General features: G+C 41.2%; 2 protein-coding genes across 2 annotated transcripts; one reads left to right on the top strand and one right to left on the bottom strand.

Moving 5' to 3' along the window:
• Window positions 1-13,982: 13,982 nt before the first annotated feature.
• nr4a2a (nuclear receptor subfamily 4, group A, member 2a) lies at window positions 13,983-17,140 on the bottom strand. The gene is made up of 6 exons (XM_071523050.1): window positions 16,271-17,140; window positions 15,631-15,760; window positions 15,281-15,444; window positions 14,708-14,910; window positions 14,366-14,544; window positions 13,983-14,239 (listed from the first exon to the last, which is right to left on the bottom strand). Exons 1-6 carry the CDS (start codon window positions 17,138-17,140, stop codon window positions 13,983-13,985), a joined length of 1,803 nt encoding a protein of 600 aa, XP_071379151.1.
• A 6,218-nt stretch (window positions 17,141-23,358) lies between these two features.
• Window positions 23,359-53,616, top strand: LOC139647168 (glycerol-3-phosphate dehydrogenase, mitochondrial-like). The gene is given in 19 exon segments (XM_071523020.1): window positions 23,359-23,460; window positions 23,716-23,724; window positions 24,279-24,450; window positions 25,795-25,919; window positions 26,811-26,908; window positions 27,602-27,765; window positions 31,491-31,655; window positions 32,619-32,763; window positions 33,549-33,742; window positions 36,845-36,979; window positions 38,754-38,929; window positions 41,291-41,422; window positions 41,532-41,690; window positions 42,820-42,932; window positions 43,408-43,486; window positions 45,309-45,327; window positions 45,330-45,406; window positions 46,570-46,735; window positions 53,453-53,616. Coding segments are annotated over 19 exon segments (2,394 nt in total).
• Window positions 53,617-60,948: the final 7,332 nt, after the last annotated feature.

Raw genomic sequence — 60,948 nt, forward strand, 5'->3', positions numbered from 1 at the left:
AAGACACAGTAGATCTGGTTATACTTAAGTTTTGTCCATTAGTCTTTGATGCCATGATAGTCTATTATAGGATAATATAGGATATAGGATTTACTCATTGTATTTTAGAAAACATTTTTTAATGTAATTTTCATTAGAATTTTCTTTCACAAGTAGATAACATTTATTGGTTTACTTTGATAATAAGAAGATCTAAATTTTGAGCAAGTTATTTTTTAAAACAAAATCACTGAAAAAAAAAATACTTATTTATGAATACAGAATATAATAAACACAGCAAACATTGGAAAGTGCTACATGCCCAGTATCTTGGAAGTACATTTTCTTGAAACACATTGTCAAAATGAGTGGATTTTTCCATGACGATTTCGAAAACATTTCCCTAGAAAAAGGAATGTTGCTCTCAGCTCCAGTATAACATGACAATAGGCATGGAGAATGCACAACTGTTTGGTGAAAAATATGATCACCTGAATGGTGCAGACACCTGACCTTTTCTCAGTCTCCCTTAACATGTCCCTTCCATACAATCAGTGTGAGAGCGCTGCACAAGAAAGGCCAGTCCATTAAGAGAATATGCTAATTTTGCCATCCGCTCCTAATTGATGCCATTTTACCAAGTAAACAAGACTTCTGTCTACAATGGATCTGTTTCTGCCAGTTAAAAGGATATTTCAGATCCGCTTTTTCCTGTAATTTTCTCTCCAAGAGCTATTGGCGTGCCATTATTGCAAATTATAAGTCTCTCCTTTTACAGAGAGGTGCTATTCTTGCTGTGTTTTTTTCCCTCCTTAAAGGCCATCCACTATTTTTTGTCAGTCACTGGAGGATCTTCATTCACGTGAAAAGGTGTCAGTGCCTGACTGTTTGAGCATGATGACAGACACGCTGTGGAAGTGTGAGTGACTGCCTGACACCATAGTGGTTTGTCAATGGTGTCAGCAGCACTCTGGCAGCTAACACAGTATTGTCCCAGACACTCTACAGGACAGCACCACAATATGGGACCCAGACAGTGCATGATGTGTATCTCCACAACCTCTCTCTCATCCTTCAGTCTTTACCACGGGCCGTGACTGAAGGTCTATGAGGATCCCCGATGCGCCGCGTTGCCTAGATTCATCTTCCCTGTCAGCCACGTAATGCTGTATGAGCTTGTTCCCCCATTCAAGTAATGCTGATGAATCTGCTGTCCAGATGCCTTTTGCTCCACTTTGTTGAAAAAGGGGGATAGACCCATCACAATGTACCTTTGGGTCTGGACATACACAATCATTTCTCCCCTCAGCCAAATTGTTCTTTAGTGGAGAGGCTTTCAGAGTGGGGGGGCCTGGGCGGGCGGGCGGGCAGGGTTGACTGGCACTCAGCGCTAAGCTGTCTCTCTGAGGAAAGGGCTGTTTAAAAGGCAGGAGCTGGCAGCGGAGCAGACCTCTCAGCTCCCTGTCTAAATACTGCCTCGCTGTGACTGACAGCAAGGCAACAGCACACTGGCATTCTCCTTTCAGCCACTCAGCAACCCTTTAACAAAAACCAAAGGATTTAACATAAAACTCAGACCATAGTATAACCTAATACAACATTGCCGCAGTCACAGCTCTTTCAATTAAACATGACAAGCTGTCCTTTTGTCGTCGTTACTGTAGTGCCTCGTGGTATGACCTCGTGGTTTTGGAAAAAAATTTAAAATGAATGCTGTAACATAAGAATTAATTAGGATGATCTGAATAATATTCAACGATGATGATTTTCCTTAAATGTTCTTCCTCCATATAGAAAAATGTATTTCTATTCCATATAGGTCTGTATGCGTAATGATAGCGTTTAATCTAAATCAGTCTATGAAAACTTTTCCATGTTTACTTTGAATTCCACTCCCTGGAAATGATACAAATTAGTTTCATCTTTGATGTATTGTTATTTGTTTAGAGATTGCCCTTTCTAAATTCAATTTTTAGATATATAAAATGTTCTTTTCCCATACAAGGGGACAAACAACAGTCATCAACAGGCAAAAGAAGACATTGTAAATGTTGCAAATGCTTAATAGCACAAAATTAACAATCTATGTGGTTTTGCGGGATTAAATTAGAGGGATATTTTGCTATTTCATGATGCACTTAGGAATGACGAAGTACAGATATAAGTATTGATTTTTTTCTTCCCATAACCAGATAAACAATATGTATATGTATGTATTTGCCGGGCAAATTGAATCAAAATGCACATATTACATTGAGGGCCCTGGAAGACTGACAGCAATTGAATTTGGCAGTCAAGAATTTAGTTAAAGAGTTAAAGACCTTTGATCTACCGTTTGACAAAATAATATCACCATCCAGAGTAAGAGATATTTATGGCATCTTGCCTTGGTTATTGCTGTCTTGTTTTTTCACTTGAATTATTTTATTTAACTGCTCATTTTCACTCTCAGTTCAGCTATATGCATGTCTATGTCTACATTTGCATGCTTTGACACGTGAATGTATGTGTGTGGGTGTGCGTTTGTGCACATGCTTGTGTATGTGTTGGCATGTGTATGTGTGTGAATGTCAACAGAAGAAGTGTGTGTATTCTATATGCATGTATGCGTGTATGTGTGTGTGTGTGGTGGAAGTGTATGCACGTATGTGTGTGGCGAGTGAGTGGGATTGTCTCCAAATGGGAGAGAGGTAGCAGAGGACGATAGCTATGTTTGTGTGGATTAATAACTATTAATTCTCCTTTTGACTGTAATTGATGCTTAAATCTCCGCTTCCCTCCTCCTCTCGGCAGACCTCTTGTCCCCCCGTCAATTCTGTCCTTCTAATAAGGGCATTATTCCAAGGGATTTCATGCATTCTGATAAATCAAATTAGAAGGCCAGTGACTTAGATAGATTGCAGTTAGTAATTAGAGAATCTTCAATGCCTTCCTCGCTGCCACTCATTTACAAGAGTCTTTGTTATCTACCTATCTGGGCGCAGCATGAGGCGGTGTGTGTTTGCATCACTTTCCCCTCTTAAAATTCCTTCCTTATGTCACCGGAGAGACAGATCCCAGACCATTCCTTGTCACCCACACTAGCACTCGGCGCAACGGACAGCGCAGTGGGACGGCCATTAATTGGAGCAACTTGGGGTGGTAAGTACCCACGTGTGTGTCAGTGACATGCAAGAACAAGGAGATGGGCTGACACAAGGAGACAGGGGACACCCCGGGCCGGGCTGCCCCCCCCCCCTCCACCCCACACCCCTCCACCCATTCCTTTGCCCCTCGCCCTCTCTCCTTGCCCTCTGGAAACAACACCATGTTCCTGATACTGAGTCAATGGTCATTATCCATGTCAGATGGAGCGCCTTGTTCACGCGTGTGTGTGCGTGTGTGTGTGTATCTATTTTGAAAATGAATACAATAATGAATACAAGAATTGGTGAGAGGATCAAAAACACTGCCTGTTTTTAGTAAAATAAAAGTACTATTAAGAATAGTGTTTTATAATCATAAAAGGCCTTTGATTCAAAGTTAAAATAAACCCAGTTCATTGAATATTAAACCAAAATTCAGTAGTGAACACCATCTATGTTCCCCACAATCATCTTACAGCCTCGTGTTTCCTCCTGATCTACCGCATCCCCCTGTATGACATTTTTCTTTCTTTCTTTTCCACTTTCCCTGCACCCCTATCACAAACAGGCCTGACAGAGATCACTTTTCTTCTTTTAAAAGGATGAATGAAGATAAAAAGCGAGGCAACATGGAGCACAAGAGGCATCACTTCTTTTGATTCATGATGGCTGGGAGTTTGTCGGCCCTCTCCAGCCCGCCTGCTCGGCTGGCTGCCTGCCTGCCTGCTCTTTCCCAAGCGCGCTAATGGAGAGCTGCAGTCTGCTCACAGTGACACCGTCAAGCCATCAGGAATGGCTGATTATGGTGCTAAATATTGATCTCTGCCTCACATGTGTCAAAATTCCCCCACCCTTAATTAGAATTTCCCCTCCGCGCCATACAGGAACTAACCGAATATATTAACAGACTTCATGAGGAGGAGGGGAGCGCAGCTAGCGGGGCATAATTGTGACCTCTTGTCTTGCCTCTTCCCTCCTGAGTTTTGAGATGACTCCCAACTGTCTGTCTAACGCTCCCAGCCTCCGTGATAATCAGACTTATTTTCCTTGTCTTATCACAGGATGATCGGCCTGCCTCTCCTGCTCTCCCTTCCCCTCTCCCCCTTTTTGCCCCCTCTCTTACCCCTCCTCCTCCTCCTCCTCCACCTTGTCCTGTCCAGTTTGCTCTCATGTTTCCCTGCACTGTTAGAGGATGGCGTCTTGAAACACTGTGATTATTTGTGGAGATAGGATTCGGCCAGGAAACTATACAATGAATTTGTCCTCTTATTTTCATGCCGTCTTCACTATATTATCTGAAAACCAAACTAAATGCTGATGGTAGCCGACTGTCCTGTAAAGAAACTTGAAAGAACTGAATGTCTTAGCAGTTAATGGTTTTAATTAACTATGTGTTAGCAGTTAGTTGATGCTGCTAAGGGATTTTCCCCGTGTTTTTTGCTGATTAATATTAAAGAAAATCAGTATTCAACCAGCTCAGAAAATCCACCCTAATCCATGAAATAATAACACAACACACATTACTGTTCCATCCACAGTGTGTAGACAAATCAGGAGGAAAAGTATGTCCAATTTTTAGATCATACTTCTGAATATCTGACAGGTGATTGAAAGCGTGTGGTGTCTTGAAGTCTTACATTTTTTTCCTTCATTTTCAGATCATTTTTAGAGATTTTTACTTCCATGTCACAATTCACCATTTATCAGTCTCCAAACACTCAACAAGGAATGCATCTGGATACTGTTACATCCTATTACTGGTGTATTTTCTGAGCAGCAAACACCCGTAATATAAGAGTTATTTTTCCCTTTAGCTGGTTCTGCTCAGTTGTTACCTCTGCCTGCACTCTCCTTTAGCAGTGTATCTTTCTCTTTCACCCTTTCCCTCCATTTCTCTCTCTCTCTTCTCTTTCCCCATCTCTAACTCTTTCCCATCCTGTCTCTCTCTCTCTCTCCCCTCTCTTGCTTCTCCCTTCCACCCCCCTCTCTCTCCCTCTCTTTGGTGAGGAGGCACTGGTCGTCATTACGAGGCCCTGGCAGGCTTGCCATCAGTCGCATTCTGGTGAAAGTAGAGTGCCACAAGGTGCCTTTTTCTATTTGTTTGTTTCATGCTACACTGCACCAGCCACTGACCTGTGGTAGCCATGTCGCGCAAGATGGAGGCAGGTTCATCCAATCAAAGAAGGGCTGAAAATTAACACTGATCTTTCCATTCCTGAAGAGGGACTGTGGTGAAAGGCAATTTCACAGCCATAGTGTGGATTCAGATTTTTTTTTTATATACGTTTTATTGATCGTGTTATATTTTCTCTTCTCTTTACATTCAGATCATTTAAATGTTTAATCTTACAAACTTTTGTATTATACAAAAAGAGGAATCAGGTTTATATTACAAAAAAACAAAACAAGGTTTCATTTCATCGTCCACTGTCATACTGTCCGCTAACAAAAATGTTTTGATTCAAAATGTTAGAAAATAATGGCATTTTGTAGACTTCTAAAACCAAACCAAATCAAGTCAGATGTCTTGAGATATTATATTTTTATATCACAGGTTTAGAAAAATATTTTTACACAGTGAATTCAATCTTAACGCCTTAGCCTGCATTTCAGTATATGCAATATTCATAGTTGATCCATTGACTGCTATTCAAGCGGGAACTATTTGAAGAGGGAAAGTTCATGTGCATTTTTGATGGATTGTGCATGTCTTCCCCTACTCTATATGGATGGAGAGCTTGTTTGAAGGTCAGTGATTCTCTTCAGTGAGAGTCTTCCCTCCATGCTCCTTTTGGGGAAGAATATATCCAGCCTTCACTCCATATTTTTCAAGTGCTTCTAGGATGACTAGGTTGGTTGACCTTGAATCCTCGCGGAGATGAATCTCTTTGAGCACTCCTTCTCCTCCTTTTCTCTGGGAACTCGGTCACGAAGAAGAAAGACGAGGAGCTTCTCTCTTCTGGCTGGTTGTATTTTATCACTCCTTTTTCATGTAAAATATCCACGTTTCCCATGTCTTTGATATTTCATGTATAGGCTTTCGCTGTATCCGTGTAGAAATACATTTTATCCAACACACTCCAGTACTCACATTGTATTTGAACTGTTCTTCTCCTGTCTTGCCTCTTAACTACATTCACAAGCTAAGTTAAAGCTTAATGCTGTTGACAACCAATCATTTTACCACTGACCTCAAGTTATGTCCTTGTATTTCTATACTTGCATTAAGGAAGGGTGTGTGTGTGTGTGTGTGTGCCTTTGTGTTAGCATGTAGGAACAAGGGGTTGAACAGGGGTTGAGTGGATCTAGAGAGCTGGCAGGTGCATTATTGCAGCAGGCTCTGCCTTGCTTGACATGTGTGTGTTCCTAATCTCCTAGTGATATGACAAAGCTGTGTGGGAGCCTGGGCCGGATCTCTTCTGTCTGCTGTGACACACACACACACACACACACACACACACACACACCACAACCCCCTCACCCATTCCCTATCGCCTGTCCAGCACACACACAAACACACACACACACACCTGCACACATCATTCTTACTCTTAATGCCCTCTTGACCCTATAGGGACATCCATCTAGTGGCACCCTCTCACTGTAGATGTGAATGTGCTATGTGCTATTGGATGCATGCATTCAAACACACATATATACACACACACACACACACGCATTCATTCACACACAAATACACACATACATACATACACAACAACAAACAGCATCAGGTGGGAGACCCAAACGACCCATGGATTCAACAACAATTTCAAGCCTTTTTACCTCCAGTTAGTCAATGCTGAGAAGACTGGGGTAAACAATATGCAGCGTTGTTGTATACGTTTGACCTGGGCTGCTGTGGGATAGATTACATTAAACCAAGCTCTTTTACTCTCTTTTCCTGACTTGATTTGATCTGTAGTGAAATCCAGCTGCTTGGAAACTCAACGGCAAAACACACACTGAGGCGGAGGACTGCATAAGCTCCACCACCGATTGGCACTAACTTACAGCAACTGCTCTCTCTTCCCCCCCTCTGCTTGTTTTATCATCTATGGATGACATAGACAGAGGCCTTGGGCTTGGTGCTCATTATAATTGGTTTTCTGCTTGAACTTTAAAAAACTGTCATGTCAAAACAAGGAAAATATTTCCTCTGTTTTCTTTTGATTTGATTTTGCTATAGGCCTCGCATTCAGATGAGCTACTCGACAAACTTATCTTTGGTGTGTGGTTCTGCTTTTGTCCGAATGAAGCACACGACTTCTGCTATATTCTGATAAGTGGAACTATGATTATGTTTTCCATTCAGTGCTTAAGAGAATATGTACCTGCTTTTGGATGGTAAGGACAATTTTCAACATTGAGTACTTTTAAGTCGCGCCATTTTGGATCCCCAATTGAACTAAACTAATTGTTTAGTTGTTTAGCCCCGCCTCCCCACCACACACACACACACACACACACACACACACACACACGACACACACACAATTTGACTTAAAAAACATGAACCGATTACATGTGCATGGGTGTGTTTAATGTGTTTCACTTCACATGGAGCAGTAGCACAAACCATAACACAGGTTGAGGGCAAATTCTTGTTGGAACTGAGACAATCTGACCATGTTGACATTTTGCACAGTGACATCAGAGGGAGGGATAGTTTGTAACCGTGCATTCAATCAAACTGTCACAGTGTAAGGTGTAAAGGGAGATCACACAAAAAAAGCAGGTCATGAGCAGCATTTTTAAATCTCTTTAGGAATTCAAAATTTCAGCAACATTACAAAACATTTCCACTCTATGGAATTTATTAATTAGTGCGTTTGCCATGATAACATTATGCAGATGAGATGTGTGTCTTCTCTGTGATACCCCACATGCGTCATCAAAAACATGTGGTTCTTCTCTAATATGTGTTTTTACAGTTTGTTCCTGAATCTCCTCCAGCCTCGCCCCAGAGACCTAATGCATCATTTGAGGCTCATACAATTCACTGCTTCCCAAGCCACTGGCTCCTACCAGCCAGATAGAGGCATTTTTCGCCACTTAGAAACACACACTCCGATGTGTGTCCGATCCTTTCCTCCTTAATATGTCCTCTATTACCATCAGGCATTTATGCCTGTTTTTTCTACTTCAGTAACCACTGAGCACTGGCTTCATTAAAACTAATTGAATCGGAAACATGTCCGCCCTAGGAAACATTAACTCTTTCTATAAAGGAAATTTCCGATTTCATTTTGTCAATAAGGTCAAAGGACTCAGCCCATGTGTTCAATACTGATGCATGTTGTGCCCATAAACTTAAACTGTGGGGATATTTCACTGAGGTATACAGAGGCTACTTACCCAGGCTGTTATGGTTTCTGGTGATGATATGTTCATTTGTAAGAATCACCCTACCTGTTTTTCATGTTTTATTCCAAGTCTAGTTCTGCAAAGATGCACAGAAATCACTTCCCACCATAAGGTCCTGTCAATTTCATTGCATTATTAATTTCTTGTGGTTAGCAGAATTGAGCCTTGGTACAAGCGTCGCATTAATGGATTTTGCTGACCACACTTGAAACAATAATTTGATGGCATCCATCAGAAATCAATGTGCAATAACAGACTATACACAGCTGTTTAATATGAAGTAAATATTTATGAGTGATGTGACTAGGCATCAAGTTCAGTCAATCTTCTTTGAAAGGATCTTTGCAAATGATTAACCTCATTTTACTGGTGCTGTCTGGCTTGATAATGGCCATTAGAGCTAAGAAGGACTGAAGCCTTTGATTTTTGGCTCCTCATCATTCACAGCTTGTCGCATCCCTTCATCCTTCATACATGGCTGCTGAATTGATTGTCTGTTTAGTCCTATGAATGATAAAGCTGCTCTGGGCCACAGGCTGGGAGACAGACAGGACCCACTTCCATCTATATGCAAGGTGGCTTTCTTTTCTTGCCTCACCACTTGAAAATCAGCTTTTTGCATTATTTATTCGACAATCATGAGCATTTCAATATGGTAAATCAAATAAGTCACAGTAATATAACTATAGACACTCGTATCCAGAGGGCCATGCACTCATCATTGAACTCATTATTCATTCATTTCGGTTAGTGCTATAGTTGCCAGGACTCACGGGATTCATAAGTTGTGTAATCAACATGTTTTAACGCAGGCTCAGAAGTGTTCAGCGCTGCCCTGTGCCTAAACAGTGGAAACGTAACATGAAAGGAGTCTATTCTGAAGTCTAGTGAAGAGGGAGGGCTGGATGCAGATCATTGGACAGTATGAAATGAGCAAGGAAAACTGATGATATAATAGGAATATCACCCAAATAGTTTACATCCTATAAGAAACATTGACATGATAATAAATCAAATTATTGAGGACCATTGTCAAACAGCAGACTGCATTGAGTTATATAAAGAGTAAGATAGGTTATTTGAATCACTTGGAGAGTCAGAGTCTGGAAAGTAATAAAGAACATGTTGTGGATTTTTTTTTATAACATTGTACATATAGATCTATTTCAGGTGTCTTTGCTGACAGGCTTAACTTCTAATGAGATTCTGATGACTTGTTTTTAGACAAAACATAGAAAATGAAACATAGAAACTTCTCTCCACAGGTAATCTGCTGTAGTAGTCAACAGGCAACATATAAACAGTTTTACACAATGTAGTATAGTAGTTTGTATCATGTGTATTCCCGTGTCTTTATGTTTCCTCTCTGTCCCCCATTGACTAGATGCAGCACTCTAGTCTTTGCTGCTATGTTAAAAAAAAACAAAAACACAAAAGCTTTCACCTTCAGCTACTCCATCTAAAACACATCTACAGTACAGCGATGTGAGTAGCAGTGAGGTTCCACTTCAAATGTGTACCAAGTCCTCATGTAGTGCAGAGGTGAAAGGTCAAGTGCTCTCTCACCATGGGGATCACATGAAGCAAAGGTCTAGTTTATCGCCGTTTCCCAACATGGTAATTCATAAATTAAGCCTTCAGCCTAAAACTAAGTCACGGCCGATATCGTCAACATAAGAACCTTTACAAGAGTTGACAGGATTCCATATTACAGTCAAAGAAAATATGTCCTTGTTCAATTTTTTTTTGTTAGAGCATGGCTCCTGACAGAATAGTTGATATTAATGGTCATTTCAAACGTACGACTACAATGTTCCTGCCAACAGACTAACGTACCTACAGCTACAGCACTCTGCTCCTCAAATCCACCAAGTAGCACACGTGAGCCTGTCAAATTGCATCACAAAATTAGACAAAAATGCAGCCATGTGCAGCTGCGCATGCAACACAAGCCATGATCATCACTGTGCGTGTGCGTATGTGTGTGTGTGTCTAATGGTGTTACTGCAGTTGCGAAGCAGCACTCTCAGAAGCTTGGATGCAGCCTTATAATTTGGAGCCTTTTCACTTGCTGTACAAGCAGTTAGCAGCACACACACGCTCTGTTCTCGTGGAAACAGGCAGTCGGCTACCTTTACCTGCTGGCTTTAGCTCCAGCCTTTCTCTCTCTTTTGTGGGAGCCAAACACAAGACTGAACAACTGCAATATATTTCTCCCCCTTTATTCTAGGCCTACTTATGCTGATATGATAATGTGTAACCTTCCACTGATGTCAAGTGTGGGGAGGAAATTAAGTCATAGGCTCAAGATCTTAATGAATTTTGATTCAGAATCCCCTAGCACATATATTCATGCACAAACACTGACAGAAGTATTTGCTACATGTGTCATATTTTATTGTGTAGAGATAGACATATTTAAAACCTAACTGTACTTTGAGTCAATATAGAGGGAACTTGTGACATTGTAACGCACCCTTTCAACAGATCTGCTAAATGTCAGCAAACCGGTTTTGAATGTAATCCCAATTTGCCTTGGAATTAGCACTTTACAGTGACGATCTAATTATTTAGACAGTTTATTGCCTCATGCTAATATCTCTCAAAAGAAGCTGTTCCTTTCATCTTGATCATGTGATAAATGTGGAATCATTGTGGATAAGTCCCAGACATCGCCTCGGAGCCTGGCGTCACTCTGCTCGGATAGGCTACAGTAAAGTAAAGGGACTCTGACAGCGGCACTACTTCAGTTCCTGCGCAATCAATGCAGTTTGAGAAACGGTAGAATTTTTCAGTGTCTTTCATTTTTGCAAAGCATAGGCTACAATATGTAAATTCGGTGCGCAGCGACATCTAAATGTGATTTTAAATGCAGTTGTACATTGCCAATCAGTAAATGGGATACAGGACTTTTTACCTATCTATAATCTGTGTGATTTAGAAAGGAGACGCTGCGTAGGAAATCCGAATAGCAGCTCGGAGTTGGAGTCCCCGGGGGTTTGTGGGAGGCTCAGGGCAATAACAGGTTTCTTATTAAACTACAATAAAACAACAAATTACTCAGTTCCAACTATTTAAAACACCGGCTCCGTTTGAAGCTAGAGCTCAAGTTTTAAGAAATTAAATGGGATATTCGTGACATTCTCGAAATCTCTTTCTGATCCAGTGAAAATTTCTAAATTTGGCGGAGGTGCGCCAGCCGCAAATCATAAACCTGTGCTGCAGGTGGCTCTATGCACAGCCAGTTTAAATTTCAGAATATGCGTTTCCATCTCTCTTCAGTTGGACTCTCTGTAAAGATTTTTTTTTTCTTTATTTGTAGTAGCCTACTGTTTAGTCGGCCCTGTATCCTACTGTCGGCAGAATGTGATGACTTTAATAAACTGGAGAGGACCTGGTTTGTGTTGCTGTCTGACTTGTCGGCATGATGAGACGGGATCATTGTCTGCATTTGCAAAAGTGAAGTTAACTGAAATGGTTGAAAATAGCCACAGAAATTATTTCTCAATCAAATAGAAATAATCCAAAAGTGGACATTACATGTTTTAATCCTTTGACCATTATGCAACAAGGAGCGCGTAAAGTCTGTTCAGAAAGACAACCCAAACTTTAATTCGCATCAACTCAGCAAATAACAGCCAATCCAGTGGCATATTCTTATTGATAAAATCTGGCTTTCTTTTTTTTTTAAATGATCGATTGAAAAATTGTTTGTGTGTTAGGAACGAAGAATATAATATGATTTAATCCGCTGAATGAAAGGATTGGTTGTTATGTCTGCATTCATTGCTTTAACCACCTGGGACAGGCAAATAAAAAGCATTTTTTTTACATTGTTCAAATATATAGCATGCCAGAGAAACGTTTTAGATGGTCTCCAAGTTAGATGATATTAAAATATAAGTTTGATTACTGAAATTTTTGTTCAACTGGCGTTTAAGAAAACGAGCGAAATGACCAAATAATAATGAGATGTGCTTTTCTGCAGCAACATATTTTATCTAAACAAAACAGTTCAAACTGTTGAAATAAAACAGTAGTAGGCCTTCCCATTATTTACTAGAAATTGATAGTCTTAAAAAACAAGAAATTATTTTAGTCCTATGTACTAAATTGGCATATACATTTACATTTAAACTGTAATACCAGTGCCAGCAAAGTACAACTAATTGTTGCATTATTAAACGATTTGTCATTGTGCATATATGCCTTCTTCAGTCAGTGACTGTAAACGCTAATCACAATACTAATATTTCGCGAGGGAATAAATAAATTAGGCGTTTAGATGGAACTGGAATGATACATTTTAATCTCTCCTAGTTGTGCTAAAGTAGCCTATTTCGATCAGGAAAGCCTGAATTTGAAGAATAAAGTAATTTCAGAGAAACTATTTAGCAAGGAATTGATTTAAAAGTTTTATTTGTAAACATTAAATATTTCTTTCTCTCTAAACGTTTTGAATTCGGCACCAAATGCGTTGCAGTAAGTCTAAATACATCATGATGGCAAGGATGTAGGCCTATCACAAACTCATGAACCTTCGATATAAGATGGACTTTTCATTTCCAAACGTATTAAATCAAAACTACCTAGACGTTTATAAGACATAAAACATAGACAACGTGCTCAGCATGAATTTGGATGGTTTGAAATCGTTTAAATTGCACCATGCTTAGTGTAGCTCTTGGAAATAGAAATAATAAATATATAGAAACGTTTATATTCAACAGCAACAATACTTACAACACATACAAACAAGGAATGTCTGACAGTTTTACAAACACCATGGGTCCCTCATTTTCTATACAGATGAGATACTTTGTCCACATATGCGTCATACATAAAAGGTGTGCCAGTACTACGAATCTGTATCAAATCTAGCAGACTACATAGTGTCCGGTATATATTATATATAGACATCACCTCAGCAAGTGCCTATAAAACCTAGAACATGCGTTGTCTTTTCTGGATACTTTCAAACCTCGGGATCCTGACAGAAACACATAGGCACGAGTCATAAAATAAAAAAAAAAGAAATCTTTTCATTATAACAAACTTTATACACATGTTATAAATTGATGCATTGGACGCATCACATAATCTATCATAATATACAGTGTGTGTATATATAAATGGAATATATTACATCTGAGTAGGCTATGCTTAATCAGTGGAGCTGATGTTAAATAAACAGTAAGTGATAATTGCAAGACCGGATTAATTTTATTGACAATTTGCCCAGTGGAGATAAATTCCCCGTGATGATTCATTTCGTGTGGCACTCACAATAATTTCAAGGAATTACATAGCAATCAAAACGAGGGCTCAGTTCTTTCTTTTCCTCCTGTTAATCTTTTTCATCAATCCTTACTCACAATAGGGTATTGTTGTTCTATTAGCCTACGGAGCTTGCAAATATTCAGAAATAATATGTTAAAAATCTGTCAGGCTGACTCAAACAGAGTCTTTGGAAGTTCTTTGAGGTCTCGCCATTGAGTCAATGCGTCAAACTCAGAAAGGTAGGGTGTCGAGGAAAAGTTTGTCAATTATTGCAGGCGGAGGGACTAGGTCCTCTAGTTTTAAGTAAAAGATACGCTGCAGACCTTGGGTACATAGTGTGCGGAGTTCAGGGAGCTTTCCCAAGAGTTTTGACAAGTAGTTGGGACGATTCAATCCACCGCCATTGAATGTCACTTGATCTTTGAGGCAGTTGACTATCTTGTTTTGAAGATCCTCGACCCTCTTGGGTTCCTTAAGCCCGTGTCGCTCTGAAATGTAAACACATAAAGAGAAACTGAGACAGTGATTCAAGAAATTATTTCCGAAGCAGTAACTTCCCTTATATTACATGCGTTGCCGAAACATAACCTTTATAAATGACGGTCTTTACGCACCTGTTACCATGGCGAGAGCTGCGATGCAGGAGAAAGCTGAGATGTCTATATTCATGCTCTGCAAGTTGGAAGAAAACTCCACGATAGCGTCCACCCACTCCCCAAATCCACGGACGCACTGTAGCCTGTGTAAGACCACTCCATTACAAAAAATAAGTTTGCCTTCCACTGGGTTGGACCTGCAATTAATAACAAAGTGTCATTAATTACCCTTGACTATAAATGGGAATTTAAGAGCCTCCTAATTATTGGGCAGCTAATAAAACCCAAAGCAGTGGAGCTTGAAGGAGGGGCTGATGTTCAACCAGAGCCTAGGTTATTTTTTATAATTACGCATCTTACCTGTATGCCAGCCGCAGAACAAAAAGCTCGAGGAAGGCTGATTCAAAGAGGAGATCTTGATCTTGCTTCGGTAGATCAGAAAACCCAGGGATCCTCTCCGCCCAGCCCCGGATAATCTCCATGGAGCCCGTCAGGAGATCATAGAACTGCTGGATGTGCTGAGTGTCGTCTCCAGTCATTTGGTAGTCAGGGTTAGCCTGGAACTGGAATTTAATTTAAACAGCGCTTTAATGAGGTCCTTTAAAATATATAATCCGTGAAATTGCAAAAGCCCATTTCCAGGAGAGAGAGAGTGCTTTTTTACTATTAAATTCATGTCTTCTTTTTATTGAGTTCTCAATTTCAAAGCAATTTACTTAGTAAAATATGCCACATTAAAAGCCTGACAAAGTTAGGAATGCAAGGATGTATTACGCAAAACTTTTCAAGGTAATAAATTGTTACCTAAAAGCAGGGCTAAATTAAAGAGACCGTCAGTCCTTTTGTTACTTCTGTTTTCTCCAAGACTAATGGTTGCTGAGTTTAAAAAATGTGTTTTGCGTATGGTTTGTGGAATTGTTGTCCTTTACTTACTCTGGAGTAGTCCAAGGCAGACATGGAGGGGTTGGAGTCCACATGGGCCCGAACAAGTGCGCTTATGAGGCTCACCGGCGGCGAGGGTGGGGAGGGCTCCTGGGGGCTTTTAGGTTTGGATGGTAGCCGTCCTCTTCGACCTTTTAGATTAGCCGTCCGGACAACTGTGTTGGGAGAAAGATATGATATATCTAAGTCATCATTATATACACTCTTAATGTCGTGCGTAAAAGGTTACATCTGGTTAAAACAGTAATCCCATACGCATTACGCACAGGGTGTTTCTAGTATGTCAGCGTGAAAATATAAACTATTGGACTCCCATAATTTAATTCATGGCCTAAACATACCTTCTTTCACCATTCCGACGACAAGGCACTTCTGGAAGCGGCAGTACTGGCAACGATTTCTTCGGCGTTTGTCAACAGGACAGTTTTTATTTGCTAAACACACATATTTTGCATTTTTCTGAACAGTGCGCTGAAAAAAAAAAGAAAAACATAATTTCACCATGCAGGCCTATATATCAAAGTTCATGACATGTAGAACACTGACTATGCATTGCTGCACAACTGATGCAAACATGATATTGAAAAGATGAAAATGATATTATATCTGTCTCATCTCCTGTTTGGGACTGTTCTGTATGCGCCGAACAAGAGGGGATAGACATTCAGCAAATACAAATTCGTGGTCTTTCATATTTTACTCATCCCTCTGAGAAAAGCTCTGTGTGGATTGGTAAGGATAGGGGTTTTCAATTGGATTTTGATATAAAGGGATATAAAGTTTTTACACATGTACTTTAAACTGTTGCTTGATAATATCAACCACATTTTACAAAACGTGTAGCTGGCATGTCATTAAATGTTTATATAATTTCAGAAATTGGACAGCATTTAACACACGGGTGCCGTGAATAATAACAGACATACTGCATATCTTGCAAGTAATAACAGTAACACTGATTCATGATAACTGTCAGCCCACCTTGAAAAATCCTTTGCAGCCCTCGCAGGTTCTCACTCCATAATGCTGGCAGGCTGCGTTGTCCCCACATACTGCACACAGACCCTCGTTTGACGGAGATCCTCGGGACGGGGGCGATGGCACTTGGCTGTCCATCAACTGGTGCCCGTGGCCGAGCTGAAGGGAGTGAGGAAAGGCCAGGCCAGCCTGTTTCCTTATGGCGCTGGGCACCGCGAAGCTCTGGCTGTCCAGGCCACGGTGCGCGCCCGGGTTGTCGTGGCTCATGGAGACGTGCAGCGGGCCGTCGAACCGCATCTGGCAGCTAGAAACAGGAGTACCAGGAGGAGACTGCTTGAAGGAGAATAGCGAAAGCCGTGACACCGGATTCTTGCGCTGGTCTATCATGTGAGAGGTGGCGGCAACATAGTTTTGGTGGAAACTATGGAGGGAACCTGGATCCTCCCACATATGATTAGGCTGAACCTGGAAGTTTGGCGTACTTGGGGCATGAGGCGAGGAGGGTTTGAAGTACATAGGCCCAGAGTGAGCCATCATTTCTTCCGATTGAGGTGGCAAGTGGCTCTGCTGATGATAGCTGTGCATCTGGACGTCCTCCACCTTGATAGAGGACTGCTCTCCAGAATGGGGCATTTGATACAGACAGGGCGGTTTAACGTCGTAACTGGTGTTATAGTTGTCCATGAATGTACTGAAACTAGGGAGAGAAGTAGTAGCTGTGATCTCAGTGTTGGTCAAGTCCATGCTAAACTTAACAAACTCAGGTGTTAAGAAGTCGCAGCTGTATTCTCCTGCGGTATGGTAGCTGTAGCTCTGGGAAGCAGGACTAGCTCCTTGAGGTGATGATCCATACTGAGCCTGAACGCAGGGCATGGCTGAAAACCAAATGGGCAAAAATTCCTCAGAATTCCTATAAGAGCTGTTCCAACTTCAAGCTGTATTATCAGTTAAGTTTTACAAATTAATAAGATATAATTTTACTCTGAACAAATAGTCTATGGTAGCACTTTATATCTGTGAAACTTTTCAGAAAAAAATGAAATATGCAACAATAACAAATCTGTATTGTGTATTTGTAAATAATTTCCCATAGCCTACCTCAAGTCTTCTGACAGTTTTTCGGTGACACTTGAAATGGGTAATGTCAGGAGTTGTATGGGGGTCAGGATTCAAGAAAGCGGCTCTGTTCTGGAATCTTCCCCTAATAAAATAGATAACTTTGACATTTACTGGTTTGTAAAATAAAGTACCATCTAAAGATGATCATGAGTTCCAAGAATCAATCAGAATCAAGTTAGACAATTTACGCACAAAGTGTAACCAATTTTTAATAACGCACATTACGCACAACCTCACAAAGGTGTTTGATGAATAAATGTAGGTTATTTAATGCGTGCATAAAGTCCTTATAGAAATTAAGCAAAACAAGACGTTTTTCTTTAGTTTAGTCATTATAAATTACGGAGTGGTTCCGCGTGAATAGAGCAACTTCGCCTAATTCACATCGGTGACTTTCGCAACTTCTGTATAGAAACAACAAGAATGCCCGTGAAATATCAATCACACCCATAGATTTCAACAGTCTGGACAGCAAGACTCAATATCGCATAATTTCAACCGGACAGTGAAGCAAACTGCAGAATACAAAAATGATTTACAGTAAATGCGTCGATTCAAAGTGGTACAACTAAAGCGCAGACACAGACCGTGTTGGCAAATAAATAGGCAAACCGAACCTTACCTCTTTTACATCAGGATCGTGGCTTTCAATCCATGCAATAGGCATGCAGGTGGTATTCATCAATTTCTGTAAAAGCTCCAAATCATGAGCGTCGGTACCCAACAATGCCAGGCAAATCGTGTGACTCCGAGCACTGATCGCGACACAAGCATCGACTACCCAGTCTGGCCAATGTGGCTTTGTTTATGTGAGCGCTGGATGCCGTGGCCCACGTGTTTCACATCGCAACGTCATCTGCGTCGACACTGACATGGACCAATCCGTTTGGGAACTTTCTCAAGCCCCAATTTTTCTGGTGAGTATGTTTGTCTTGTGGTATGTGTTCTATGCTGCTTTCCACATGGACATGACCAGGGATGTAGTGGAGGGTAAACCCACCTAAACTCAGTTCACCCGCCTTTTCATTTGAGGAATAGAGTTAACCCACGCTTTTTTTAGGCTGATATGAATCTCTATGCCATAAATTCATAGTATACATCATATGCTTATTAAGTAGTGTCCAACTGATGTATGTTATGAGGATTTTTCAAGAAGCCAAATCATTAATTGATGCTTTTCTGAAAATGTAACTGTCACTGTATTTTGACTTTATTTTGATGGTTGTTTTACCATATGATGATTACTATGGAGATTAATGGAGGTCATGGTTTACCCATCTTTCTGTTTACCACTACATCACCACATGTTACGACACAGTGAGCTACTATTATTGATTTTAAACAGAGACAATAGGTTGAATATCACCCATTTCTGTCTGATACAATCAAAGTTTGACTTTCAGGGTGTATACCTGTCAATAGCAGTTCTGTAGCACCGTCTCGTCCAGGTGCTTTGCGTAAAGGTGTATTTTGGTAACCAGGTGTTCATGTTAGAGAATATACAGGTATTGCTGTGGAAGAAACGTCTCTGCAATACTACTGAGTTTTGTGGGCGTACAGTATGTTATTGTTATTTTTGTGCAAAATTGAGATGAGATGGACTATATATTTTTGACTATAGGTGCAGTTATGTCACAATGAGGCTGATATGCTAGACCCACTGCACTTGTTTGAAATACCCTAGGCCTAATGAAGCCGGGGTCAATATTATTCTTCGCTATCTTCTGACAGGATTTCTGTATTTCAATTGTGTTCCAAATTTAGACCTCAAATGGCGCGGGTGCGTGGGGGCCTACCTATTCATAGAGCTCGGACCGTGTATGTGAGCTGCTGCAGGAGGAAGGCGGATAATTAGTAGGCTTATAGCCAGTTGTCATGGGCGAACCAATTTAGTCCCCAGAGAGGGAAACGTGATAGCAGCGGGCAGAATGGAGAGTGACGCAGAAAACGCTCACGTTGACGCAGTAGCCAAAATAGTCTCTTTGGCCCTATTGTTCTGCAGTGACAGAACTGCGATAGAATTACTGATCTCAGTGTAATCTTACACCAACACATTGTAGCCAATAAAGTAGGCCTACATTTTGTATCTGCATATTGGCCTAGGCAGCAATCCAAGGTGAGGATAGAGCATAGGCTGGAGTAACTAAGCAAATATTAAGAGAGATGTTGAGCCCATGTAAGTCCACATGCCAAAAATGCATAACAATGGCCAACATCACATGCCACACAGCATCTTGTGCTGTTTCCAGGGGAATGATGCACGTTATTATAGATGCCTCAGAACAGCCATTAGTAAGTCTCCACAGTCTGTTTTGGACTGTCCCGTTCAGTGGGAAAGAATTGCCTCGGCATAAGGGTAGAACATGCAAGATGAAAAAAACCCTCTATATATCATGGTTACACTCTCCTCTAGAGGACACTATTGTTCACCACCCATACATCAACCAGCCCCTCTTTACCTCTTCTTAGAATTAACCTATTAATTAACCTAACCCCATTAAGGCGATATGATCACACCAAATCATTTTCAGGTAGGCTATAATAATCGTATATGGCATGCTTTGTACATGAAAAAGGGCATTTTTTTTTTTACAAAAACGTGGTATTTAGCTCAGTTCCTGCTGCAGATTACAAATTCTCCACACTGCACTGTGACTATTCAAAAGTAGAAGAAGTACAGTGTAGTAAAAGTTTACAGGTTTTTGATAATGCAATAAACTACAATAAGTCGTAATTAACTTGCCCTTCCCCAACTATTGCCTTTATGGTTGTCACTGTAATTAGACCAGCTTTATTCACTTGCATCTTTTACAGTGTATGCACCTGTTTCAGTTTTGCGGCAGCTGTACAAGACTTTTGTGTGAGTGCTTCATCCAGAAACATGACTTGCAGCGTCTTTATTGAAATCAACTGTCCATGCTAAAGGGTTGTTTAGTTTTAGATGAAATTACTCAAATAAGCGCTCGTATAGTCTGCATAACATATTCAAACAGTTTTGTCTGAAAAGATCCATAACAGTACGCTGGTCACACTGTGTAATAGCCTTAATCTACTGTTATCCATTTACCATTTAGAATTTAGAATGAAAACACAATTAGCAGTTTAATTGCCCATTTTACTGAAGAATAATTAACTTCCTCATTTATATGCGCAATTAATTGACAATCATTTGAAAGTGAGGAGCTAGGTTTAATCACATCGAAGTTATTTCCTAAGATTATATATTTAACATTGTTTGAGGAAATGTCTACTGACATTGCCAATCACTTGTGTGCGTGTGTGTGTGTGTGTGTGTGTGTGTGTGTGTGAGAGAGAGAGAGAGAGAGAGAGAGAGAGAGAGAGAGAGAGCGTGTGTGAGAGAGAGAAAGTGTTTTTTGTCTCATTGATTGGCTCACATTATAACCCTCCATTACATTCAAGTAACAGCTCTAAAAACATTTACCCATTCCTCTGCAGGTAATTGTCAAGAAATGTGCAGCACAGATATTTTATCACTGGAGAAGACACGGCCGCCCTCCCAAGGTCAGAAAACGCTTAAATCCGCTGCTACAAATAGACAAGCGGGCTGTGACATTGGTTTGCTTTCTTGAGGGTCGACTCGGGGCAAAAGCGCTCGGTGGGTCGCGAGGAGAGCCAGTCCGTCAGCCCACAAAGATGATTGGGCAAGATGCTTCCGTCTGTGGATCTGATTCGCCGAACGGGATGCCGATCACGGGCCAGCTACTTCCTGGTTTTGGTTCCAGAGAATGGTTGTTGTTAGCAACCGGATGCCTCCCGGGTGTCAAGCGCCCGTCTGTGATAGACTGTGTTCAGCAGAGTGTTTGACGAGGCCGGTAGCGTTAGAGGCATCGGGACTAAAGTAAGTTTGCGACTTTACAGCACAGCGCCGTCACTTAGCGTCTGCAGCACAACGTTATTCCAGCTAATGTTAGCATGCCACTAGCTTCCAGGGAGCAGGTGGTCCACAGATCCTGGGCCCACCATCAGCATCACTTGGCTTTTGTCATGCATTAAATGACCTGTCTAATTTTTTGCAGTCAGCCTGGGTACTAAATTGGCTCAGACAACACGTCCGGTGATATGACGTTTGTAAATGATCAGATTAGATCAGATTATCATACAGAAATAGACCAGACACTACAGGTGAATCTTTGTGATGCTGTTGCAGTCTTTTCAGATATTGCACAGCTGCATTTGGATCGTTAATTACCAAACTTTCAAAAGTGTCACATGATTAGCTTTGTAGATTTGTATTTGAGAAACTACAATACACAGAGTGTATTCTCACTGCTTTGAGTAATCTATATGGCAGTGCTCCAAGAATGGATATGGTAATTTCTCAATCACTCATCCCCTTACTCCATTGAAATATTTTTTTTTTCCTTTTTTTGTTCAATTGGCTCAGAACGTATAGGGGGAAACCTGTTATATTCTCTTTAAGTTGTAGTCTAGGTAGTTTGCAAAATCTGCTGGTGGGACCCACAAACCTCATTTCATTTCTAAGCACTAGAGGGTATCAAACTTTCTGAGAATTGAACAGCCCCACCCTGAAGGCATTCCTTTGCCCCATGTCTTCTTTCCATTTCTAGATTCCCACTTTACAAGCTTAAATGTCTACTTAATATGCTTTAATGCCTGCTCTTTAGAGCCAGGGAGCACTTCATCACTTTTATACACCTTTATATAACACACTGTTAACTAGCAATGCCTTATGGAACAGCTTGTCTTGCAGCTGGAAGGCGCCTCCATGGCATGATGAAGGTACCTGTTCACCATTCACAATGAGACAGTAAAATGGGGATAGAGGCCTCTGCATAGTGCTGCTGTCTATATCAGTCAGCGATGAATATTCATGAATCACAGTGTCATGACATGCTCTGTAATTGGCAGCAACATTAGTAATGACACTGCTGGTATCAAGTCCCTGCATATTCATGTCGTGGGGCAATATTTCCTCATGGTGCTGTTTTTTTCTTCCCTCCTGAAAGTGAAAATGTATTCTGAAGCTGCAGGTGTCCCTGGTGCCACAATCAATTGCTGGCTGGATCGTGCCCCAGTGAAAATCAGACAAACCATTAGTTTCTTTGTCAATCTCTTTGATTAATAATCTATCTGAATTATAAAAGGTTGAGATGAGTCTAAATAGGTTAAACTGAATCTCTTTGTAATTGTTATGGATGTAGACCTTAGGGACACCTATATACCATGTCATTGCCATTGGCTATTGGGCAAGGTTAGGCTTTTAAAAGATCACTGGTAAAATGTACTGATTACATTTGTCTCATAGCCCAAAAAGCTATAGGCCTAGATAATTTCATTATTTTGGCTAGATGTGGAATGCGTTCTGTGCTCTGAAATAAAGCAATGTGATGTAATTTTTCTCCCATCCAAGCCAGCTGAGGTGTAAGTGAGGCTGAGCATCATGCACGGATACAAGCCTGGATGCATCAAGGCTATCCACTGATAGTTAGCATACTGTAGGAGATTCATTTGTACCAGAATTTGCTGTGATTCCATTTCGGTCCCACTAAAGCGTCCTAGAATGGATGATGAGGGAATTGGCTAAAGCTTTGCCTAAGCTGCATGGCTTTCTCCTTTAAGCAGCTGGATGGGAGGATTTTTTTCCTAGTGGCTCCAGTGTAGTGCAGTGCACAATCCAAGCTGTGGTGTTACGAGGCAGACCTGGTACCAGACCAGTTGAATGGGCCGTGGTTGAGATGGTATTATTGACTACAACAAAGTGACTCTTAGTCTGCCCAGTAGTAGTTGTGGGCTCCTCAAAATGACACCCAAACTTTAGGAAAAGACAAGATCCATAATTTCCAAACGCAGCCGAATTAACGAACTAGGCCTGCTGTATGTAGTTTGTTTCGGATTACTTACACTGCAACACTGCATTCTTTGCTGTTGTCTTTTCTTTTTTTCCCTGTTAATCACTAACTGGGCTCTATCTGTGCATTGCAGGAGGAAGCATGGCATTCCGCAAGGCAGTGAAGGGAACTGCTGTCATTGCTGGCGGAGGCTTGTTTGTATTTTATGGCCTTACACAACTGGCAGACTACAGGAGAAAACAGGTGAGATCCTCGAGTGTTTCAGAGCAACACTCACTGTGTTGTGTTGTTATCAGAGTGTTATTAATATAATAAGAAGCTTCCATATTAAGTTTGATGAACAAAAAAATTTTCAGTCCTACTATATATTTCAGCTCTGTGTATACTAGACTAAGCGTAATAGTTATGGTTTATATTATTGTTTTGGGAAACATAATCATTATATTTTGTTAATACCTGTTTTGTAATACTATTTTATTCCATGTCTCTGTCCCAAAGTATGAATGGGTAAGGAACAACTTGGAGTAATTTCAGTTTCAGTTACAATCCTGTGCAGTTGCCTAGTGCCCCTGCTCCATGACAAATGGTAGCCTATAGATTGTATGGTGCTTCTGGGATGTGTACATGACACTAATAATTGCAATGAACTTGTGAATGCATGTCGTTTGTTGTTTTGTGTTTTGTGTGTTTTAGATAATCTTGTGCCATCTCTAGCAACTAAAAGTCTTGCTATTTGTCAAATTAGCCTATTATCTTTATATCTCAATACAGTCCCTCTGCATGCCACATGCAGATTCTATGATTAATCTAGATAGACAATATTTTGAAATGTTATGGGGAGGGGAATATAAATTAGCATGTGATTTATTGTTTTTTATTGCTTGATGATGTCTGACAGCTTTTTTTCTCAGAAAATGCATGGTTTCTTTTTTCCTAAATCCATCATGAGGAATATGAAGACATATGCATAATAATGAAACACATTTATTAATGTGTACTGTCCCCTGGAGTCATATGACAATAAAATGGATGACTGGTTTTGTTTTGCGTGGATGGTATAGGCCCGAGTATCGCATGTGGAGGCGGCTGAACAGGTGAACATGGTCTACATGGATGAGCTCCCATCCAGACAAGCTCAGCTAGTGGCCTTACGCAGCACACAGGAGTTTGATGTGCTCATCGTTGGAGGAGGAGCCACAGGCTCAGGTTGTGCCTTAGATGCAGTCACACGGAGTAAGTTGCTTTTGTCCACTGGTTTGGATAAAAGAGCTGGAGCTCTGTACTGTTCATCCAAGCAGCAAGTCATTCAATTTGATTCCATTGGTTGTTTCTGGGGCCTTAACTGTTCATTACAACCACAGACTTGTACTGTTGGAGGGAAGAGTGCGTCTTGTTAATTTCCATCACATAGATTTTGCCAGCTGGTGTGGACATCAGAACTGGCAACCTTATTATATACTGGCCAGCCCGTTTCTCCATCCTTCAAGCTACTGCCAGTTCCCAACGATATGTGGTATATGCACTTTAAGTGTTGCTATTGCAAATTATGAGAAAAAATTAATTGTTATATCCTGTACTAGGAATATATTTGATGGATCTTTCAATTTCATTGAGTGAAGAATGGATAAATCCCAATTTTTCATCTGGCACAAGAGCCACAGTTTTTGGGAACAGCTTGTTGAAAGGATTTTTCACGGTAGACACTTGTTCAGCCCCTCCTTGCAACCTCAAATGGGTATTCTCCATCCTGATGTTGCATAACCTCCTCGCCATTGTGATGGAGTTTCTTCCAAGCTGTCTCCCTGGGGCTTGGCCTGTAAGGCGCTTCACATGTCTGCTATGAAGTCTAGAGCATCACAATGTTTGGACTGGGAGGATTTCTCCCCTCAAAACGTCCATGGGCCATAGTCCAATCACCAAAAAATTAAAAGATGACTCTTTTGTTCCCTCCCAATGAGGGAGCGCATCCTCTTGCGATTACCATTACATACTAAATCAATTATCTATGCTGCTGGTTGGAGGCTTCTTAAATTTGTTTTGCCCCTTTATGTACTCTGGCTGTCTAATGGCGGTGTAGAGGGGGTTTCGAAGCCCCTTCATTCCCCTTCTTCTAATCCTCAGTTATTCTTCCTTTCTTCTTTTCAAAATTGGGATTTACAGACCATCTGGGACAGCAAAGAAGCTTCTAATAGTCGAAGTAAAGAGCTATTTCAATGTTAAAACATGTTATGGAAGTCATACAATTTCCTTCAAATACATCGCAGTGCAGTTTTCCAAAAAAATGCACTGAAGAAAACTGACATTCAGTGGATTTCTTTTCTAAGTTTGGTTTCTTTCTAACTATATTCGTAAAAACATTTGATTCCTTTTTGCAGTTCATGCTGTCATACTGGTGGAAATGATTGTTGTTTTTACCCAATGGAATATGTATGGCCTCACAATATTTTTCCCATCATGAATATTGCAGTGGAAGGATGTGCATATGTGAATAGCATCCGATCCGTTCTAAAGATTTGGGACAATAAGTAGCCAAATATCAGCTCGGTGTTTATGTGTTTCCTTGGTTCCCGTCGTCAGATCTCAAAACTGCCCTTGTGGAGAGAGACGATTTCTCATCAGGCACCAGCAGCCGGAGCACCAAGCTCATTCACGGAGGAGTCCGATATCTACAGAAAGCCATCATGAAATTAGATTACGAACAGGTAAATGCTTCATTTTTTCTCCACAGCTGACACTTATCCGCAGAATTCCTGGTCCCTCTGGTCATATTGCTTTATTTACCCTCCCATGTTCATTTTTCATTCACGAGAAGCCCTGACATGTTTGCCTTGAATGACTGCCTGCCTGGAATTTTCTGAAGTTGTTTAAAAGAATTCTTACAACTTGGCAGAGTACCACCCCTGTTGTTATCAAGTTGTGAATTAATACATGAGATTATTTCAAAGTAATGGGTGGAATAAAGCCTATGTATCCTCCTTTGTCTGCGAATTGTTTAAGACGAGTCACCCAGGTTCAAACTGAAATGTCACCATTTTCTGTTACATTTCAGAGTATTTGAGGAATCTCATTATTCTCAGCTTGTGTTTTCTTTGGGAGCCTTATTTTTCTATATGTATGAACATGCTAGGGTCGTGGAGGTGAGCAGTGGAAGAAACCAATTAGTGTGATTGGAAGAAACACAACTGCCTAGTCAGCAGCTCGACAGTAAAGTGTAGGCTATATTACTGTACATGCCTCAGATGAAACAGAGGGCAAATTAAGGCAACAGTGTTTTGGGCTGGGAACTTTGGACTTCCATGTCAGCAAGAATATTTACCCCCAAAAACTATAATATATTGTATTCAAGTCTCAAAATCACCTAATCACTAACAAAAGCTTGATTTTTTATTAGACAAATTCTTCTGATACCAGCAGGACAAAGTAAACCGTATTGAGTAAATGCTGCCATTTTCAAGTATATGCACAGATTCTGTTATGCACAGATTTGTCATTTCAGTATCTAGGTGATGAGACTGAAATATACTAAAATTAACTAAAATTGCAATATTTTATTTCCAGGATATGATCCATTTTGACCCTCTTGTCTCCTCCAGTACACGATGGTGAAAGAAGCCCTGCACGAGCGTTCCAATTTGCTGGCTGTCGCCCCCCATCTGTCGGCGCTCCTACCCATAATGCTTCCAGTGTACAAGTAAGAGCTGTGTCCCTTCCCCGCTTTCCATATCCTCTGATCATTTTTCACCTCATATACCAGTAAAGGCAGTAAACCTTTCCCTTGGTAAAGGCATAGAGTTGGGAAGATGGAGAAGTTCAGCAGCATGGCAGTAAACTTTAAAGACAATCACCTTGGGGCTGAGAGGCCGATCGAGGTGTAGGGTAAAAGAAGAGTGGTCCATGGCGTCGCCGCACCATCTCGCCCCAGCTCTCCCAGACTTGGGTGAACTCGGGGGCCTTGATTTGATTGGTGCAGCCTTGAATCATAAGCTTTAATTGCACCTGACATTTAAGCTTCTCTCTGGTATTTAAAGCAGTGTACAGGTGTGGCTCATTACTGAGAGGGGGATAGGAGATTCTGATTTCTCTCTCATTGCCGGGCCGTGGCACCGCCTTAACTCATCATACTGCCTGTCACCATCTCAGCCCCGCTCCCTCACTCTCCCACAAAGCCTGACACAACTAACATCAATCACACTGGAGTTCAGTACATCCTGAAGAGACCTATTATGAAATAAGGTATTTTTTAGAGCTACAAAAACCAGCATAGAGAAGTAAGACGCAGACAATATCGTAAGGAATAAAAGAGTGTGACTCTACAGTAACATGTCAACCACAATGTGTGTTACTTAGCCCACTGATGTAGTGTTTTTCCTAATGCTATTGCAAGGTGGTGGCAGCTGCCATATTACTGGGCAGGGATCAAGATGTATGACCTGGTGGCAGGCGCCCAGTGCTTGAAGAGCAGCTATATCCTCAGCAAGAACAAGGCTCTCGAACTATTCCCCATGCTCAAGAAAGACAAGCTGGTGGGAGCCATTGTCTATTACGATGGTAAGCCACAAATCATGAAATCTTATATAGCATGTTGTGTACATAACTATGCACCATGACAGCGTATGCATCACTTTGTGTAATGTTAAAAATCGGAGCACTTATCACAGCTGGAGGCGTCCTCGTCGTTCTGGGAGCAGCCATCTAACTGCAACTTGTAGAAAAATAATATATAGTTAGCTCTCCCATATGATTGCAAAAAGTCTTTTATAAACAAGTAGTCTTTTATAAACAAGTAGTACAATTTTAATGATTTGACTATTAGAACAACAAATATAATGGAGGTGTCCAGTGATGAGGGAGTTTCTCAGAATGTATTGCCAAATATAAGGATGATGTATGGAGTTTCATCGCATTTTGAAAGTCTTCTGTGTCATTCACAATCATTTATAACCTAAAAATGGCATAAACCCTTTTACATTTTTAATTCTATATATAAATGGTGTTAAGAGGAAAGCAGTACAGTGTGAATCATTAGAACACAGTGTGTTTTTGGCACCAAGAAAAATAAATACTAAATACTTAAATAGTGTTGTTTTTATATCTTTGCTTAAATTCTCTAGAATTCCTTCTAAGTAAAATACCCTGTGTCTCACATGGCTGTGTAATTGCTATCTATGTGAGCGTAAACAAATTAGAAACAACATTGTTTAAAACAGAAAATAGCCAGTAGGCGTTGCGTTCCAACCAGTCCCAGGATCCATCTTTCTCCAGGCTATATGTGCCTCGTGTTGGCATCAGAAAAACAAAGCATATGTTGATTGTTAGCCAGGGTGTACATAGCATGTCCTGTTCACTCAAGGTCTCCCTTGTAGCTGCAAACTCCCAACTTTGTTTCTCTAGGCTATCTGTCAGACTTCATTTAGCATTTGAGGATATGTGGATTCCCATGTACTGCAAAAAGGCAACATATTTCTGAGGGAATGTGGCTGCTATCTGAGCAGTGATCTGTCAACCTTACTCATTTAGCAGAAGTAAGTGGGAGAGGGGGGATTATACTAGAGCTATTTATATTTGTTCTGTTTTATAATAGCAGGTTTTCTCCTTTTTTTAGTTTAAGACAGCAGCAAAATAAAATAAAATACAAAGCTTGTGTATAGAATTTTACAGTATTATTACTAAAATTAATGAATTGTTTTATTTTTATTAGTTTGGCAAGGGACAAGGAAAAAAAAATTAAAACATCAGACTGTTCACATATATTTAATTTTTCCTCAAGCTGTCTTTTCTGCCCCTTTTTCCATATACAACTGGGAACATTATGGCAATGACATTTTCTATCCTGACCTTCTTCACTGGGGATAGGGCTTTGACTGCTTGGGTTCATCTCCTCAGGATTTTTCAAGCCATCATGGTCAGATAGTTTCAACATGTAGACATCCTTTAGCCTCAGAAAATCTAGTCTTTACAAATGTACCTTTTAGTAAGAAATGACAAAACAGATATCCTAATGGAGGATCTAATGAACTCACACTATTCAAAAGCAGCAAGCATCTTCTTCTAAATATTCTGTAGTGTTGCATGTGTTAACAATACGTTGCAATATAAATAATACGCTTAATCATTTTCAAAGCACTGCACTCTATTTAAACTCTTTTAAGGAAATATCGCCTCTTTTCATGTGTTTATCTACCATTCATCTGTGCCCTTCTCCATTTTGCCAGAGGAGTAATTGACAAAAGCATCTGGGATAATAACTCCATCTCCCGCTGTACCTGTAACAATTTAATTGGACAAGTCAGCCCAACCAAGCATCTCTGGCTCTATGACTGGGAGACATGAAATTCATTGTCATTACTGTCCCTGTCATTTTGCAGCATTTTGTCCAGCCGCAGAGTTCCTCTCACTCCACTGAGTTTTGTACCTCCAGGAGGCTGAAACGAGTGGTGGTGTGAGCGGAGTGGAGGTAGGGGCGGGTTGCAAGGGGGGCTCCTCTCCTCCGGGGAGCTGTGATGCTCATTTAGCGCCGCTCCGTCATTCGGCCATTTTGGCTTTTAATTGCTGATGATAATTATCATCATCATTATTGTTATCTTCGTCAGCGTGTCAGGTTATTATAGCCTTGCTATGCTACTCATTCATAAATCCTGGTCCCATGATCTGACTAATCCTTGAATTCCTGACATCTAATGTAGTGATAATGCTCCGGCTCTGTGCCCAGTGCCAATCTGTGACAGGCTCACAACAGAGAGTTGTGAATCACAAGGTCAAAGGTCAATGGGAGGCTCAGCAATCACCAAGGATTAGACACTGCCTACTGGTGCCCCTCTCTGGCCAGATACTTGTGTGTGTGTGTGTTTGTGTGTGTGTGTGTGTGTGTGTGTGTGTGTGTGTGTGTGTGTGTTGCGCGCACAACACCAATGGCATAAGTTTGCTAACCACATACTATAATGGTCACATTCACCCTACAGAGATGAAGAAGTGGATTCCATGGTCTCCCTAATACATCATGGCAGGGTGCATACTCTTGTATGTAATTCATTCTAAAATGTGGCCTTTAAATCTGTTGTTTTCTTGTTTTTTTACTTTTTGCTTTCAATTTATTTATTTATTTCCCGTAGTGGTGGAATGGCTTCCAGCATGTCGTAGCATTAAGCAGAGCCCACCAGCTAGCTTGCCTCAAGTCGCTCAAACGTAAAATAAATCAGGGCACAAAGGACCCTGCTCATTCCTGCAAAGTAGCAACATTTTCCCCGGCCAACAATGAGGACTTGAACTTCCTTGGCAATAACAAATAGAAAGAAAGTCACCCGAGACACCAACATTAAAAGTGATTAATCATCTCTATTCTCTCTTTACTTTTGAACCAAGGGATTGTCCAGCAATAAATCTTCAAAGATGTACATAAGAATCACTTCCTAATGAAACTGGGCTTTGTTCATTTGTCACCTTTTAGACCTTTTCATTTAAATTACAAAACTTGTGACCTTGTGACTCTGAATATAGATCTCTGGTATTTTAAAGCTGAAGAGGGATTAATCCATAAATCTTGATACTAGATTTCTCTGTTCATTAAAAGGATTCTGCCGAGGGATCTTCAGCTTTACAAGCAGATCAGCTGCTGTCAGTTCTTTCCCTTCACGTTCGCATGTTGAAAAATGTGATTACCAGGAGTGGAAGTGATTTTTTTCAATTCAATCCCATCGTTTTATGTTCTGTTTTGTGTTTTTTGTTTTAAAAGGTAGCATGTCATTGATCATTGACTGCATATGTAGGATGAAGCACACACACCATGGTGACACCCATTATAGTAGCAAATGAGCGTCCTCTCCTCTAAAGGCAGGAATCGCACTCTAGCATGTGTCACACGTGAGGACAAAATAGGCACACGCTATCAAAGAACAGGTTTGTAAATTCCTTCTTCTGTTACTCTTGGTATATTTAAGGCTGTGACCCGCCTACTCCTTATCCCCACATTCCCTGCCTTTTCCTGAGCAGCAGCCCCCCACCCCCCTCCAATTCCCCTTCCCAGTGCAGGAAAGGGGAGGGGGTGGTGGAAGCGCGGAGGGGAGGGGAGGGGAGGGAGGGGCGGATGGGGCCCGCTCTCAGGCCAAAGGGCCACTGTGGCTTTAAGTGTGCTCCTTGTGTGGCCGGAGCAGCCATCGCGCTGATGCAAAGTGACAGGGACAGATGTGACATATCGGTTCCGACACACTTCCATACCACCAGTCACAGGCTCGGGGTGACTCACATCCCCCTGCTCTGGTCCTGTCCCCCCGCTGCAGGACAACACAACGATGCTCGAATGAACCTCGCCATCGCCCTCACTGCTGCCAGGTATGGGGCTGCCATAGCCAATTACACTGAAGTGGTGCACCTACTGAAGAGGGCAGACCCTCAGACGGGGAAGGAGAGGGTCTGCGGAGCGCACTGCAGGGACGTGATCACAGGTAAATCCAACAAAAGCCGCTTCCTTCCTTCCTGCCTCCCCCTTCTTCCCACTCTCCCCAGCCCTCACAACAGGGGCCCTCCCTGCACCTCTTATTCAGTGCTAGTTTGCACATAGTCATAGCACATCTAATGCAGGGGCTTTTAATATTTTATAAGCGTTTTATGGTGTAGAGGGCTGCTTCAGATCTGGTAGGGAGGGACATAAGACGGAATTAGCGTACTCCAAATGGCCTTACTTACCTTTTAAATGTCATGCATAGGGCCGGCTTTGGAAGAATAAAGCAGTTAAGGGTAAAAGATGGTATTCTGAAACATTTCATGAATAACCAAGATTTGAGGATCTCAACACATGACTACCCCCTGATGTTTTTAAAGACGGAAGTGTGCTCTCAGAAGAGATGTCTCACTTTTCATTATGTGAGAGGGAGGCCTCACAGAGAGAGGGCTTAAACTGTAAGGATAATAGAAACACAGTTTTGTTGTCAGTTATTTTTTCTTTGTCTTTTTTCCCTTTTTTTTCTTCCTTGCAAAAATGCCTATTACAAGCTTATGATAGGAAATTCAAACAAACATGTCAGCGTCACATGTCAAATTAGAAGGGTAGTCCATCATTCAACTCATTGTCAAAACAGATCATTTACTATCCTCATGGTATCTTTTGATATGCGTCCCATTATATAGCTCGTCAACATCAAGCATCACATTAACAAACATTTCCCTTCCACACTTTCAAAAGACTCCCTCAGTCACTGCCTCCTGAGCTACTCTGTGACACAAAGAGGCGAGAGGGAAATTAGGTATGTCTGTTTCCTATTAATTACAATCCTGGGAAGTCTCCCATGGACACACTCGAGCCACTCTATTACGGAGAGAGGGGGGTGTTCGCTGATAAATTAATAATCCGGCTTGTCACCAGCCACAGATGAATAGCCCCTGGTGATTGATGCTGTTTTCTTTCATAGGGCAGGAATTTGATGTCAGAGCCAAATGTGTTATCAATGCCACGGGACCTTTTACGGACGCGCTGCGCAAAATGGATGATCAGAAGAACCCCAACATCTGTCAGCCCAGTGCTGGGGTGCACATCGTCATCCCAGGCTATTACAGGTAACTAACGGCAGGCCCCTACGTCTCTGTCACTGTCCCCCTGTATCACCTGCTCCTTAGCACTGCCGTCTCATCAATTCATTAGCTAGCACCAGTAGAGACTCCACAGACCCTGGCAACAGATCTGGCCACAACAACCAGGCGCTGTCTGGCTGGTCTTACTGTCTCTGCTGTTATGGCTGGATCAGAGCAGGTGCTCAGTGGTGCTGAGGAGTATCATGGTGTGCTGTAAGTAGGCAATGTTAGAGTTAGATCTGCAACATCAGGCAAACCTGGGATATTGTGTGTGATTTATCTAGAGGTACATCCAGATTTTTGAACAGAGCCCAGCCTGATCAAACATTTTCCCATGGCGGAGGGGGCAAATGGACTTTCTGATTGGATTCCTCTCTGCCTCTACCGGATCTGGGATTTCTGCTTTCTTGTTGATGCATGTTATTTGTGTTTGCAAGGGGGGAAGGCTACTCCCGCGACCCAACCTCCCCCCTCTGCTATTCCTGTGTTAAATTGAGTCACTGCCACGTGCATGTGTTTTAAACAGGACAATATGTGCACTCTGGGTTGAGGCTAGGGGAGCAGTGGCTGGAATTGAAACCAGCTGAATTAATCTCCTGGAAACAGCGCTGACAGGAGCCTGATTATGGGGTGTCCCTTCCACCAGCCGGCCCGCTCGTGCCCTCCCCTCCCCAGCAGACCAAAGGTTAATGCAGTCGTCTTGTTTGTTCCCCTTCCTACCCCGGCACCCTCCCACACACACACGCGCACGCGCGCGCGCACACCTCCAGTCCCGACAACATGGGGCTCCTGGACCCGGCCACCAGCGATGGCCGCGTCATCTTCTTCCTGCCCTGGGAGAGGATGACCATCGCCGGGACGACAGACACACCCACAGAGATCACACAGCACCCCATCCCCGTGGAGGAGGACATCAACTTCATCCTGACCGAGGTCCGCAACTACCTCAGTCCTGACGTAGAAGGTGACTATCACACTGACACACACACACACACACACACACACACACACACACACATATACCTGGTCTTGACCTCTAGGCTACTCAGGAGGTGTGTTTCGTTTTTGTACGATATCCTCATAGTATCTCGAAATTATACTTATCTGATAATGGATCACAGTTAGATCAACAAGTATTTGTCTTTTCCATAACGTTATATGTGAAGCTGTCATGTCCCATACATGATTGCAGTCAATCTTGCGTCGGTGTATGCAGGGAAAGGCTGTGATGCTTAAGGTATAACTAGCGCACCAATGTCAACATATCATTTCTCACAGGGAAAAAAAAATGACTCATCACTGTGCGCTTACACTTGCGGCACTATAGCCTGGACGTTTGAATCAGACCTAATTCATAACAGCCATTTGTGATAATAAATACACGTCCAACAATCTCAACACCACCGCCCCCCCACACACACGCCCCCACACCCCCCCTCTGATTTACAAATAGCTGATAGAGCAAGCAGCTGACAGAAATAAATGAGCTAATCTGATGGCTGTGTAGGACTTCTACCAGATATTAATTCATCAGGAGGCCACAGAGTGCAGACAGATACAAATTCCTGCTTTAATTATGTATAGGAGCTGCGCTGGAAACAGGAGACACCTCCACCACCAGGACTATTTCTCAGAGCAACTTTATGAACCCCTTTGATTCCATCGTTATTTTGTTTTCCTTTAGATATAATACATGTCCCTCCTGTTTTCCCCAAACACTCAAGACAAAATAGATTTTTTCCCCTTTATGCCAGTGCCTTCGCATGAGACATTTGATAATGAACAGGTGGAAAAATAACCTTTACCACATTAAATTATATTGTTTTCGATTTGCAATCTTTATGAGGCCTTCCTGGAGCCTCTTTGATGTATTTTGCTCCCACTCGGAGCCTCAAATGGCCCTTGCCGACTGGCAGGCTTATCAAAACCCATGGAGGTTTTATTGAATGAGTGACCAGTGGGTATCTAAACAGAATGCAGGGCTATTGATTTTGGAGAAGTGGTCTAATTGTTTCTAGTAGACAAGGGCTTGTCCCGATTATTTGATTGATTAGCTTGATACCGGTCTGCCTCCTCATCCTCCTCCCCTGGCCAGTTAATAGCACTGTAATCCCAATGCACTGCCTTATTTCTAATCCATCATCATTATCATGGCTGTACTCAGCACAAGATTAGTCCATGAGGTTTTTTTCTGCATTCCTCAATATTAGCTCTGCCTTCTATATGCTAAACGGAAAAAATGGAGGAAAAAGTAAGCTGATGTTGTCCATTCGATCTCCTGTAAAGTACACAGGCGAGATAGTGAGACAGGGATAGATAGATAGATAGATAGATAGATAGATAGATAGATAGATAGATAGATAGATAGATAGATAGATAGATAGATAGATAGAGAGGGAGAGAGGGAGAGGTAGATGGATAGATAGAGACAGAGATAAGTTAGAGTGAGAGAGAGAGAGAGAGAGCAGACAGAGGAAGAGTTGTTGGGGATGTGTCACAGCAGTTCTCCAGTTCAGGCCTCAGACTAACGTCCGGCTTCAGGCAGCGTGGCCGCGGACGGCAGGGTGACATGTGGCGTATGTCTGAGCGAGACCCTGGTAAAGTCCTGTGGTCACAAAATGAGCAGAGAGACCCTGCGGCCTGAGAACAAAAAAGAAAGAGGGAGGAAGAAGGAGGGAAGTGCGGGGGATATAAGTGTGAAGTGATGGAGCGAGAAGCCATGACTGGCGGACTCCACGCCGTCTCCGTCCTTGCCTGTGGTGGCGCCCGGACCGGGGTCTTCACTCATCCGTCTGAGAAGGTGGGAGGAGGGGACGGGGGGGTGTGGAAGGGTCACACCGGAGGGGTTTGTCACATTGTATGGCGGTGACACCTCAGAAGACCGACCGGCCCTGCAGTGGACAGCCAGTGTGTCCCCCCCCCCCAGTCCTTCCCTTAAGGGAGTGGGGTCTCCATGGCTTCTCAGAGTCACACCAGCCTCACTAGTGACACACACATCGAGCTCCAGATCCCTACTCCACTGCACTCGACTCGAGTCTACTCCACTCTCCGCTGACTGGACTGGTATGTTTTAAAGACTGGGCTCTCTTTGTTCTGCTCCTGCAGTCTGAAGTGGACTCTCTTTCTGTCTTTGTGGTGAAATCTTTCCACACCACACAACAGTTCCATTCCCCAATCATGAGTCAGCCTAACAAAGGAGGCATCAGTGTGGCTCACTCGGGTCTCTTGGAATCAAAGAATGGAAAAACGTTTTTTTCGCCGAATATTTTCAGTCTTAGAAATCTTTTAGCCTTCACATCCAGAATCACTCAAAGGACGTCTCTCCTTTGTTCGCTGTAACAATTTCCATTAGACGTGTTATATTGTCTTCATACAGTATGAACTGTACGCTGTATTGACTTGTAAGGGTTCAGGATGAGGATTAGTTGAACCAGTTCAACGTTTTGAGCCATCAAGATAATCAATTGGACTGTTGAATCCATTGTGGCAGGTCTTCCAAGGTTAATACAGCTCAAGAGACATTGTTTATCATGCATAACTTTCATTTTGTACAGCTATAAATGGGCATTATCTTCATCTGCACGCTTTTTATTGCCCATGTGAGGCCTTCTGCTCCACAGCTACTCAACTGTCATGAATGTTTAAAAAATGCCCTTTGGTAACGAGTTTGTCATTGTTTTATTCAGAAATATCAACCAGCCCATTATAGTGGCAGGTATTTTTTCAATCGATACACAACAGCGTATTAATATTTAATTCTTTATATGTCACTACGATATAAGGAAAGTGGATTGTTGAGGAGCAGCAGCTGGAGCTCGTTTATTTTCCTGCTGTGGTAGTGAAATAGAGAGGAGAGATGGAGACATCTCTCTTCAAGGGTTGTGTGTTGAAATGCAATAATTCCTCTGCGTGTGTGTGTATGTGTGTGTGTGTGTGTGTATGCACGCATGTACACGCCTGCGTTGCATATATCCACAAGACGTGTGTGTCTTCATACCGTAGATGCCCACGTATTTGTGTTTGCATTTGCTAACATGCTTGTCCCTGTTGTGTTTGTCTGGTGCAGTGAGAAGAGGAGATGTCTTGGCAGCCTGGAGTGGTATCCGTCCTCTAGTCACAGACCCGAACTCCAAGGACACACAGTCGATCTGCAGGAACCACATTGTCAACATCAGTGACAGTGGACTGGTTACCATCGCCGGTTAGTCCCACTTCCTATGTTAATACAGCACCAAAGACATTTTATCAGTTATTTTCCCTTTAAATCCTTTAAAACTCCATAAGGTGTATTAAATGAGCTACCACAAGGCAGCATAAAAAAAACAGAAAACGCAAAAACTCTAGTGCTAGTGTTTTGCTCCTGATCAGAATAAAAGAGATATTAATATCCAGAGATATAAAGTTTATACAAGTGTGACAAGGTGAGAAGTTTGTCTGAAGTTCAGTATCCGCAATTTCATGTCTATTCTTCCTAAAAAGGGTCGGGAACGAGCTGCAAGTATTAGAGAGTATATAGAATACATCTGCGGAATTAGAAATGGTGTTTTTTGTCCGTGTCATCTTGTGTTTTGACGTGTCATCGCCACAATTTACAGATTTCCTTATGTTTTTCATAATTTAAACACAAAACCTACTACATAAGGTATCTCTGGATTGTCTTTCACTTAAGGTAAAATTTGCCATTAAGGTATTTACTATTAAAAGTACCATTAAGGTGTGCGTTGTAATGCGTGCATGTGTGTGTGTTTGTGTATGTGTAGATGTGAAAACCTAGAAACCAGTCGTTTCCCCAAAACAGCTCTATTCAAATTTATTCTGTCCACACACATTTTCTTAGTCATAAAAAATTATCCACATTACGTTCAAGGAGGGAAATTGTAGTATAATGGAAATTATGGAAATAGACCTACATTAGCTCTCTCTCAGAAATATGCATTTAAAAAAATGTTTTGAAAAAAGGTTTCAGCAACGAAAGTGATAATTCTATACTTTGTCATCAATTCCTATTCTGAGTTACTACAGTGAAACTACCGTCTGTGCACTACAATTAAGAAACATATGGTTATTAAATTTGATTACAGTATATACTTTAGTCATTGTTCATGACTAATACAAGCTTTGCCTTTTAGTGCATGTTCTGGTGTAATTTGCCTGTTTCCAGCCTGGAAAAGTCCAGGGAATCTGTAGTGAAAGAAGGTCCTGAAACATCATTGGCTATTTGCATAGAGTAACCTGGCTATCGACCATACTGAGTTTCTCATAATCAAAGAACGTGCTTACTCATGTTATTCTAATAAAGTTATGACATTTGCATGTGTTGACCATGCAACCTGGTTACTTGAGGAACCAGGTTGACAACATCATTTTCTGTGCATAGAAATGTAGACACTGTGCAGTATATGGGCGTACATCGGAGCCAAACTGAAAACCTTACAGTGCAATGTAACGGTGTTTAACGGCCTGTTTACCTGTTTCACTGCTAAGTGATTTGTTATTAGAGTTATCAGTTTGCTAGTATTTAATGGCTGTCAGGTCAATTTGTTTTTTGAGCACACTGATTTATTATTTTAGGCATAGGAGCAATCTCAATCATGTTATTTCAGTATTAGCAGATGCACATATTGTTATCAAAATACATGAAAGAATTGACAAAGCCATCAAACAACCTGCTCTTAGAAAATACACAAAAGGATAGTTAGAGCCACATAATAAATAACCAACGGCTCCATCACCTGGATTGATTATTCTGTAAAACACACAGTGGTCTGCCCATTCACCATGACGGTAACTGCGCTGAAAGCTTTTCAGTTTGGCTCCCATGGTCACTAATGTGCCTTGTAATGATGTATTATCCCTTCCTTTTTTATATATTCCTTGCACACGTCCTGAAAGTTATTTGTATAACGGAGTTGGAACCCTGAACATGAACAGACAATTTGTTTGCATGTGGTAATATCACTTTCTGAATGCTGCAGGGGGCAAATGGACCACCTACCGCTCCATGGCTGAGCACACGCTGGATGCTGCGGTGAAGGCCCACAGTCTGCCGGCCGGACGCAGTCGGACCGTGGGCCTGATGCTAGAGGGGGCCAAAGACTGGACGCCAACCATGTACATCCGACTGGTGCAGGACTATGGCCTAGAGGTGGAGGTGATATAATTTGTGTTTTTTTTACCTTTGAACTATCATTGGTAATCTGAACCCAAACCACTGCTACTGTATGCTAATTATATAACATATTTAGACATTATATATAGACATTTAATATCTTAAATTATATATAGACATTTAATATCTTAAACATCAGTTGGGCCCCGCTCATGGTTCTTTGTTTCTAAATTGGTTTTGCACAAAAAAAGAAGATAATTGTGATATCAGAATGCTGACATCCCAATTATAATATAGTGATTGTAATAATAAACTGTACTTGTATAGCACTTTTTTTGTTTACAAAGTGCATAGCAATCCAAAAAAATGAGATGAGAACACAGAGCAAGACACTGAGGGTAAAAATAATAAAGACATCACATAAAATTAGGTCTAGAAAAATAGATTTTAAGAAGTGATTTAAAATATGATACCGATTCTGGCAGCCTAAGCTTCTCAGGCAGGCCGCTCCGAAGCCAAGGGGCCCTGATGGCAAAACCTCAGTCACCTTTTAGTCTTAAGCCAAGACTTTGGAAGAGCCAGAAGGGCCCTGCCCGAGAATATGAGGCTGCACACTGGCGCATAGGGGATTAACATGTCTGCAATATAGCCTGGGGCCAGACCTAACCATGCTTTAAAAGTGATCAGTAAAATCTTAAAATCAATTCTAAACCTAACAGGTAATGAGTAAAGACATGCCAGAATTGGAGTAATGTGATTTTGCCTGTTTGTACCAGTTAAAATCTGCTGGAGGGGTAAAAGATGCCAGAAATAAAGAGTTACAGTATTATAAACGAAATAAAAGCATGAATGACTTTCTCCAGATTACTAAATGATAAAAATGGCTTAATTTTAGAGTTTGTTTTAAAGACTGTACCACTCTCTTTACCTGTACATCAAAGCTTAATTCAGCATCAAAAATTACACCCAAATTTCTGGCAGCTGGCTTCAGCTTGGTTGACAGAATGCAGGTTCATTATGAGGGGCCGATGACAGAGTCTGTAACACTGAACAGAAACCTTGGATTGTGACCATTCTTAACGGGATTTTCCTGGTTCGAAATCAGGCAAAGCTTAACCAAAATTTCTGCGAGTGTGCATGTGTCCTCTTCTGGCCCACACCCACCCCTGTTATAGTAGTCAATAAATCATTATTTCTGTGATTGATACATTTTCCTGGTGTAATTTGTTGTGGTGAAATTCTACACACAAACAGTGTTGCCAACTGTTGCCAAGGAAAGTAGTGTCTGCTCAAATAGTCACTAAAAGTTACCAGATGATGTCATATGCTAATTTGCATATCAATATAATGCTTTTCGAATGTCTAAAAAGACCTGTAGCTTATTTGCCCTCCATTTTCATTCAGCTCTCCTTCGCTCTCCTTAAGGCCCGAGTGTTCTCAATGAGCCAAGGCCGTTCTTTTGTATTCGCCTTCTTATCCCTATAAGGGGAGAGTCAAGGATAGTAACGCATGTGCTATTAAAAAGGGAAACTGGCTCCTTAGTATTGGAGAGCAGTTCTGCGGTAGATAATGTCAGGGCAGCTGCCATAAAAGCCTCAGAAAACTTTCTAGGAGAGACAAAAGTAAAAGAGTAAAAAACACAAAAGTGGACACAAAAATCCAGTCTTAACAGTCTTAACAGCACTAGGTCAAGTGTGTATCTCTTAATATGTGTAGGTACGTGCACAGATAAAACAAGATTAAAAGATTCAGTAACATTCATAGAAATCTTTAGCGAGTTTCCGAGCTGGACAGCTAACACGGATGACGATGATGATGATGAGACAAGTGTTCATGTAGGCCAGCGAGTGAATTAGCCACCAGTGAGTGAGAGCTGAGTGGATCCACTCAAGTGTTAACAGAGCCTGCTGTCATCCTACGCCATCTCTCTGTCCTCCTGACAATACACACATATCACCAGGACAGTCAATGACCTGCAAATGACAAGCACAGAGAGTTGCAGCCCCCTGCGACTTTGGTGTGAATGAGTTTTAACCCTTTGTTAGCAAGAAAGAGGAGAAGAAAGCATAATCTATGATCCCAATGTTTCTGGAATGTTTAAAAAGGTCAATATGCTGATATTTTTGACAGCGCTTGACCTTTTGTGAAAAAAGTAACAAAACCATTGGAATTGAAATAACTTCTTTGTTTAGTTCTGGCACATAATGTATCACAGTCAAAGCATGCTGTCTCCCCTCAGCATCTCCCCATGAGTGACTTGACTGTTAATCCGTCGTATTGATCTAATATCAAAAGGTGCTATTTAAATGCAGCGTAACTCCCTAGGAGCCCTGATCTGTCAGTGGGTAGTGTTTGGAGTCTGGCTGAATAGCTAATGCCTGTTGTGTCTGTCACTGTGTCCAGGTGGCCCAACATCTGGCCTCGACCTACGGAGGCAGAGCCTACGAAGTGGCCAAGATGGCCCACGTGACCGGGAAGAGGTGGCCCATTGTTGGCAAGCGCCTCGTGTCGGAATTTCCTTACATCGAGAGCGAGGTTGGCAGGCGGCATATCAATACTGTCAATCAGATCATGTATTGAACATGTGAGTGATCTTTGGAGTTCACAGAAGATATATAGTCTCTTTAACCATAGTTGCTTCTAGGTTCATTATGCTATAAAGGAGTATGCATGCACAGCGATTGATGTGGTTGCGCGGCGGACACGGCTGGGCTTCCTGAACGTGCAGGCGGCGGAGGAGGCGCTTCCTCGAATCATGGAGCTCATGGCGAGGAACCTGAGCTGGAGCGAGCAGAAGAAGAAGGTAAACGTCCCAGACATTTTCTCAGCAAGACTGCTTAAATCCAAGACTTTGTCATATTGAACACCTAACACAGACTAACTGTAGCTAAAAACTACTCAAAAATGACACCAAAAATGTGTCTGTCTTCTGTCAGGCTCACCACATCATGGTCATTGATTTTGTGTATAAATGTAACTGCAAAGTGTAATGTTACTGCTATGCTCACAGTCAATGGAAATGTAACCTGACACAAGCTGGTGCATTACTGTCTATTTAGAATGGACGTTTTTGACAACATTATTCCCACTGGCATCATTCCCAAGACATCTCTCCCAACCAGCTACTACAATTCCAGCACTGGTATTCCCGCACATGCATTAGACTGACCTCACATTAACCCAGATACATTTGATCTTTAAGAGCCATAAATTGGCTTTTGTCATTACCATAGGTTAATTACTGAGATTTGCTCTGTACCGTTGCTACACTGAGATTGCAATAATAAGCGCCACACAAAAGCCATTCACACTGCCTGCGTGAGCACTAAATAGGTATTGTTTTGATCTTTCTATTCCCGTCTGGAGTTTTGTTTGTATTGGTCTATTAATAGCACCCTACCTAGTAGTGTTTTTGATACAGTTTGATTCTGCTGAGTTTAGATGAAACCTCACCCTTCCTGTCATTCTCTCCATAATGTGACGTCTGAAGTGCAGCCCAGATCAGATTGCTCTCCTTACATTCCTTACTGCACCTTTCTGAGAAGCAAACTACACATTGTTTTGGGACTTTCAAATATGATGACGTGACTAATCTCAGATCGTCCAATTCCAAGGAGAATCAAGGAGAACAGTTTTTGATTCTTAGTTTATGTAATTTGAAAACTGTTGGCAGGATAATATGAATATAGTGGATTTCAGGTTTGAGTGCAAATACTTGATTTGTTAGTGGATGACAACCCACTGTAGTAGTTCTATACACCGCCCAGATTGAGGGTTCAGTTCCCACGGCACCCACTGATGCTAAAAATGCACTCATGGTACTATAAGGCGCTTTGAACAAAAGCGTCCTCCAAACTGGCTTATGCTACTACAAACGCTTGTCATATTGAATGTCCTCTAATGACCCTCCACCTGCCCATGTGTCCCTGTAGGAGGAGCTGGCAGCAGCCAAGCGCTTCCTCTACTATGAGATGGGCTACAAGGCCCGGTCCGAACAGCTAACTGACACTTCTGAGATCACCCTCTCCCCCCCTGAGGTGGACAGGTAAGGCACCATGAGGATTCAGAGGTGGATGTTGTAACCATGTAGCATATTTTGTGAATTTTATTGGATTGTGTAAACTTGGTAAAGTATCTTGTTTCTTGCTAGCTACATTGTGTCTGTTAATGTCTGCTTACTTTGCTATATTTATGTGACATCTTCCAAATCAGCAGTAACCTTCTAATTAAAATGTACCTGGTGATCACACTGATTTTGATTTTGAAGCATATAGTCTCCAGGATAACACTCTACATGGACATTGGATTTGTGCAACTTTGTTTATTCCACATACAGTGTGTTTAGTTTCATGCACATTGCTCTTTTGATGTTATAAGTGGCAGCCTTTTCACACAGGTTTATGCATAAATGTGTGTGTTGAAAAGAAAAAGTTGTGAAGTTATGTGAAGTTGAAGTGTGCGGCCAATCCTGTCTTGTCTGGAGGGCTTCTTACAGGTGTTCCTCGTTCCTCTGCTGACAGATACATGAAAAGGTTCCATAAATTTGACAAAGAAAACAAGGGCTTCATCACAACTGTTGATGTTCAAAGAGTATTAGAGGTAAAGATCGGCATGTCTGTGTGTGCCTGTGTGCATGCATGTGTCTGTGTGCCTGTATGTGATTATTACTAGTGGGCGTTTGTTCTCTTTTGTGCCTTTATGAGATGTGGAGAGGTTTCAGGTTTCTCTCCTTTAATAGAAGCTGTGTGCTGCTGATCCTCTTTTAGCTCAGTAACCATGACACTCACACTCTCAGGCAGATGCTAGTTCACTATCACCGCTCCAGCTGTTCACAGGCACGGCACATCTACGTTGTTTTTCCCTGTGATCATATTCCTAATGAAGTATTTTGTCTCACCATCGATCGCTGCGGTCATGGTTCCTTCGTTCAAACTTGGGAATGCCATGGAAATTATACAGTACACATCCAAAAAGTTTGGGAAATGTCATGGAGATATGTTCATAATGTTTTCTCAGCCAGTTGGGTGTTGAACTGTCAACCTTTGAAGGAATAATAAGCCATACATTTCCTGTTTACATGTGCTAAACAAAGATTTGGTGCAATATAATCAGCTATTTAATGAAAAAAACAAAAACATAGAGCTTAGAGCTTAGATTCAGACAGAAATTGGTCATGGAAATTACAACTAATGTCATGGAAAAGTCATAGAAATTGATTCATAAACGTGTTAGAATCTGTATATTGGTATTGTAGTAACAGCGTGAGTGTTTGAACGACTTGTGGTGGAAACATTCAATGAGTGGGGATCCCAAGCCACTGGGGTATAACAAATAGGACCGTATCATTTGGTCCTGTCATTAGTTCAGGCCTGTTCACATCAATTTGATTGGAAGTGTATGGATTACCTGTAAACAGAGATTCAGCTAGTGACAGGTCTCTCTAAGAGAACCTTCTTGCACTACTAATTGAGCTGTGGGTTTGCTGTGGGGTTTGTGTGGGAGTTTCTGTCAACGCAATATCTAAATTAAACACGTCGTCACCAGCAAATACTGAAGTTACATATTCATAAGAATCTTTCATCACTTCTGATATGAAATGCCTATATTTTCTGCATTTGAGCTGCTCTGAATGATTTTTGGACTTTTGGTGACATGCACTCAAGTGGTAGACACCCAGGCAGTTTCTCATCTCAGCTCATCCTTACTTTAAGTATTCATCCTTAGTCTCTGGAGTTTTTGGCTAAAGAATCATTGGTGTCAGTTGAAGCCTTCAGACAACAAACAATATAATTCAGGTTTAAGTTTTGAGATAAGCAGTATTCTCAAGTCTCAATTAGAGCTGCAACGATTAATCGATTAATCGATTAGTTGTCAACTATTAAATTAATCGCCAACTATTTTGATAATCGATTAATCAGTTTGAGTAATTTTTTAAGAAAAATAAGTCAAAATTCTATGATTCCAGCTTCTTAATTGTGAATATTTTCTGGTTTCTTTACTCCTCTATGACAGTAAACTGAATATCTTTGGGTTGTGGAAAAAAAAGACATTTGAGGACGTCATCTTGGGCTTTGGGAAACACTGATCGACATTTTTCACTATTTTCTGACATTTTATAGACCAAACAACTAATCGATTAATCGAGAAAATAATCGACAGATTAATCGACAATGAAAATAATCGTTAGTTGCAGCCCTAGTCTCAATATATGAAGTGTTTTGCACACTTGTAGTTAAAGGCAGTAGAGTTGAACAGTTTCTGGAGGTGAAATTCACAGTCAAAATATTTTAAGATGACTATGCATATATTGTGAAAATATTGCCTGTTCAAAATGGACTTGTATGGTTCTTCATCTGGAGGCTTCAATTAGTGACCTATTACCTTTTACAGTAGTTAATGACCTTTCACTTTTTTCTACCAGAGCATCAGTGTCCAGATTGATGAAACACACTCCATGAAATCCTGAGTGAAGTTGACCTGAATAAAAATGGACAAGTGGAGCTGCATGAATTCTTACAGGTATAATACTCTTTTTTTTTGTGCTTTTAAATGATTTTTTTTTTTGCAGAGAGAGAAAGTGTGTGTGTGTATATACAGTATATGAGTGTGTGCCTCTCTCTCTCTCTCTCTCTCTCTCTCTCTCTCTCTTCTCTCTCTCTCTCTCTCTCTCTCTCTCTCTCTCTCTCTCTCTCTCTCTCTCTCTCTCTCTCTCTCTCTCTCTCTCTCTCTCTCTCTCTCTCTCTCTCTCTCTCTCTCTCTCTCTCTCTCTCTCTCTCTCTCTCTCTCTCTCTCTCTCTCTCTCTCAACCACACACACACAAACACACATCTTCCCCGTCCCCCTTGACACTGGCAGCCTTCTCCAGCTCTGTGACAATGATGAATGCAGAACATGAAACACATTAATGCAGCGGATTCTGGTCAATGTCAGGCCTTTCTTCACTGTGTCAAGTTAAACAAACAAGATCAAGCAAAAGCGAATGGTAATTGACCCTCCAGAGATAAGACCCCTGCTATGGATGGAGGAGGTCATGGGAATCTCAAGCCACTCCGAAACCTGGGATGGACTTTCCCTCAAAAAATATACTCTGGTCACTGTCCACATGGTCACACCTCTTTATATAACACCATTAGGCTTTTTAATCTCTCTCTGAGAAGTGAATCATTATGAGAAGAAATTATTATACACTTTAACTATACAGTGCTTCATCAGCAATAAGCTGTCATTGTAATAAGCGGAGTGTACGTGTATGAGATGTCTGGAAGCCTTTGTGGGATGTGTTAAAAGTGTGGAGGCTTCTGACATTTTGATGACACATTCTGTTGAAATCTAACTAATTAGGAGATTTCAAACTTATGGTTTCGATGGTGAACCTTGTATACTGTATGTCCTTTGGTTCAGTGTTATAAAGTACCATGCTGATGCAGTATAATTGGAGGAATGTACCAAGGAACTGGAAGGGCCTTATACCAAGTTCTGGAAGTAGTGGATTGAAGGCCATTTTTTATTTCTTATTCTTATCCTGGACCTTCAGGGAACGCAGGACTGTAGTGGATTTGTTCTTTATGGGTATAGGGTAAACGCTAAGCTCCTTCTTTACTGCAGATGTATGTGTGTTCATACGTGTGTACAGTGCCTCTGAACATGTGTTTATACATGCGTGGATGTACCTCTGTCCTCAGCTGATGAGCGCGGTGAGGAAAGGCCAGGTGTCCGACAACCGTCTGGCCATGCTAATGAAGACTGCCGAGGAGAGTCTGGACCAGAGTGTGGAGCGGAGGGAGCCGGTGTCTGTGGACCGCAGTGGGGGGGTGTATGAGCCAGGCCCTGAACTGGATGGGTGGGTGGGTGGGTATCGGGCCGAGTCTGTTTGGGCTCAGCACCGAAAAATAGACTAGAGTGAAATGGCGGCAGCTGTCAGAGGAGCTTGATTCTAATACGGGACGTCGAAATAGATCAAACTGAGGTACCTGTATGTGTACGTCTCCTCCATTTAGCACATAAGGCATACTAAATCAAATGTATTTCAGTCATCCCAAAGTCACTGACCTAATGGTGTTGGCAGCTCTCGGCGGGCAGCTCTGCCAAAAAACACACACACGGCACTGTATACTCCATGTGACAGACATGCTTCCTACTTCAAAGACTTTCTTCCATCATACTTGACTTTTTATTTTTCACTACTGTATGAGCTGAAATGTCAGTCATTTATTTATTTTATTTTTTTTAAATGATGTTTAATAAGAAGTATTTAGTCGTTCATAGTATTTATATGGTGTTCGTCGGTGATCTCTTTTGCTCAAATGCAGTCAGGAAATCACAACTGAATGTTATAGATGTGATTCAGAGAGTCATATACTGTAGGCTACTGCTTCAAATAGGCTATGCTGAAAACTTGATTTGCACTGTTTGTGGTTTGTTTTAAAAAAATATATATATCTGCTGTGTACCGTACTACTGTGCCATTTTATACAATTTAGATGCTGAAAACATGAAGACGTTTTATACTAGTGTTTGCTGGATATTGTGATTTTGATTGCACTTTCAGCAAAGTTCTATGGTTTACATTATGAAATGCAATGTGACTTCTGTACTCAATGCAAGGCGTAATTGGAAAATGATTGCATTTTTCACTCACTGCCATCAAAATCTGTACATTATCCTTCCCAAAAGGACTGTAAATGCTAGATATTTATTAGATTAATTTAGTCAACGTCAAATGAGATACAAATCAACAGTAAATGTGTTTAAATATTCTAGGTGCATGTGATTGGTTCCAAGAAATGTTATTGTCTTGCATTTTATTAAGCTGAATGGCGTGTTGTATTTGATGCTGGCTTTTAATTTCTGTATCTGTCTGTGCAGTTGGTGTTTTTATTACTATTAATTTATTACTTGTGTTTTGTCTGCTTGGCCACTTGCATTTATAGAGTAATAAGGGAATGTATTTAATGTGCCTTGCTTTCAGATGCAATGTGAATTGAGAGCATGAATCAAGGGGGTTGATTAAACCATACTGTCCCAGGCTTTTAAGTGTGCTTAATTTCACACTATCTATAAATAAAGCAATTATTTTCTTACGCACATTGTTAAAATGAAGATTTCATATGTTTGGCTCTGCTGTGACAGTTGCATATGAAGTGCATATGAATATGTTTCAAAGACCTATTGTACATCTCCAGCTCTCTTCTCCTGGTTAATCCACTTCTAATGTTGACTATGGGTGCTTTCATCAAGAAACGATTGCTGTTGTTTTGTTTTTACAAAGCTCAAATTATGAGGGAATTGTTTTTCGAATGCACTTGTGAAACTGTTAGTCGTAAAGGCAGGGAGTTCTAATACATATTTTTGCTGGGCTTAATCTACAGATTGTTGTGGCTGGCCACATGGGTATTATGCAATGCAAACTCCTCAAAAGAACACAAACACTGAAATTCTCAAGACTAAGTATGTGGGAGGGCTTATCCGAGCGTCTGCTGCCAGCTTTAACACTCGAGGATACTTGATGTTCAATGGATTTGCGCTTTTATTTCTAATCTTCATTGTCTCTCTCTTGCAGTTGGGTAGAGTCTTGTCTTGATCCTGACAAAAGCAATGAAATGTAAAATAAGCTGCTGTGATCACTTTCAGCCTAAAATAGTCTTTGGAATAAATGATATTGACCAGTGGCTATATTATTGTGCTCTTGGTTTTGCTATTTTATGTTCCTTATGCACATCGGCCATCCATTCCTCATCTTTTTACTAAGGCTACTCACACAGTGCCATTAGGTTTCATAACTGCTCGCTTTAGGAACATCTCCATTGTGTACACATTCAAATGGTGTTGTGTATAATCATGCATGCCTACTGGAGGATCTAAATGCATTGTAATTAGAAAATAATGGGCCAGTGTTCATGGATGGGAGGTTTCTACTTAACATTTTCCCTCGAAGCAAATGGGCTAAAGTCAAAATTAACCTGGATAGGGGCCCGTCAGACCCCAATATAAAAGTTGATCTAGCCTGTTAAAGAAGGGGACTGTGCACACAGAGGTGTAATGGCCATGCTGTCTCTATTAAGGCTAACAGCTCCCGTCTCCTTCAAGGTGGTCATTTAGTAGTGCTGCTCATTCAGCCTAATCAATGGTTGAAGCTGCAGCGAACCATTAAATAAAAAAAAAGGCTGGAGATGAGGTGCTTCTGATTGGGGTTAATTGGATGTAATTGGAATTTATACTGTACAGTGGACGACTCATTAAGAACACATTGAAAAATAATGTCGTTTGAGCTCAGGTCATTTAACCATTTCTTCAGTGAAAAAATGTGAGGCTGGACTTGGGGGGGAAAAATTGGAATTTGGCGTCGTTGGTCTCATGCAGAATTCGCTCACTGTGACTGCATCCAAACCGACTGTATATAGACTTGAATGCAAAATGTCAGTTATTGATTGGTCAAATGGTGCTCCTTTCAAGGGTCAATTGCCAATTGAAAAACGATTTATTTTACTGTTTGCTAACATGACTGCACAGGATACTGTGTTAATATGTTTGCTGTATTTGATTTGAGGATTCACTATAAATTGCAAAATGTATTTTTATTCTTTTTACCGTATGTTTTGTCCAGCTAGCACCCTCTGTTGGACAGCTAGTCGAGAGAATGTGTCATGAGACAAGCTCAGAACGGATGGATTGGATTTCAACACTAATCCGTTTGATGCAAGTGAATTTAGGTTCTAATTCATGGGCTTGCGCACTGTATAACAAGCCAGAATCAGCAACACACGGTCCATAAATTCAAGGGGAGAGAGAGAAAGAGAGAGAGACAGAGAGAGAGAGACAGAGTGTGAGATGAGAGAAGGGGGTAGACGAATATGGTGTTTAACTGGAAGACTGTATGTTTTATCAGTCACTGGCACCATTTAGCTGACAAAAATGAGCAGGCCCAGCTCTGGGAATAGGGCCTAGGCACCGGGTGTTCTCCAAATCCTCACAAGAAGAATATCAGCACTTCTCACATGCTGCTGCCTGATATCCACTGCTGTAGCTGAAAACTATCTCCATTGTCCAGTTTGATTGCCTGAATCAAACTGATTTACTGCAAATCCATCTGAGCTTTGATAAATCTATTACAGTTTCATTTCGCTGATTTCATTAACGTGAATAAAACCAGCCATGCTTTCTGCATAACTGCCTTTTAATGGCTTGGCCCTGTCACCTGCCTCAGTATTAATCCCTCTGACTTATTGCTCCACAGAGGGAATGAGTAATGGGTATTTGAATGTGATCAGCACAGTACAATGCAATTAAGGAACCAGTACTGTTCTGTGCCTTTAATCCTGAACTAATTTGAATTGCAGTTTGATAGCACTGTGAATCCTGCATAATTATGTAGGGTGCATATTAAACTCTGTGACAAACCGAAGAGGCCTTTAACTAGCCCTGCCATGAGGAGAGCAGCCAGGAGAGCCACAGTAAGGTAGCCAGCCACAGGACACTGGAAGTCTCAATTACCGCTGCCTTGGCTGACAGGTGGAAGCTGGGGGAAAAGCCTTCATTCGAAAAATGGTTGACACCGACATCTCATTTTTTATCCCCAACCTCAACAATCGTGTACAAGTGTCACTTTACCCTCAAAGAACAGATAGATCAAGTGTGAATCAGAGAGGGTTTGGTCAGCGCGGATAAGCTCTAAGGGGATGTTACTTTTCTTCAAGATGTACATTTAACACGCCACAATTGGTACTTAATTTGATTTATGTAAACCTCATTGTTCATTCACTGAATTATTTTTTGCCGAGGCAAAATATATTTTATAAGTTTGCTGCATGTCAAAGTATCATGCATGCTTGTTTGCCATGTCTCAAAGAAAGCAGGTAATGTGACTGTTTCCCCAGGTGACATTCAATAAGAATCACTAATATAGTTTTAAACATGCAATAAATATTACTAATCAGCAGTCGCCCAATGCCATGTAGCAGAAATAGTCTGACTTGGGCATATTTCACACTGCCTTAAAAAAATCTTAACAGTGAGCTATTCTGCTTCACACAAGATTGAGCCAAAGAGTGAGAAAAGGGGGATAGAATGAGGAGGCAGAGAGAGAGAGAGGAGAGAGAGAGAGATGCAGAGACAGAGGGGAGAAGAGGAAGGAGAGACAGAGAGGGGGCTGCTGGCTAAATTAAGCCATTGTGACTCAAAATCCTCCTTTAATAAGGTTCATGCTGTCTACAACTTCATCATTTTCTCCTGAATGATAATTACTTTATTCAATCATGTTCAAGGTTTTAGTGAAAGCTAGCATTGATTGATTAACTTCAATTACCATGCTTGCATTTGCATAGATAAAAACTGCTTTTCAATTTGTGAGTGGCACGCGGGTGGAAACCCTGCCTTGATATTTGCATTTCAATGTGAACGGTGAAGGATAAAGGTGGGAGCGGGGTCTGATCACTGCTAAGCCCTTTCTGGTCGGCTGCGCCAGCATCTTTTTTTTTTCCATAAACACCCTTTGTTATGATGTTGGTTTGCTCCCACCACGCAGAGAGAGCCCACAGTGAGCTCTGTTTGCAGGCTGGCTTGACGGCTCTGTTGGGGGATTAGGCTGGGTTGCACTACAACTCAGTCAAGAGCTTGGGTGAGCTTGAGCTGCGGCGCTGCACCGTTCTCACAACACCAGTACATCCAGCAGATGAATAGACGACTGTTGGGAAAATTTCACACTCCAAGGAACTGTATATGGGCATATATCTATAGGCTGTCTGAGCTAATGAAGATGCACATGTGGATAGAGCAAAAGGCACTGGGAGATAATTAGGATTATCACATGTCTATATCAATCATCATTAACCAGATTGAAAAACATATATGAACCTTCACAATTTATCATGGCAGATGTCTCCCTCATTTAGCCACCAATTTATCTGAATTCCCTTAACTTTATCAATCATCCTGTAACCCATCTCAGCTACAAAAGTACATATTCATTTGCAAATCAAAAATTTCTTCTTTCTCTTGGCAAGTTGAAACAATGAAAATTTTGCTTCTTGCCAACTCTCAGTGATAATGGGAAAACCAACAGATTCTTGTAATTGCGAGCCCCAGCTCCCCAGCAAGTGCGAAAACAGTAAAAAAAAATTCTTATTAAAATCCATAGCCACTTGATCACTGTGAGCTAAAATAAAAGGTGTTAGACACCCAACACTCATGAGAGGAGAAGACAGGTTTATCATGTATAGAATTTCTATTTTTGCTGCAGTCCATGCATATACTGTACAACGATATGGTGAGCAAAATCACAGCTGTGCCATTTATGCAGAGTATTGGGATTACTGTCACCTTTGTCTGCATATTTTTCTTTGATTAATGTCACCCAAATGCTGTGTCTTCCAATTGAGAACCCAGTTCATTTGCATGATTTTTTATACACGGTGCAAATTTGGGGATAAATTAGTCCGTCTCCCATCTTTGTTGGCGTGGCACTGAGTGATTTTACTGAAGGAAAGGAGTCTCAGAGCAATACTCCTAGAGAATTACACCTGTGAGATATGCTAATCATTAACACAGCCATAATGACCTTATTTACCTTCATATAAAAGGCAGAAATTAGCATTAGGTGCCCTAAATGAACGGGGAGTTAATAATCAAGGTGCTCACTTTTACCCCCTATTTGTTAGCTGGAGAGGCTAAATGGAGGCTTCAATATGGTTAGTTGCAGGCTACTGTCAGTCGCTGGCTTTAAAACATATTATGGCTCCATCTCCTATTGCTGCCTTGGAGGGGAATTCCCAGATGGTGGGCTATGATTAGGTAGTTCACTTAGCTGTTTAGAAATGAGCATCTGGAAACACAGGTTGAATTAACACCACTGGGTCCCTCATTTTCTCTAAATTAGTGTCATTCAATTAATCTAATTATTAGGCGTGCAAAAACTGAAGGAGTAATAGATTCCTATTATCCCATCATTATCATCTCTTACTCACGAGTGCTTACATTTCTGAACAGGCTCGCATGTTCGACACCAAATGGAACAACCTCCTGCTTCTTCCCTTATGCTTTCAGCTTACTTCTGCACAAGTTTTGACATTGTGTTACTTTTGAATATATCTAATTTGCACGCTGTTGTCTACTGTGCAATGAGTTTCAATTATAGTATTGTATTTGTTACAAAAAATCTACCTCAGAGGCATCATTAGCAACAAATATACATATGTATTGCTTGGACAAATTAATGGTACAGGTGTGGTACAAATTCACAAATCAACTCTCTAAAAGCATTTGGAAGAAAAAAAAACTGAGCGTTAATCACATTTGAGTAGAGCTATTTCAGAACAACTTAGCAATATCCTATCTGGGACTCCTGCGGCTGTTTCTGCTACATTTGTTGCAAACAAAAAGAGGTTCATCTACTGGATTTTGAAGACGTCGTCGTCCTGTCACTTCACACTGTCTGACATAATGGACGAGCTGGATGGATGATCAGTGTCAGCTCCTCATCAGCCAGCTCCTTTCACACGGATCATGTGATGCGAGCGTAAAGTGGCCCATGTCGTGTCTCTCTCTGTGGCCCCCCCCCCCCCCCCCCTCCAGAGCCCCTGCTGGCCGGAAGGATCCTCTCCCCGGGCTGGAGTGGCTCCTGCTGGGACTGCTGTGCCGCCGGCGAGGGAGGGAGGAGGGGTTATGGAGACCTGGAGCACATTGTCAACACCCCTCCCAACCCCCCTCCCCACCCCATTCTCTCCTCTCCTCACTAACCCTCCCCCATATGGACAGACACTCTATTCAGCTGTGTGTGTGTGTGTGTGTGTGTGTGTGTGTGTGTGTGAGTGAGAGGGTACGCGCACTTGTCGTGTGTCTCCATATGGGCCTCTCAGATGGATCCGTATGTGTTGTGTGTGTGTGTTTGTGTGTGTGTGTGTGTGTGTGTGTGTGTGTGTGATTGAGTGAATGAGTGAGTGAGTGAGTAAGTAAACATGTCCCAGGAAGGGATGAACCTTATCTGTTGAAATATCAGAGGGGGCATCAAGAAAAACTGTCAAATACTATACAAAGATAATCACACAGAGGATACTTTGCGATAAAATTTTACCAAGCTATCAATTAAACCAAGCCATCAGCTCATTAAAACAAAATCTATTTACCACTTAAGCTGTAATCAAATAAAATTTGCTCCTAAAATCCGCATCTGATAATAACCGTTTCTGCCCCGACACATTCTCCGCTCAATAAGGTTTATTTTCTCAGTTTTGAGTGCACTTTTCATCTTTTTACCAGCCGCCTAAACACACTTCAACCCCTCACACAGGCCCTCTATCAGCCGCTCTTCAGTCTAGGCCAGTCTATAATGCAAACACCCTGGGAACTTAATTCACAAAAAAGAGATACCAATTTCTTCTCAGCAAGAGATATATCAAGGACGTTAAACAAAGCAAACAGCTGCATCAAATTCTGATGGCGCAAAGCTAAGCCTTCAATTTGAGCCTTCCCTCAGAAGAAAGCAGAACTTAGCTTCAAATATATTCCTGGTAGAAAAGGAAGCGTATTGTGTTATCATGAGAGTCTGTTTACCTAGTGAATCTACATATGGCTATCTAATATCTTTGTGCCATTGAGCAGGTTGGAGCCTGGAGTCCCAGGGGTTTCAAGGCTGGGATTATGCATGGCGGGGGTTGAACTATTGCCCCTGTGTGATTGAAAGACCTCCACCAGCTTAGGCCCTGTTTATTGTACATTTGCATTGCTCAGTTCCTCGAGACTGCGGGGGACTATCAGTGGCCAGGCAGCTCATATCTAGGCTGCTATAATTCAGTTTCCTCTGGATTCCCTCATGCCTTCCAGCCAGCGGGAGAGGCTGGGGGCTTATAGGCAATCATTTAGTCTGATTGACCAGGATATGCTCTGATCAATATCTCATACCCTGCTCCTCATGGTGAGAGAAAACAAATCAAGTGTTTGAGTATTTCAACCAGTATTTACATTGGCATTTAAGATTAACCACCAACACCGTTGTCCTTAATTTGGCCTAATGGGGGACAACTAGTTTGGGTATGTTCCATATTTTTCTACATGAAGAATATAAGTGATAATAGTTTTTTGGGAAATAACTTAAGATTCTGTAACATCCTAAGCTTTGTGTCAATTGGTTGCATTCCATATCATCATCTACCATTGTAGAGCAGATCTATTAACTAAGATAATTGCATTTGGATCCAAGCCCTGAAGTGGTCAACTATGCAATTTCACTAATTCATCCTGGTGAGAGGTTGACCTTAAGAAATGTAATTACACACACCTGAGTTACACAAGAGCCCAAGAGGCCCCCAAAACGTTTACTGGTGAATAAGGTATCATTAGCAGAAAACAATTAGCCCATTGTGGTGGCAGTTGGCAAGAGAATCCATCCATGCAGCTACTGGCTTTAAACAAACAACTGATTATGATTATACTGTTGCTAAATCCTGTGCTATCAATATCACAGCAAGAATACAGCCATTCAGATTTGTTTATTTGTTCTAAAATGTTAAAATGATAATGAAGTAAATTAAAAACACAATGCACCTGCCTCTTTTAAGGTATACTTTGGGGAGCAAAATTAGTTCTACATGACCACGTGGAATTAAGTGGTTTATGGTAACTTGGTATAAACACAAATCATTTATGAATTTTAATGGGCCCGCCCATGCCTCATAACTATGCATGGCTTCATACTTTCATAATTGACAGGAAATATGAACTAGGCCAAGGGTCGCCTATTAGAATGACTTTTCATTTAATTTTTTGACAGCCCAATACACAAATGCAGGCAGGATTTCTTGAGCATATTTATGTAGTGCACAGGAACCTTTCTAGTGAAATCTAGCAGCAATCCCCTGAAGCTAAGACCACCTCTCTTATAATTACACAATACCACACTATGCACTAGTGAAGTAGATCTCCCTGAAATTCTGATAAAGTCTGAGCTGTTTAAATGGGAATTGAATTTGTCCATTATGGTATAACATAGAGAGGATAAATTTCAATGATAAAAAAGAAAAAATTAAAAATAACAGAGCCAGAAATAAAACAGTCTTGAGTCTTGTGCTGACAGATATGTAGTGCACAGTTGTATCACTTCCACTCAGTGAAGTGGACCATGCAGACTGAACAAATATGGACCCCGCCTCCCCCCTCCCCTCCAACCCCCCCACACCTAACCCGACCAGGGCCGCTCCGTGGCAGAGAGGTGTTCATATACAATAGAACAATATGCAGTAGGAGGTCAAGGAATGTGGGCCCTGTCACCCCCCTTTTAGTACAAGCTAAAACTCATTGTATCCCTAAGATGTAAATCTACACCTCTGGGCTATAAAAGTGCTACAAAGAGGGTTCTTGACTGAGTAAATTAACATTCATCCCACTCGCAATTAAGCAGACAGACTGACATTGTAGCTCCTACATCTAGGCAACACTGGGGGCTTTGTTGACATGGCGTCTGGACAGAGGAAAAACCAGAGGAAAATATTTTCAACTGAGTCATCGACTGGACATTGGTATCTGGAGACTGGATTCTGAGTACAAAACAACAAGGTTTAAAGCCTCGCTAGCATTTCAGCTTATTGCTCTCTCGTGGGATACTATTGCACCATTATTGAGATCATCTTCACACCGATGAGTGCAGAAAGTGTCAACCCCAGTTTGTTATTTTACCGCACGCTGTTGACCAGTTACAGACTGTACACTGAACAGTCTTTCTAAATGCAGTTTTGACAGGAAAAAAAAACAACACTGGTTTATAACTATGACCCAGTGGCAAGTGCACATGTATCCACAGTTGGACTTAATATGAAAACTGAATTGGTCTAATTCTACAGCAGATGGTGCTGGCTGTTCAAGTCATTTATAGCTCACAAAGTGGAGTTCATAACAAGCCCTGAAATACAACAGCTTCACATCGAGCTGATAAAAAAAAAACCCTATTGAGGTTTATCATATGAGAATAAAGACAAAAAAAATGGCTGCAGAAAATTCCATTAAAAACAACAAGCTTATAGGTTAGTATTAAACACACACATTGTCTAATACTGGATACAAGAACACATTTCTGAAACCAGGAATACATTACTATCTGCAGCTTTTAATCCCAGACAGTTACAGTAGTAGCGTGTTTTGGTAAAAGGATATCATTAATCATGGGTATAATCAGATGACATCAGGTCATGGCCCACTAAGTGTGTTTTCCTCATTATGGTAATATGGAGGAGAGGGGTGTGTTTCCGCTCTTTTTTACTTTGACACTTCTTTTCATGACAACCTACTCCTGATTGAGGAGGAGAAAAAAAGATTAGGAGCTTGGACACAAAGCCCATCACTTTGAATAACTGTAATCTGACAAATGGCAGCCAAAATCTTAATAACTTCATTTCATAAGTGACTACAAGAGGTTTTAAATCAAATATCACATTTAAATACCTGTTTTTAACTGTTACTGTGAATAGACAACATAGTACAAGCACAGATATAAAGGATCAAGAACACTTAAAATTCTTTATGAATTCTGAATGAGTAAGTCAAATAAATAAGTCAATTTGTTCATCTTCAAAATAATTTTTTTAAGCATCACTGTTTATGTGGCATCAGATCTTAATTCAAGTCACCCCAACTTCAGCTTATGAATAGACTGGAAGCATTTCTGTGGCAGTAGAAAATAAACCCTGAGGCTATTTACTGTCTCCTTGATATATGAAGTTTGTGGTTTTGATTGTGTGTGATTATGTTCTGGGAGAATGACCTTTAGTGGCAACCGTATTGTAGTATAATGAGGATGTGTCGGTCGGCAAGAGTACAGTGATGAGACGAGGCCAGGCAACCGGCGATCCACCAGCACCTTGAGTATAGAGGAGAATCTGAAATATTTCAACACCTCCGTCCCCCAATATACAGGTGGATATGAGATCTCATCGATCTGCTCCAAGGTGCTTGAGTCAGGCTGAGCCATCTAGCAGAATAAGAAACAAGAGAGAGGTGTGCGGACCTTCTTGTCTGTGATTAATGATGGAGACGAGACTGGCCTGTTTTCCCCTGAATCATATTGGCTAGTAGCTTTCAGCATACAAAAACAACCACCCACCCATCAGCATTTGATGATGACAATATAATAATCTGTGGACTATGTAAACCATTAGCTATTCTAAAAAAGCCTTTGCAATTATCTTTTATGACAAAGTTCCTTCTGAATTTATTCACTAATTTACCTAACCCGACACAGCACAATAACTCTGTATAGCTATTAATAGGTGCTGGGTAACACTAGCAATATGACAACGTTGTATCGTACTAATGATGATCAATGTGGAGAAGAAGGAAAACATAGTTGGTGTGGAGGTGAAAGGAGAGGTGGTGCAGATTGATATGGTGATGGATTCTCTTACCTCCACCTTCTCATTAACTCTGGCCTGGGTAATATGACCTGGGAGAGATTTTCTCCACCCACTTCAACCCTAACACTGAGTCTCTAAGCCCTGCAATGTAAGCCCCATCTCATAAAGCACAATTAAGTGGGCCAATCAGACAGGCTTAAAGTCACTCCTCTAGTGCCTTAACTCCATAATTAACCAAAATATATCATCAGCAATGAATCAGCCACATGGATTTCAATCATAATCATAGTCAATCATAATGATGTAATTTGCCGTGACTTTTGCTTCAAGGACTACTCAGTGTGATTTCAGCTAAGAGGATTTAAAATCAATAATTTTTAGCCAGGTTTGGTTCTACTAATGAAATCGTCAAAATTACACAAAAAAGAAATCTGGTTTAGAGTTGAATGTGAATGTGTGTGTTGGTTGAACGTGATTTGAGTGTGTAGTGAATAGTTTATCTCTGGGGTCTGAGCCCTAACTATGGGAGCAGAGCACCAGTGAAACATTAATCACCAAAGTATTATGGCTCATATCCTTGGACAGCACATTAATTCAGGTGGCTATTAGGCTGCCTTGCAGCCAACCTTCGAAAAAAGGTCCACATTGAAATTCAGTTGACAGTGTACAGTGTGCAGAAATCTAACTATGGCATTACTGCATCCCAACAATAAGCAAAACAAATTGCAATTATGAATATAACCAATATAATATAAGCATATTTAGTGGAAAAATACTGCAACAAAAATTAGTACAGTTAACTTCAGTGGACAGTAGGAATAATCATTCTGGACTGGCGCAACAGTCTCCCCTGTCTTCCCTGTCAATAGAGACAGACGTTCTACCTGTAGGTGGAAAATTTAAAAAAAAGCCAAAGAAACACCAATTAGAAAGGCTCTCTCTCCTGCCTCCCTCAGAAAATGAGTACAGTTAACTTCAGTGGACAGTAGGAATAATCATTCTGGACTGGCGCAACAGTCTCCCCTGTCTTCCCTGTCAATAGAGACAGACGTTCTACCTGTAGATGGAAAATAAAAAAAAAAGCCGAAGAAACACCAATTAGAAAGGCTCTCCCTCCTGCCTCCCTCAGAAAAGCCAGGCTCCGCTAAAGGTCAGCCTGAAATTTGAATGACAGGGCCAAAGTCTTTTACTCATAATTTTTGTGTTTGCAATAGATTTCAGAGCAATTCACAGCCTTAAAGGCCTTAAGTGGAACAGCAATTAATTGTAATGAATAATCTGACAAATCTGGTTGACATATGGCCGCTAATACTCCTCCTTTCTAGAGGGAGCAGTGGAGGGATTAGATTACCTCAAATGAAATCTGGGAGCGCTGTGCCATCTGCATGTACAGGGAGAGGCAGCGCACGTAAAACAGGACGTGGGTGGAACTGGAGCCTGCTCCCCACCGCCCGAGTTCCCTCAACCTCGCCTGCAACTGATTTGGGAATACAGCCTCTTTTTTTCTCATCTTATTGAACCAGCTGCCTCTCAAGAAGTAAAAAGCAATATAGCTGCGGCGTTGCCAAAATCGAAGACACCCAGAAAAGTAAACAAACATGACAGAAGTGATAAGTGTTGTGCAAACACATAAACAACACCACCGTGTCACGCCACCTGAGCGCACGGAAGCCATAACTTTATTAAAAGCATTTAAGAGTATTATGAAGTATCATGCTATATATAGAGCTTCACATCTGTTCATCATTATACTGGTAAAGCTACACAAAGTATCTTGTATTAATATGCAAACGTCCATAAGAAAAAGTATTGTAAAGTGGCTTTATGACATAAAAGGGGTATGTAATCAATTGAGTGGCCACGTTTATGCTCATGTCTACTGTTGTGGAGTTGCTTGAAGATGATCAAAAAGTAACATTTAATTGCATGAAAAGTTTAACAAACAGAAGGAACCATGAAAAGTCTAATAAATGAGGGTTAAATAAAATCAGATACATTGACAAAAGAGTGCTGGGTGGTTATTTTAACTATTGATACAGTACTGTTAGAGTTTCAGGACCATTAATATGTCTAAAATCCTTTAAATAGTGCAAGTCAAGTAAGAATAGCCTGGTCTTCAGCACTGTGAAACAATGTATTGGTGGGAGTGTGCTGCTGTATCAACAGAGTAGATTAGGTGTAATGGCGTCATACTGTAAACGCCTGCTAAAAGCCTGATAAAGAGCAGCGTTCTGCAGGATGTCTATTAACAGCCAGCTGACATAAGCAACTGCATCAGCACATTCATTTAAAGAGGGGAAATCCTGCTCCTGTAATATACATCAACATTCACTATTTCCCAGCCTGTAAGTGTTGTGGAGGTTCCCATCTGACTATTCAGTCCACAGCAATATTCATATGCCATATGATGGGCGTTTTTGTCCAATGCCCCATCCACTATCAGAGTTGGAAGCAAACTCTTAACTCTAGCAGTGCAGATACGATCCCAGTCTCACTTCAAATATATTTCTTTTAAGATCTCAGAAGACGATCTTTGTAAAGGTGTTACTTCTGGGTTGAGGATGGCCACTGAATTATCACAAGGGCCAAATTAAAGCACATCACAAAACCGACTGTACAGTGGAAAGGCTGCTGTGTGTTTGAAGTGGTTCAGTGAAAGTCGTCGGTGAGCAGAGGTGGAGATCTAAGACAGTGCAGTCTGCTCACATCTGCCTTACCGGCATTAACATG

The sequence above is a fragment of the Centroberyx affinis genome, unplaced genomic scaffold (assembly GCF_046629955.1).
Source record: "Centroberyx affinis isolate AG114_WGS23_722 - 3 ecotype Tasmania unplaced genomic scaffold, CSIRO-AGI_Caff_v1 ptg001058l_1, whole genome shotgun sequence".
Classification (NCBI taxonomy): domain Eukaryota; kingdom Metazoa; phylum Chordata; class Actinopteri; order Beryciformes; family Berycidae; genus Centroberyx; species Centroberyx affinis.

Coding starts and splice junctions, on each gene's coding strand:
- nr4a2a (XM_071523050.1), bottom strand. CDS start 17,140: ATGCCCTGCGTTCAGGCTCAGTATGGATCATCACCTCAAGGAGCTAGT. Junction 15,761..16,270: donor GCTGCAAAGGATTTTTCAAG/GTGGGCTGACAG, acceptor TTTTTTTTTCAG/CGCACTGTTCAGAAAAATGC. Junction 15,445..15,630: donor CGTCGGAATGGTGAAAGAAG/GTATGTTTAGGC, acceptor CTCCCAACACAG/TTGTCCGGACGGCTAATCTA.